The 72,089-nt window shown below is 41.6% G+C and overlaps 1 protein-coding gene across 2 annotated transcripts; it reads left to right on the top strand.

The window, feature by feature from the left end:
- The first annotated feature begins 38,415 nt into the window (after positions 1-38,415).
- Positions 38,416-57,384, top strand: MED30 (mediator complex subunit 30). Of its 2 annotated transcripts, none has more exons than XM_055705479.1 (5): positions 38,416-38,492; positions 39,231-39,436; positions 40,457-40,615; positions 43,695-43,805; positions 53,434-57,384. In XM_055705479.1, exons 2-5 carry the CDS (start codon positions 39,263-39,265, stop codon positions 53,527-53,529), a joined length of 540 nt encoding a protein of 179 aa, XP_055561454.1. In that variant the 5' UTR covers positions 38,416-38,492; positions 39,231-39,262; the 3' UTR covers positions 53,530-57,384. The 2 variants fall into 2 exon arrangements, with proteins under 2 accessions (XP_055561454.1, XP_005441494.2); XM_005441437.4 differs by lacking the exon at positions 38,416-38,492 and adding an exon at positions 38,821-38,964.
- Positions 57,385-72,089: the final 14,705 nt, after the last annotated feature.

Here is a 72,089-nt window from a genome sequence, read left to right as displayed (position 1 = left end):
TCCAGAGCTTAATTTGGAGTTCCTCCGTCAGGTTTCTGTTCTGAAGAGCATCGTTGCCTTCTTTAAGAGCCCACCACTTTCCACTCACTGTGGACCTTCCCAATGCACCCAGACACATCAGCTCCCCAAAGTACACATTCCTGTATATTTAGGGAAAATGTGAGCTGAAACAGTGACACCACTTTTGAACATTAAGTGGAAGAAACACATACCCTTTTCTCTATAAATAAAAATTCCGTTAATTTTCCCTTTGAAAACCTCTGGACTTTCATATCTAGGAAGGAGGACCAGGAAAAACTAGGGAGAGAACTGAGTGGAGATGCTAATCCAGATGGTGTTCTTTCCTGTCTTAGGGAATATTTACACAGAGTTGATCAAGGAATATAAGACTTTGGGAAATTATAATTTTCACAGGATCAGGAAGGAGGTTGCTTGAAATTTGAACATAATCGCCAAGAAGATTTGGGTGCAGTCAGCCTTCAACCTAAAGATACAGACTGCTGAGCACAGCTACGGAGTACACAGGGTGGATGTATTCAGACCATGGATCAACACTGTGCAATGGCAGAAACTGTTAAGTGTCATGTCAGTACCTCCCAGCATCTGCAAACGGAGTGCACCGAATACAAGGATGGACTCATAGATACAGCAGCAGACTGTTGCCCTGAGAAACCAGATCAGCAGCTGACCCAGACACGGTGCTCCAGCCACCTGCTAAGCAAACTGCACAGACCAAACCTTTCAGAGCCACTAATGGTGTATTCTTCATTTTCTGGCTGGCTGAGCCTGCAGCAGCAGGGCACTGATTTGTGTACATGCCGCATCAGCTGAAATCAGCAGGAACTCTGATCAGAGCACATTAATTAGAGATGCTCAAAATGTTTTGGCATGAAGACACTTTATCCAAGTCAAACTATAGCACAGGTGGCTTTAAAGATCTTTATTTTGAGGAAGAATAGAACCTGTTGGTAAGGGCACAAGCACAGCACAGTAACAGGAAGGTCAAGGCCCCTCTCTGCCGGATTCGAGGTAATCATACATGCCTGAAAACCTTTGCTTTAAAGCAGGCAGTTCAACAGGGACATCAGCCTGAGGCTATGTCTACACCAACAAGGGATGCAGCATGGTGGGGATGAATCTGTAGAGCAGAACAGCTAGTGCGGAGGCACCAAACCCCAAATTATAGGTGTTTCCAGGGTCAGCACTACTCTGGTTTGCTGGACTGAATGTCTATCAGCATGATGGAAAGCATCAGGTATCCTCCAAAGCACATCCTTTAGCTAAGTTTCACCCAAAAGTAATTAATTTAATGAGGATGATAAAGAGTCACTAGAACTTCCTTTGACCAAAACTGAAACATAACTGTGTATGTACCCAGGGTCTCCAACACACCAAGCTTCTGGTCTGACCAAGAAATATTTTTACTGCTTCAAATTTGCAGTAAAACTTATAGAGTTTTCAGCTCTCTGTGTAGATCAGAAATTAATTTAAAATGTCAAAAGTCTTTCTGCAACAGAGCAGTGGGCATGTGAGTAGCTCTACTCAGTAAAACATGCTGTTGCACACCATGAAGAAAAAACATCATTCTGTCGGTCAAGTTGGCATATAGAGTCATTGATATATTTGGTGTGAAGCTCTCTGATTTGATTCTCCTCATTTGAAAATGAAAAATACAGGATCTCCTAACCACACAGAAGTGTGGCAAAAATTAATGAACTTTTATAAGTATTCACATACTATAGAGCTGAGGACAAAAAAAGAAAATTTAACAAAAATATTATAGTAATATTCTGTAGTGAATAAGATCACTTACTGGATTATAAAGGAAAGATGAACTATTGTTCGTTTTTCTATTAAGTAAGCATCATTTCTTTTTCATGGAGATAAAGACTAGGCTTTACAGAAAACCAGTACATGATGATAGGCTTTAGGACGGTAATATCTGTATATACTATATAATTTTATAGGAAATAATATATAATAAGTTATATGCACAAGGAGACCAAAGCTAAGCTAACTTTATTGTAATTGTGAAATACTTAGATTTGCAACCTTAAAGAAGGTAATGCAGCTTTTATAATGTAAGACATCTATCCATCTGTCTGTCTAAATATCCCTCTGCTAATACAACATACCAGTGGAGTGATATTGTTCCTGAGATATGTTTGCTTACCTGTGAATTAATACAAAAGTTTAATTTTAAGAGAGTAGAAAATATTAATTCCTCCATGTATAAACAAATTGTTTATTTCATACATCTGTTTGGGGGGCTGGATTTTGGGGAGCTGAGGAGATGCCTCTATGTATATGCATGCACTTTCAGGGCTCAGTACCATTGCGTTGCTCCAGCTCCAGGAAAGCTGTCATCCTGCTGCTGCTACAATGAGCAGCAGCACTGCAGGTCATGTTCACAGAAGCAATCTGCTGATACCCAGAGCTAATTCCTCAGCAGGATCTCAGTGAGAAAACAGGAAGCTCAGACTGACTGGTCTCTGGACTCTGAGATGAAATCCTGGAAGTACAATACAGTTTTATTCAGATTACTTTTCTCAGGCTAGGTTTCTATAGAGGCCATTAAATCTGCAAACCTGCCATTCTGTGTGGCTTCACAAAAGCCCCAGGACACCCATCAGAAAATGCAGAACCTGACTGTAGCTTCCAAAGACTTTTGTGACTGTCTCCAGCCTCAGACTCCCTCCCTCCAATCCCTAATGCGCTGGGATGTGCTGATTCGGAAGGAATGCTGCTTCTGTGGAAATTACAATAATGGATTTATTTTGTTTGTTCAAATTTATCGGTTTGTTCAAATCCAGAAAATGAAGTCTTAGAGATGTGGGGTTTGCCTGGGTACATACGCCTTGGGAGGCTCAACCAGGGAAGAGCTGCTGAAGTTAGCAAACAAAGACAGTGTGAGAACAAGACAAAAGACAGTGTAAGAACAACACAATCAACATATTTAAGCATGATATTAGAAGACTGTAATCCTAACAGGAGTGAGTTTGAGGAGTCACAGAGGCTAAATACCCAACTGAAACCAATAGATCTGAACAACCTTTTGAAACGCATCAGGTGGCCAGGATGACCTCAGAGCAGAGAAGCAGATCAAAGGGGGCATCCTCCCTGTGTTTCCATTCCCAGCTTTGCTCTCGCCATGAGTGCTGCGGCTCACTTTCACAGCAGGGGAATGAGAGGTAACTCTCCCTCCAGCCCCTCAAGGGTTTTGCTCACTGAGGTGGTTATGTGCTTTGACAGTCTCTCAAAGGGAAGAGTACTCTAAAACTATCAAATGCTGCCAAAAATACAGTCTCTGTTTCTTTTCACAAACTCTCAGATTAATTCAAGTCTCAAGTAACAGCTATTCAAGTGTCCTCTAAATGTGAATGGGATTGAGGATTTCATTTTTATCACTACAGAGCACTAGGCATTTTATTAAACATTGCCCAAGCTGTCTGCAGTGCAAAACTTTCCCCAGCAGAAGCAGAACACACAGTACAAACTCCTGGGTCTACCTTCAGCTTTGTGAGAATCTAAGTAAAATATGGAGAATCTATGGAAGGAACTAAAGTATTTGTGCCCCACATAGCATGCCTGGAAAAAAAAGCTCGCTTTTGTCTGAAATGCAGTTGTTTTGGAATGCAAGGCTGGAGAAAATATCATGGATACCCAACCATGAAAACAAGTCTATCTGAAACCGGGTATATGCCTTGCAATTACCGAGTTCTAGCCAAATCAGGCCTAAAGTCTGGATCAGTTTAAAAATATGTAAGGATCTAGTTTTTTTACTAAAATATGGCAAAGATCTTGATTCTATTTCTTACTTGAAGAACTGGCTAGCAGCCCTCAAACCTCGTGATGAAGCATTGATTTAGTGCCTACTGTGGATGAAAAAATATGAGATGCAATAGATAAAACAATTCTGTCTCCTGTCATTAGCATCGGTATCTTGAGAACAAGGACAAATGCTGCAGAAGCCGGCAGAAATAGTGACAGTAACTTCTATCTAGACAGTAACGCTAATAACAGCAGTGAAGTTGCAGTCTCCCAGATTGCTGTGTGTGCTAGACAGGCCCATGGGGGAGCTTGAGTAGCTACTTGCGAGTCACCGACTGAAAATTGTGCTGCCACATCTCCACTGCTGCCTAGCCAGCTACATTGGATATATCTGTCTTTGCTGTGTCACGCATCTTGTTACAATACTTTTGGGAATCTCCAAATCAAGTACTGAGGTCCTTTGCTTAAAAGGTGAAATCTGCTGCTTGAAGTACAAATGGCACCTTAAAAAGCGATGGCCAAGTAAACGATTGGCCAGCATTCCTGGAAAAATACAGACAAACCCATAAAAGTTTACCAGCACTGTTATGAAGATGATATACAGGAGGTTCCACTGGCTTCAGTCCCACTGACTGCATGAGACTGCCCAAGAACCCCCCTTTACTGGATCTGGCGTGTATCTCTGAAATTACTAACTCCCATTTTTGCTACAAGAAAAAATACAATTCCAGAATATCCTGGGACAACTTACACTGCTTTTTAGACAGCTTAACAGCACTTGATAGCTTACTACAAGATTTCCATTGAGACACCACTGAGGCTGTGATCTACAATTAGTATTATTGACTGTAGCCTGGTTTCTGGCCCATACGGGGAGTCCATGGAAGGAAGGAAGGAAGGAAGACCTGGTGGGCAAAATCTGTCATAAAATGCCTATAATTTTTAGGTATCGTCAAAAGCAAATGGTCTGAAAGCATCAAAGATATTCCTGTGCTTGTTTTCTTGCCACCCTGTTGCAGATAAGCTGAAGCCCAGATGACTGACTCATGGCTATTACAAATGTCTGGAGGCATAATGTGAACACTCTGGGGCTCCTGCAGTCTGGGGTACCCATTCGAGGGCCCGAGGCAGGAGTATCTGTCAGTGCCAAAGCAAAACTGGCCAGATGTTGCCTTGGGCAGGGGTTCCTGCTTTGGACCAGGGACTAACAACAGGATCTTCCACTTTCATGAGTGCCCTGCACTCCCATACAACTGTGGGGCTGGGTCTCAATCTTGCTTGTTGGACACATGTTGCACGTGGTCCCGCTAGGTATGGGAGACAAAGGTTCAAGCCCTTGGTTTATGTATTTCATATTGAGTGAAATCTCGGGAAAGGCTGTGTTTTATCCCTGCAGCTGCCTCGAGGTTAGGACATGCCTGCCATATGGCAGACTGAAGACCCATCCAAATATTTTAAGTACTATCTAATTGATTTTAATCAGCAACCAAAAGGCAACATCAAAAGGCCTTCTTTTGAAACAGAAAGCTCTGAAATCTCGAATCATACCCAGACCAAGGTGTAATACTGCAGAGCTAGAAAGTGGACTTTTTTCTAGATTCAGTTACTCTGGCATCACACAAGCCTAAGCATCTGGGTTTTATCTCAAGGTGACTGTGCAGAGGGATCCTGACCAAGCTGTAACAGTATTCACAGGCACAGAAGTTAGCAATGTGTCAGCCATTAATACTGCTTAAACCTCAGATTTACAGAAGGATTTTCTTCTCTGTGCTTTGGTGCCAAAATTCACTGGGTTCTTCTTGTGTAACTGATTAAACAGGAGTTGCTGACAGCTCTGTCAGACAGATAAGGGCACTTGAAACTTTTCTGCACTATTTCTAAGGTCAAAAAGATCTTAAAATATGTACTGCCCACCTCCATAGAGGATGAGTTTTTTATTGTTGAAAGGACTGCAGACTGCTGATCACGTCCCAAGGGACAGTCACAAAGCCTCATAAGGGATGCAGCTCCTTCTGAAGTTTCAGGGATGGCATTGACTGCTAAAAGACAACATCCCAAACTCCAGATACTGCCAGCTGCCAGAAGCCTTTCACTTCACCTTTAAAAAAAACCAGCCGCAGTGTCATTTTGCAGAAAGGCAAAAACTACATCCGTGAGCAAACTTGTTCAGACCCAGTTTGGCATCATGTCTGTGTGGCTGTAAAGCACAGATCATCTGCAGCAGCAATTAAAGTTGGAGGAGGAGGAAGAGGTCAGTGGACCAGTCAATAATCAGTGCACCTTTTCCCCACAGCTGGCACACAACCCTTCTGCAGCTTGTTGCTTAATTAAGTTTTGGAGTTTTCTGTAGTGCACTTCTGCCATCTAGAGGCTTTCTTACCCTTCTAAAAATCTCCTCTACCAGGAGGAATTTTTCCCCTTTTATACCCCAAACATTCCTAATCAGGTATCAAACCTGTGATTAAAGGATGGCAAGGCTAAGTGATATCACTTACTTCTGAACTAGAATTAAGAGTAAGTTGGAAATAAGAAAGAGCTTTATTGCGGATCATCGTTTTGGCAGACTGCAGATTTTTTCACACAATTATATTTCATGATAATCTCTCTGAAATGAAACATTTTGGAGCAAGGGGGGTATTACAGATGACATGAATCAATATCTAAGATAAACCATTCTAAAAACCCCCGTGCAAGTCACTGATATTTTTAAAGTTCTCTGAGACTGGAAAAGAACAATCTTTATGTTTATTACCCATAAAATAATTTAACTTATAATGAAGATTGGTTCTGTGATCAATACAAGCTGCATTGCTGGAGCACTGCAGTTATCCTTAAGGACATAAAAGTAAGGGGGGTTACATAACGAATCCCTCCACCCACTCCTCACACAGCAGTCCACCCCACGTGGCTAACTCTGACCCCCAAGACATACTTAGAACATCTTTCAACATCCTCAGATCTTGATGTGAGTCTTAGATGTATTGAAAGAGGAAAAACAGTCCCCTTACCTCAGCTACATACTGCCCTGTAAGCTTTAAACGTCCCTGCTATACTCAGCCTTCGTATTTAAAAGCCAGAGTCTTTTCTTACTCTCTTGGTAAGGAACTACCCACTGCTCCATCAGGAGAGAGGGTATGTGGGAGAAAACAGACCAGGAGAGGCGAGCATGGCAAGGTGAAAGGCCCAAGGTGGGATGCAAATCAAGATTTAGGATGTATGTTTGCACTGCAATGTGAGGGCTGCCTCAAGGTTGCCTTTAACACCACTCTCCACTGCTTTAATGGAAAATAGGAAAGCTGAGCTGCAGGGACAGCTAAGAGCTGTCCTGTATAGTGTATGTGTGCCAAGTACATCTGGCGGGATGTTGTCAAGCACACTCAGAGAGCTCGTGTTCAGGCTATGTGCGAGATAGCTCTGTGGTCTGAAGGCAGGTGGATCATGAGCCAATATGCTCATAGTTGCTCTTGTGCATCCATCAAACCCATCCACCCATCAAATGCAATGCAGTATACTCATTAAAATTTCATCTGCCTCAGCTTAAAATACAACCCCAAAATTCATGTTCAACAGCTGCCACTCACTTAAAGCCTGAAAGTTCACTAGGAAGGTCTGGATCTGCCTGCAGCTCTCTGTTTGCAAACCTCCTACTCCTCCTGAAGCCCTGCTTGAACCTTGAAGCTGGTGTAGAGCAGGGTCCAAGTCCCCTCAGCCACCACAGCCAACAGCTGTGTTTGGCAGGTACCTAATGCACAACAACAGGATCAGCCTGCGAACAACATATGGTTGCAGAATTTTTTCTTAATAGAATGAGTGGAGGAGATTGTGGCATTTTTAATGTGGTATTGGTTTAACGTAAAATGCATGGTGTGGGGAGAAGGCTCGGGAAGCCATGTCAGCTCATTGCACATCTTTCCAGGGGCATGATCTGAGCACTGAAGAACAAAACCCCTCAGCACCTGCACTTTGAAAGCTCTGTTCTGCTTTTGAATGAAGCAAAGCCTGTGTTTGCTGTCAAGAGTGAATTCTAGGACCTGGACATCAGCATGCCTCCTAACATGCCTCCAAAGGGGCAGATTTCAGGGATGTCCCTGTATTACCAGTTCCTGCTGGTTTTTTTCTGCATTCCTCCCTGCTCTGCATATGTCCCTTTCAATAAATTTTCAATAACTGGACAAACAGGATTTATATTCCTTAATACTGAACATTGGCTTCAACTCCAAAGGCTACATACGTCCGAAATAACCACCTGCTATCCAGGACCTGTTGATCCAGATGAAGTCTTTTGGTGGCCTGAAGGATTACTCTGAGCCTTTCAGTTATTTCTGCCACCCAAAAAACAGATATAGCCATCAGGCATAAGCAGTGCCCTAACGCTGGAAAGAGCTGAGGAAAACATGGGAGAGAGAAGAGAAGCATGAGGGTAGCAGAGTCCAAATTACCAGGCTGCTCCTGCAGCTCTGCTATCCCTGTGCCTTAGCCCCAAGCTAGCTCATGTCAGGGAAGAAGCAAAAGTTCCAGAGAAAGACCCTGCCAGTTTTTGTGTGATAGTGCAGTCTAGGAAAGGTTTACCAGCACATAGCGCATCTGTTCCAGCAGCCACGAGGAACTGGAGTCCCTGAGATTTTCCTCTTTTGAAGACACCGGGGACTCCTCCACTGAGTGGTTAAACTCATCTACTTCATCAGCCTTTAAAGGATTCTCTGTGGTATGGGGATACCTCCCAGTACTCAGGGTCTGACCCTACCAAGTGCTTTAAAGTTTTAGGAAAAATCAACTTGCATCTCGACTAGGTAAACACTTCAGCTCTTCTGCCAAGCAGGGATCCCACTACTGGTGTCCCAGGAATAAAGGCCATAAACAAGCAGTAGAAACATCCTGCAGAGAAACCTTTTTGTTCAGTGCTTACAGAGCGGCTAACACAGTGGGATAGCAGCAACACAAATCATCATTATCATCTTGAAAGATGGAGGGAAAAATACCTAAAGAAACAAAATCGAAAAGCAAAGCATACTTTCCAGGTCAGCATTTAAACCAGAAGCTGCACTCGAGTGTGTTGTGATTTAACTGAGGGAATACACAGCAAGATGTGAATAGATAGATATAACCCAAATACAAACATCTCCAGGGGAGCAGGAGAAAGGCACTGTACTAGAAACAGCAGTTGAAGACAATGAATTGTATTTCAAGTTCTAAGTTCTGGTTTTTAAGTATTAATATATAGAATTATGCTGTTGTTGCTAGTATTGATTTGAATTGACAGCTTTCATGAAAGTGATTGATTGGTGATAATGACATAATTCAATATGGTAGTATTACAAACACCAAATATTAAAAAATACTGAAATCTGGGTCTACCGACTCCATTTGGTTACCTGTATAAAAATCTGTTCATGATGTCTGTGCAAACACCGCTGACAAAACCCTGCTGAAGGCTCTTCCTTGTCTGACTTCAGTGCAGTTTTAATTGTGTTCCCAGTCCTATTGAAACATTATGTTCCTAGTCAGTCCCTTGGGATGGGTCACTCTTCCCTGTGCCTTCCTCTGATTCCCTCCATACTGTGCCATTTCTAGTTAAATGAAGGAAAAGTCCCACCACGTGTGGCCATTTCTCATTCACTATCAAAATGCTACCTTAGGTTAGGTAGTATAAGATGCCTCTACGTTCATCCTACAGCCCTTCTGCTATTAAGCCTTGGCATCTACTAATGTCCTACCTGAGATCTCCCTGAGATAAATTAGATGCCTACTTTTGCATCCCTGTGGTGGGCTGACCCCGGCTGGGTGCCAGGTGCCCACCAAGGCCGCTCCATCACTGCCCTCCTCAGCTGGGCAGGGGGAGAGAATGTATAACGGGAGGCGCATGGGTCGGGGTGAGGGCAGGGAGAGATCACTCACCAGCTGCTGCCGTGGGCAGAACAGACCTGGCTTGGGGAAAACAGTTTAATTTATTTCCGATCGAATCAGAGTAGGATAATGAGAAATAAAGCTAAATCTTGCAACCTCCTTCCCCCCACCTCTCCCTTCTTCCCGCGCACAACGTCACTCCCCATTTTCTCTCCCCGCTCCCGCCAGTGACACAGGGGACAGGAACGGGGCTGGGCCAGTCCCTGACGCTGCCTCTGCCGCCCCTGCCCCTCAGGGGGAGGCTCCTCACACCCTGCCCCGCTCCCGCCTGGGGTCCCTCCCACGGGACACGGTCCCCCGTGGGCTTCTCCAACGGGAGCCCTGCCCAGGGGCTGCAGTTCTTCACAGACTGCCCCGGCGTGGGGCCCTGCACGGGCTGCAGGTGGGGATCTGCTCCCCCGCCACCCTCCATGGGCTGAGGGGCACAGCCTGCCTCAGCGGGGGCTGCACCACGGGCTGGGGGGGAACCTCTGCTCCGGCGCCTGGGGCACCTCCTGCCTCCTGCGCTGACCCGGCGGTCGGCAGGGCTGTTCCTCTCACACAGCCTCACTCCTCTCTCCAGCTGCAGTTGTGCAGGGCTTTTTCCCCCTTCTTAAATATGTTACCACAAAGGTGCTACCACCGTCACTGACGGGCTTGGCCTTGGCCAGTGGTGGGTCCGGCCTGGAGCCGGCTGGCATTGGCTCTGTCAGACATCAGGGAAGCTTCCAGGATCTTCTCACAGAAGCCACCCCTGTAGCCCTCCCACTACCAAAACCTTGCCACACTAACGCAATACAACCTCTTTCCATCTCATGCTAGGCCCTGCCTGGCACAATGTTAGAGGTATCAGGATGATTTGAAAATTCAAGGGAGGCTGGTCTTTGAGGCAAAGCACTGCCAGCACAGGAGTTGGAACAAAGCTCATGTCAAACAGAGCGGTGCAAAGAAAGGTCAACGGTGTTTGGTACTGCGGGTTGTTTTTCACATTGCTTATCTCTGACCCAGTTCTTCCTCCCATGTTTGAAACTGGAGGTCCAGGGAAAAGATCAAGAGCATCACGCTCCATGTGGCCAGTGCCACTCGTTGATCCAAGTTCAACAGCCAAAACAGATATTATGATTTAAATGAACCCTGTGCTTAGGAACAAATTACACCAGAAAATATATTACAGGCCCTGCTCTTGTATTTGATGAACTATATATCTATTGATTTAGAAATATATTTTTCTTTCTCATTGTCACTTAAATGTATGGGATCCTGACTGATTCATGAAGCAGTAGGTATTGTTTCTTTTAAGTCTGATGATAATTACTTTTATTTAATGAATAAGGTCCAGGTTCAATAAAAGACCCATCTGGCTTGATATAATAAATTGGTTTTATGGGGCTGCTGTGAAGCGGAAGCCAGAGAGAGTTTTTATTGAATCTAGGCCCAAACACCATATATCACAACTCTCATTTTCAGCTTATTTCATCTATTAATAAAACTCCATTTAATATCCTTGGATATTTTTCAAAAGGTTTGTCCTTTATCCTCTTTGTCGTAATTAGCACGGAGGGTAATTAGTTTTTACATAGGCGTTCTCCTTCATCTAGATACAAGTCATCTAAATTATTTTCATTTGCTTATGGAAATGAGAACACCACGTTTTTATTTCTCCTTCAATTGCTCCCTGGTGATTACCTTAATTGGAATTACTATTTCTATACCACTATTGCAGAATTTAACTCTTCAGCGACTGTCACGATGGACAACGAGCTCAGAGCCTTTGGTGGATGGCAAATGAACTGGCACTGCATGGACCTAAAGCCTCCAGCTGCCGTGTCAAATACCCATGACAAGATGCTGAATGCCATGGGACCCCCGCAGGTGGCCAGGGGTGTCACTGGGGAGGAAGCACAGCTCTGCACACCTGCACACTGCCATGGGGGAGGCGGCCAGGGGTAACTTCTATGCTACCATTCCCGGACTGGTGTCCCATTGCTGGCTCATCCTTCTGGCTCCACAATGGGAAACCATGAGCCCTGAGCGACAACGGCTGCTCTGTCTGCCACAAATCCATTACCATAGTAACTGAAATCTTCTGCATGCCCCAGCTCACAGCCTGCATCTGTAAGCACAAGCAAGAGCAGACGAGGTGGAGCAGTAATGATTCACCTAGCAAAGGCTCACCTCCACCACGGAGCTTACTTTTTCATTCAAAGGACTTTCGAGGGATGTGTGCGTGTTGCTGCTAAAATGCTCTCTCTTTGTTTGCTCAGGAGGGTTGCTGTAAAAATTTAAAAATATATACACATATACCTGCAACTAGTAGATTTTTATATAGTTTTACATGCCATATAGATATATAGAAATCTCTATTTGCATCTAGTAAATATTTATTTGATAAAATGTCTTTTATTTGGGACAAAATTGGTATGAAAATTTAAATTAATATAAATTAACATAAATTTAACATTGAATTATAAAATGCAATAATAAAATAATTACAGATTATTAATAATGTATTTACTTATTTAAAAGAATATTTAAATTTTTATTCCAGTTTCTGAATCAAATGGGATGAAAAGCAATCAGACTCCAAATTTATTTGTCTCTCCTTCTTTTGATATGAAATGAATATTTCTGTTTCATGAAAAATTATGTACAGAATTTTCAGATTTCATTAATATTTTTATTTCATTATGACTGTTTTTAATTCATTACTAATATTTCAGGGACACTAACTCCTCAGACTGTTGTCAGTGTAGTTTTGCTGCTGCCTTGGCTTAAACTTCAAAGTATTCTGCAAACTGCTTTGAGACTCTCCAAGAGGGTGGGAAGATGTGTGGAATACAGGGAAGATGAAATAAAAAATATTAAATAATTTAGAAAATATTTTTCGATTTTTTGAAAGAATAATTAATTTCAAACAATGTGAGCTACTATGTGTATGGGATATGTAATCTGTCACTTCAGAATAAATATTATTTAATCTTAAATGCTTCCAGGAGTGCTCTTACTGTGCAGCACATTGCCTAAGACTTAAAACTATCACATTTTGTTGCTTTTTTAATTCCTAGGCTCACATGTGATCTGTTAGGGCTTTTAAAAGACCTGAAAGCTTATTCCATGAATTTTGATTAATTACAAAGAAGCAAGTAACTTTCTGTTCCAGCTGAATAACGCAGACAATAAAATGTTACTGACTACATTTAATACCTATTTGACATCTTTATGTCATAGGCTCAGTAGCATCTTTTCCTTAATATTAAGGTCATTAGAAACACACAGGTTGACCATTCTCACATCAAGAAACACACTTTCAAAGTTAATGTAGTAAAACTGGGAGTGCAAGAAAAAAAAGGACCCATAAAAATTAAGCACAAAATTAAAAACCTGGGCACACACATTTATTTAGAAATCAGCTCTGCGTGTGTGCCCAAGGACATACCTAAGAAAGGAAAAGACTTTCCAGCTGACAGCTGCTATGGGTCAAAACTAGCTGTGATCCATCTGCAACCATACATATATGTCCAGCAAAGAGAAACCAAGCCATAAATAACTGATTCCTATAAACTTTGTTGCTGAGAAAGCAGGAAAGCCCCAGATTTCAAGTATAACACTGTGGGTGGATAAACACTTGTAAGCAGGTGCAAATTCAATAAGGAAGCCCCACAGAGATACAAAAACGTGGAATAAGGGATAACAGCTCAGCCACCTCTCAGAGCCAAACTTCACTTTGCAGACTTCTCTGCTTATCATTTAAAACAAACAAAATCAAAGAATCTTCCAAAACCTACCGTGGGTATCAAATATTTAAGCTGTGTAATCACCAGAATATCCTCCTCTGGATTCCTGCACATTGCTTCAGGGATCAATTAAAAACACAACATCTTCCTTCCAGTCCTGCAGGTTTCACCTTCTCAGCCACTGGGACTCAGGGGTTACCAGCTGCCAAAAGCACAGCCAAACACTGAATGAGATACCAAGGGCCAGAAAAAGGCAAGAGGGGGGGGAAGATGAAAGAAATCTGTTTGCTGCAATTACTCGTACAAGTAAAGCACTTGAATGTTCATGTTCAGAACCAGAATAGCTAGTGACATTGCCGACAATGGCATGGTGCAGTAAGAACCGAGGAAGGAAGATACACAGGGCTGAGGGTGCTTCACTCCCTGTATGCTTGGGTAGGAATGGGTGCACTTGGTGTGATGGTGTGGAAGGAAGAGTTCAACTGAAAACAGCCCCTGCCCTGTAATGAGACCATTTTTTTCCGTCCCATCTCTGGTTTTGCCACAGGCATTGAAATGGAGAAGCAGAGACTGGGGAAGAGAAGCCAGCTGATAATTAAGTAGGAGTGTCCTTTGTACTACATTCCTTGGGCAAATGAACTTTGCATGAGACAAGGCTTTGGTAACATGATACCACAGAAAATAAAAGTAAGAGATGAAATAAGGATCAGCAGCTAGGATAGGGTTTACATTGGAAAGGAGGAATTAATTTTGGACATAACACTATGGGTTTGGAATTTTAAGAGGAGGTTAACCTGGAGAAATGGAAAGTCTTGGAGGTTGGAGAAAGAAACAGATCTGAAATGGCATCATTAGTATCAGGGGATTCCCCACAATGAGGAGTTCACACAGGGGTGCTTGTTGGAGGCAGTTTGAAGTAGTTATTGTTTGGAGGGCACCTGGGCTGGATATCCCTCAGAGTTCTTATCTGAGATGTCCCAGCCATTTGCATATAAAATTCAAAAATTCTGGTCTAACAGTTTCTATGATAGAAATAATGTCATAAAAGCACATGTGAGAGTTCTCACTGCTTAAGTGCAGGTGCCAGTGGCAACTGGAGGACTAATCTCCAGTTCTGTCATGTAGCTAATGGAGATGGAGTTGTCCTGAGGGATTCAGCAGAAACACACCACAGATGCTCTGATTTGCCTCTTCAAGTGCCTCTTTTGCTACAGAGGGAAGCTGAATGAGTAGCACAGAGTAGCTACCTATCTTTTAGGTAGCTAATGTAGGTAAATCAAAGCAGACTTAAGCAAATATCTCAAGACTGAGTGTTAAGAACTTCCTACGTGATATTAATGCCACCTTCACCTGTCTTCAACACCGCTGATGGGCCCTGGGACCCCCGGAGCCCTGTGTTGGAAGACCGTAACTGGAGGGATGATAAACTCCTAGCCAACTCTGAACTTGTTCAAGACTTGCTGCTCCATCTGGATGCACATAAATCCATGGGGCCCAATGGGATTCATCCCAGGGAATTGAAAGAGCTGGCCAATGTCATCACAGAACCTCTCTCCATTGTTTTTCAGCTGTCTTGGGAGTTTAGAGAGGTCCCAGGCAACTGGAAGCTGGCAAATGTCCCAGTTTTCAAGAAGGGTAAAAAGGAAGGCCCTGGTAATTACAGGCCTGTGCGTCTCAATTCAGTGCCTGGTGAAATTATGGAGAAGGTTACCCTGGGAGTTATTGAAAAACACTTGAGACACAACCCAGTCATTGGTGATAGTCAGCATGCATTCAGGAGGGAAAAGTCCCGCTTAACTAAATTTCCTTTTATGACAAGGTCACCCATCTAGTTGACTAAGGGAAGCTGGTAGATGTGATGTTTTGGGATTTTAGCAAAGCTTTTGATACTGTTTCTCACAGTATCCTTCTGGATAAACTGTCCATCACATAGCTAGACACATCCATAATACATTGGGGGAACATTGGCTGATAGATCAGGCTCAAAGGGTTAGAGTAGTTTGATTTATATAAGGCTGGTGGCCAGTCACCAGTGGGGTGCCCCAGGGCAGAATTTTAGGGCCAGTTCTCTTTAGTATTCTTATAAATTATCTGTATGCAGGACTCAAATGTATATTAAGTGAGTTTGCCCATGACACAGCTGTGGACTCCCTGGAGGATAGAGGCCTTACAGAGAAATCTGGATAGACTAGAGAGCCGGGCGATCCCCAACCATATGGAATTTAACATGATCAAGTGCCAGACACTTGGGACAGGGTAATCCTGGTTATACATACAGAGTAAGGGACAAGAGGCTGCAGGGCGGTCCCGCAGAAAGAGATCTGGGTGTTTGGGTTGATGGCAAGTTGAATATGAGTCAACAGTGTGTCCTGGCAGCCAAAAGGGCCAACCATGTCCTGGGGTGCATCAAGCACAACATAGCTAGCTGGTCAAGGGAGGTGATTGTCCCACCCTACACTGCACTGGTGCAGCCTCACCTCAAGTACTGTGTGCAGTTCTGGGCACCTCAGTATAAGAAGGATGTCAGACTATTCAAGTGTGTCCAGAGGAGGGCAACCAAGATTCTGAAAGGCCTTAAGGGCAAGACTATGAGGAGAGGCTGAGGTGACTTGGTTTGTTCAACCTGGAGAAGGCTGAGGTGCCCTCATTGCGATACACAGCTTCTTCCAAGGGGGGCAGCGGAGCAGGAGGTGCTGATCTCCTCTGCCTGGTGACCAGTGATAGGGCACAATGGAACGAAGTTGTGTCAGGGGAAGTTCAGACTGGACATTAGGGAAAGGTTCTTCAGTGAGAGGGTGAGCTTGCTACCTACTGCACCTGCCTCAAGTCAGACAATCTGAATGATTGGTACTGTCAGCAATGTCGGACAGCAATGGATCATCCTTTGTCAAACATGTCATGTCTTAAACTCATGGGTTACTTCATAACTTTATCTTCAGGTAATTTACTTTCTGATACTCCTAAAATGTCACAAGTTATTTCAATACATGACAAAATCTATCTTACCCAAAGCCAATCAAACTTCCACTAGTTCCATTTATCTTCATGGAACCCCCTTCACACAGGTGCATCTCTGCACACTCCATAACAAAAATCACTTTCTGTGGCAGTACCTACTAATGAATCTTACTTAATTGCTGACAGCAGGATGAGCAACATCAGTTTCTTCTATGAAGCCATGTCCAGCTGTTGCTCATTCTTCATAGTTGTGAAGGTAAACAGCAAGCACAGCAGCGACAATGACCTGGCACATCAAGTCTAAGCTGATGTTCCAGTTAATTTTCCTGATGCAGCTAATCTGGTATTTTCTTGCTCATGACTAAAACCCTGTTGTTCCCTAGATTCTTGTATGCTAGTCTTACTGTGTCAGGGATGCTGTAGATGGCCAGTGCTAAGGCAAGGGGGTACTGTGTAGTTTCTGGGGGACAGAACATAGATGACATGAACAGCTGGATATGAAACCTTTAAGGCTCACCTCCCCTCCCAGCCTGTTGCTCCATACACCTAGCAAAAATACATATATTTATTCATAGCAAGAATACAATTGATTGCTGCTGTGCAGGGTGAGTCTGTCAGGAAAAAAAAAAAAAAAAAAGAAAAAAAAAGAGGCGTACTTGAGTAAATCTAATGTGAAATGTATACACTGTAATACATGAAAAGGTTTGAGTTACTCTGTAATACAATAGTAACGTCCATGGCCTTTTAAAGATTATCTTGTTCATTCTTCCTTCCTTTGCTAGTTCAGTTATTTATCCCTCTGAACCAGCATTTTAATTTCTTGTGGTCTTCCCTTTTGCCTTTACACAATTCTATTCCCAGTTCTTCCTGTTAACTTCAGTAATTACCGTTCCCACTGCCTCAGTTTTCTGCCATATAGAATGTGGATTTTCCATAGATAGATGAAAATATTAAAAAAAATGGGAATACATTTCTTGCTCTCACTGCAAGGAAATGCCAGTACGACCATGCAATATTTAGAAATATTGAAAGAAAATCACTAAGAAGATTTTTCAGCCAATTGTTTCAATATTGCTGAAGTAGTCTTCTCTCCTTCTTCTTAACCTTTTCTAATATATAACTATATATAAAATAAGCATATTTATTTATAATTTGCCTCTGCCAGAGCACGACATTTCACTATTTTGTCATTAAAACTTTGAGCAACCAATACATCCAATTAGCATTTTTATTTCCTTACATCAGCATTTTCTAATAGATGTTATTGGCCGGTTCTAGTTATGTTTATTATTCCCCCCTTGGAGTGTGGTCAATACCAACAGTCATTTATCTTCTTTTAGTAACTGACTGGAACCTGAACGCCAGGTGTGAAGCCTGACATGCCATGACCCACCAGGTGAAGGTGGAAAACATGGACATTCTGTAATTTTCCAGGCCAAATCAAACCTCTCAGAAGTTTTCTGCTCTACTTGGGGCAGATAACAAAGGTTCTGAACAAACCTTATTTCCCTCAGCTGTTTGTTTACTTAATTGCTGTTGAGTAGGCTTTGTTTAAAATAAGATCTTGCCATCAGAGAGTGGGAGGCAGAGATGATACCCGCAGATTTGCTTTGTTTCAAGGCTTACATGGCTGTGTCTCATACTGACTTTAGATGAATTAGGAAAATGTTTGGCTCTGAAAAGCTTTTTGTAGCTTGGGTCATGAAGAAGCAGTAGCTGCTGCTACTGGGGGGGGGGGGGGGAAGGGGAGGAGAAAAAAAGACAACAAAAGGGGAAAAAAATCCCGAACTCGGAGGGTTTGGACTTCCTGACAGCAACGAGATTTTTCCTTAGGCGCTGTTTTCCGAACCGATTCTTCTCGGCCCGGCCGGCGACGCGCAGCGGCGGGGTTTGGCCGCGCCCTCCCGCAGCACCGGCAGCCGCAGCCGCTCACCAGCAGGTGGCGCTCGCGGCCCACGCGCCGCCGGCGGGCGCTGCCGGGGGTGGTGCGGGCGGCCGGGGCAGCCGTGCCCGCTCGCAGGGCGCTGCCCGCGGGGCCGCTGCTCTCGGTGCGGCTGTTGGAGCCTCGGCTCTGCGGGCGGGAGAAGGGACACGCCAACAGCCCTCAGGTCTGCCAGAAATTCCTACTAGGAGCGGCAGGGAGACGGTGCCCTTTGCATTTGCTGTGCACGGGACAGAAAGGGACGGGCTCAGACCGACATAAAGGACATATTTATGTTAGACAATAGGTAACAGGCTGTGACTAAGGGCGCGCAGCGCTGGCAGCGATTGCATAGGGTGGCTCTGGAGTGCACACCACCCCGGTTCTCAGGAACGAGCGAGATGGGTTTAAGATGAAGAGCATCCATTAGGAAGGGCCAGAGGACCGACCCCTCAGAGTCCCTTCTAGGGTTGTTTTCTAGTCAGGTGAGATAAAAAGGCTGTACTCAGGTACCTGAGCAGCACCTTGCCCAAAGGTACAGGCTGTACAAAGTCAGATAAAATTCTCTGTAAACACATGGTGACTGAGCTCTTCCGATCCCAACAAGCCACTTGAAAGCTGACTGAGTCGGGTATACCCATACCCACGGTGATCGCCCCTTTGGACTGCATCTGTTAGATCTGACGTTCAAAGGAGAGATCAGGGATGAGGAAGCATCATCTTCCTCCTCCTTTACAGAATAGTTACCTTTCCCTTGGGGGACATTTCTTTTTAATATTTGAAAAGACGCTTGCCTGGTTGGCTTGGTTTGTTTCTTCAAGCCCTTCAAGCTTGGAAACAGACTTTGTTGTGTATGTGTGTAGCAGTTTCCCACGCTGTGGGCCATAAGGATAAAACTCACACTTGAATTAAAAAAGAAAAGAATCGTATTTCATGAACAATGTATTCTAAGATTCCTACATATCACATATGTGAACGTATTTCATAGAATAACAAACATGGAAATAGTAAGATCATTTTCTGAGATGGATGAGGTAAACATATCTTCATTTTTCTAGACGAACATGATGTTTCTGGATTGGATAGAAATTCAGGACTACTTATTTTTGACCTTATTTTACAAGGGGGTGTGTGTGTGTGTGTATCCTCTTGAAACTTGGCAGAGCCTTTCAAATTGAGATCCTCGCTAGCTTTTTCACACTCTTGGTACCTTTTGTTAAATAATAGCCTAAATTTGCTTTCAGCGGAGAGTCTTCTCTCTTTTAGCACAGTGACCTTTCAGTGTGCGGGTCTTCCTCACGCAGAAACTTCCAGTTCCTGTGATATCCCTTCTCTGTGTCACTGCTCTGTGGTACATGAAATTGCTGCCACACACACGCAGGAATGAACCTGCTGTTGAGTATTTCTGTTTGGGACCATCTTCTCTTTTGAAATGACTGAACAGGAATGAGACCAAATGTTATAATGTGAAGCTGCAAGTAGCAAAATCATGCCTAATTTAAGGCACTGGGAATGCTGGTACTTGAAAATGCCTTCAAGATATTAACTAATTCACAGCAAAGTACGTGACACAGTAGGGACTGTGATTTACAAGTTGTAAGCCCAAGGCTACCTGGATTAAAACAGTCACTCCAGGCTCTATGTGCTCTGGTTACACTATGTAGAGCTACAGTGAGTACTAGAAATCGTGCCTGTATCTGTCCACCTTTCATCTCTGCTGTCATTTTGGGAGTATGTCAGACTCTCCATGGTGAAGGGGAACAATCTCTGTTCCTCTTCATCATTTCTTTCCGTATGAGCGTATGTATGCAAGGAAGCACAAGGTAGAACTGTCTCCTATTGAAGATGCCATGTCTCATACTATGTTTCAGTTTTACACATTGATTTGCTTGTGTAGCTCTAATTTCACCTGCATAAACTGATCACTGTTATAGCTTACTAGACTAGGAATCAGCTCCAGGTTGACTGGAAAGCCGTAATAAATTTAAAAAAAAAAAAAAGAGAGAGAGAGAGAAGAGCATTTGCTTTTATTATGAATAATAAATCTTCCATTAAAATTCCTCCTCTCTCTCTCAGTTCTCTTCTGGATTGATTAACCATGTCACCCACATAGATTGCTGATATGTTGTCTCTGATGTCTGAAGCGGGAGGAAATGGAATTGAGCAGTCCCAGGGAAGCACTTGACTACAGTAAAGTGGCAGATTACACCATCAGGAGATTTTCCCCATCAGATGCTATAACTAGCCATCTTGAATATGGTTAATAAAAAGACTTGACAAGAAATCCACATTAGTATTTAGATTTCAGAGAAGCAAACACATTTGCATGTATGTCTACAGGTTTTGGTCTTAATTCTGAAGTTCTCACATTCTGGTACAGCCTCCCTCACTAGCACTCCTGCATCTTTTCAGAAATTTGTCTCTCTCACCTTTCTTAAGAATAGTCATTCTGATTATCACACAGATAAAACTACAACAATTTTATAAGCAGCATACCAGTTACGATCTTTAAATATGCAAAAGTTACCCATATCCATCACTGAATCAGTTTGCAAGGAGATGTAACATATTTTATTAGACCAGATGGTGCAATTAAGGAAAAAGAGAAGCCTGGATACAATGTAAAAATTGAACTTCTCCCATTTGGAGTAAAAAATGCATTAGTTTAACTTTTCAAATTATGTTGATCTTTAAATGCATTTTTTCTTCAAATTCTGGAGAATTAAGATTGTCAAAACTGACATTAAATTTCTGATTTTAGTGAAAAGAAATGTGTCAGCTGACCAGAACAAAATATTTTTATTCATTGAAATTTTTCTTAATTTGCCATTTTTATTCCATTTTTGAAAGAAAAATTATGAGCCACAGTAACTCAGTTCCTGTACAGCTCTACCTATGCCAATTCAACAACAGCAGGCAATTTATAGACATAACCCACTAAAACTGAAAGGAAGCTGATTCTGCTTATGTGTCTTAAACACTAAGTTCTGTTACAGTTTACCTTGAGACAGAGTTAAAGCAATGGGTTGTTGTTGCTTTTTAATTAAAGCAGTGACAATTAAAGCAAAGAATCAGTAAGAGAATGAACACTTGGCAAACAGATTTTCAAACCTGTTTGTTGCAGAAGGGCAGGGGAGGCTGCAGAGGAGAAGACAATAACAGTATTAATAAAATGATAAGCTGCGTCCTGAAATGGAAAAGGTGAATCACTTTTGTTGTCAGACAGCAAAGTGATAAGCATAAACAAGACATTCAATAGCACCAAACTTCTCTGAAAAGTTTGAAAAGATCTGAAAATTGATGGTGCTCTAAGATTCAGGCAATATGAAACTGAGAATATTAAAAACAAACAAGACTAGAAGGTGGAGGAGTTTCAGCTGACATTTTCAGAAATGCATTTAGTACAGGGAAAAGTCCCTTTGGACTAGAAAGTAACTAACATAACCTTTTATAAAAAGAGTCAAGGGATCTGACAGGAAAATACAGAGCAGTCACATTCACAATCTACTTTCAAAGATCAAAAGGAAGAATAGTTAAAATAGCCAGACTTCTCTTGCCTTCAAATGCATCCTTTGTTAAGACTTCTTTGAAGATCCCTCTGACACGCTACTCAAGAGAGATGCATCCCTTAGCTAAGATGTCCTAGAGCACTTGATAGCGCAGCCCACCAGCAACAAATGTCTAACGTGAAGAAAGAAGCATCAACAGATAAGGCAGAAAGTGGAACAATGGGATAAGAATAACAGGCAAATCCTTTGCCTGCTGAAAAGAATGTCTGCATACCTTAGAGATCAGCGTTAGAGCTGGCTCATTGCTTTGTCAACAAGTCAAGAGAAAAAAACCAAAACCTTGAAATGGTTTGTGTGTCTTGTACAGTAGCAGAAGAAAATGCACATTAAGCCTGAAAAAAATAAAGCATGTTAACACTGATTTGCTTTCTAACATACCTGTCCTGGAAATGGTATGCGAAGCGTATTCCACCTTCTACTGCCAGATAAATTACAAATAAACCCTAGTGATCTCAGACAAAACAGCACAAATGTTTGTAAATGTCTCTTCAGAACTCAGCTAAGGGAGGTAGTTTGTGGTTTTCTATTTCTAGGGACAGATCCTCAGCTGATGTAAACTGGCACAGGTCTACTAAAGTTAAGATGCCAAAAGTTAAAACTAAGCACATAGTTAAGACCTTATTCTGAAATACAAGAGCAGTTCACACTATGCAAAGGTTTGAACAGGAGATCTGTTGAAGACTCAGCTGTTAAATCCAGCTCTCTGGAGCTGCAGTCTAAAGACTTTACCCGCAGTCACCATGAAGGATGTTTTTAAAGCCATTGGTGTTAAATCTTTGCTGCTTTCATGGAGCCTTACATGACTCGGCTCCTTCTCAAGTGTTATTTGCCCCTACTCCTGCATGCGTCTGCTAATCTTTTATACATCACAGCAATCTAAACAAGTGGCTCTGTGTAGGGACTTCATCTCATTTGTTAGTAAAGTGCCACATATACTTTTAGTACTATATAAATAAATAATAAGGCTAACAAGGTTGACTCTATGTATAGGGACTTAAAAGTCAGACGATCTTAACATCAATCTGCCACTTTATTAGCAGCCAGTGAAGCTTGCAGATTCCTGGCCTAACGTGCACACCACAGCCAGTTTCAGTTGGCAGCTTAGCTGCAGGTGACAAAATATCTTTTCTGACTTGCATAAAAATACGTGTGGAAGCAAAGAAAACCCCAAGAAAATAATATCCACCAGAAAGAAAAATGATACAGGTTGACAAAGAGATTTAGAAACTGGGGGAGGGGGGATGTATAAAACCCGTGATGATTCAAAAGTGCAGAAAGATGTTGGATTCAATGATGCTGATGGTGATAGATTGGGCATTTGGCAATATGCATCTCTTGTCATTCCAAGCTGCTTGTCTGAATTCCTGTTCCCTTTGCTTTGTCTCTTTCATCTGAAATAATCTGTCAATACAAGGAGCATGGGAATGGAAACTGAATCCCTTACCTAACCAGGACTGAAAGTGCACTGCTGGGAGAGGAAAGGGGCAGGAGATGCAAGGGGTGTGCGGGATTTTGCCAGGTGCATCTGTTAAATAATGCAAACATGTTAAACAACACAAACTGTGTCCTTTGTTTAGCACCAGACGAACTAAACTCAGAGATCATGTTTCAGACTTCAAAAGCCGTCAGAATAAGGCCAGAACTCTCAGAGTTGGCTCAGCTTTTAGAATTACTGGATTTAAGGATCTCCAACCACTTTTGTATGGCATACAAAAAGCTGGTACATTTAGAGAGGAGCACCTGGCACCTCCTGAAAGAGATTTGAGGCTGGGTGTGTTGTAAGTGAATCAAACGATATCATCAGTCCCCTTAAGATATCCTTGAGACAGATTAAGCATTTTATGGGATGAGATGGGGAAAAGCGAAACAAAGGCTGGACATGCCCCCACACTGAATGAGGTAATTCAGGTCACTAGTCTCTGCATCTCATCTACACTAGATGGTTGTATTGAGGCAGCTTTGCTGGCATACTGCTTTCCTCTTGTATGCATGTGGACTCTAGTGTGAATTCCACTGTCTCCTTGATCACCTATCAGAAAATACTAGCTTTTTGGTCACAGTAATGTAGAATTACCTACACACCCTCCTCTTCTTATGGTGCAAGAAAAGTGAAGGACCTACCATGGCTGTGAAGACCACAGTGGGCAGCTCGATGTGAAGTCCCCATTCCCGTGATAAGCTGCAGAGTTTAAAAGAACTGCTAGTGACACACTGTAAAGGGAATATTGCATTTAAGGACCCTCACTGGACTGAACCAGAGTACTCATGCACATATCTGTATCATGCATAGGGACTGTCAGATTTTTTCTACAAGGAAATATCTGCAGTACAAGTTGCTTCACAGAAAACAACCAAATCTAAGTACATAGCAGGGCAGACAGTGCTAGAAAACAAAATTATATCAATGAAAGTGCTCCTATATAAAAATCAAATCTTACTCAGATATGAATCCTGTTAACTTCAGCTGATGCAGGAGTATAAGGTTTTTTCAGATTAAAGAAGGTTGCTGTAGACATTTCTGTAAACAGGTTCTATTTTATCACAAATGAACTTAACATGGTTTGACAATTCTTCTCATTTTCTTACTCTTTTACTGACATTTTATTTTTTGACATCTCTACTCTCCACTCCCTTGCCTGCAATTTATCCTGAGAACAGAGACTAAGTAGCAAAGTGCCATTCTTCCTTTGGTATGATGGCCTTTCACCTTTGTGATCCTTTGGAGGACACCAAGTCTTGTGTTTAAATCACAAATCCACTTTGGAGGAGGTCTTCCTTTCTGGGTGGCTTCATCAGTCAGACCCCTAAAGTTACTGTTTCTCACTTTATTATTATTTTAAATGATACTCCCTCATCTGTCATTGTCATACAGCACAGTAGGTCATCTTTGCAAGATGAGTGGGACAGTTTGTTTTGTCACATTCAGCTCTCTCCCGCAATTAGAACCTGCTTGTCTGCTAACTAATCACACTTCATCTGCCTCACGGCCACATTTTCACCTCTTCACTTTCCATACAGCCTTCAGATTAATTTCAGATCTATGAAATGGATATGATTTCTCAGGAATAATCTCAGATCTACACTGATGACCCTCAGTTTTGGCTCACCAGGAAGTTTCCTTTCTTCCATCCTTCTTTGCCACCAGTCATTCATCTTTAACAATAAAGAACAGCATTGCACTCAAGACACTGAATTCTGGACACCTGCTCCCAATTTTTAACTATGCCGCAGACTTCTCCAGGAGGTTTGCCACTGTCATTGGGAATGCGTCTTGCCTTCCCTGACTCAGCTGTCCAGTCTAAGCTGTTATCTACAGCCAAGAGAGAGGCATCCCCAGCAGTTCTGGGAACATCATTCTCTGCAGGTATCTTTTACTCTCCTTTGACTAACGGGAAAGTCTGGACAACAGGGTTAGTCTCCACACCATAGCTTTCAGATGACCAATATTTACAAGAAAATTCTATCACTACCTACTCTCCATCCTAGATCTCTAATATGGTAATAACAACCACAACCTTCTTCCATCTGCTACCAGGATATAAAATGTTATAACACTCATATTCTGTGTTTGAAGAGTGGCCAGTTAGATACAAGAGGGACTACATGTGCCTCCATGGCTGAAAGGTTGCAGCACCACTCCAGCCGCTGTTAAACATCAGGCCAAACAGAGGAAGACACAACCATCCTCCAAGGGCAGGTGGAGAGCTCCGCCAGCAGAAGACCATATCCATCCAGCTTTTTTCTGTTAGCCGGTAGGAAGATTACTTAAGAATGATTTTCAATATCCTTTCAGTTTGGCCTATATTCAGCTTATACTCTGCAAATACTTCATATTTGCTGAATTTGTTAGTACCACAGTATAGATTCAGCATTCAAATACATTCAGTTGTTTGGCCTGCTATGTTCAGCTGTCACTCTGATCATTTTCACCTTCCAACCTCGTACTTCCTCATCTTGACATATTAAGATTTTGAGCAGAAGAAAACCACAAAGCTCTGAATGTTCAGAGGCATCTGGAATTGAGTTTGTTGATTCCAAGGATTATGAAAACTAAGGTTAAATATGAAATTCACATCCACACCAAGTATCTGGTTGTGAATACCCAGATTTCAGAAACACCCATATAACACATTATTAAGTTAGTCAAGTGTTAGTTCCTAGGAACAGATCCAAAACGGTTTGGATTTATCCACCATAGCTTAGAACTCCTCTCTAGGTTTTGGTTCTCCCTTGGAATCAGATGGTAAGGAAGAAGGTACTCTGGTGCAAATCTTGTGACCTGTTAATATTCCAAGGACCAGAAGCCCCAGGCAGCTCAGCCTGAGCTGATCTCCATCCTTGATCCAGTGTTGAGAAGACTTACAAATCCAGAAGCAGCAATTATCACTATAACGAAGTTTATGGCATCAGGAACAACATAATGAGGAGAGGCTGCTTCACTCACTTTTCGCCAGGAAGCCAATCTGTTCCTGGCTCTCACACTCATATGAAGGCTGTGTTCAGATTTAGGTCTTGCCTTATATGGTATATCTGTGCCTAAGGAACATTTCGTCTGAAGTTATTTTCTACTTTTCCTTTCTCCTTTAGCTAAGGAACACTTCAGTTAAGTTCATTCTGAAAATGTTCTGCTCGTTATAAACACACCTGCATACGCTGGCATCTTCTCGTGGCATACATATCAGTGCACGGAACATTACCAGCAGTAACACAATTCCTATAGATCAATTATACTGCTGACATTTACTAAATAACCAACCGACAAGATAAGACATGAGCTGCTATCGTTCTCCTGGTGTGAAGACAGATGGGCAAACAGTCTTGTTCAGACAATTCTCAGAATTTTAGTCAAGCAGTTAAAATACATAAGGGGTCAGAAAGAATTATTTTCTTCATCTACATTTTTGATATTATGGTTCACAACACAAAGATGACTGGGTAGATGTATACGTTTCATATGGATACACAGTTACATACAAACAGATACAGGTGTACATACACGTGCACATTTAACATGCAATACAGAATATATAATGTCAGCTTATAGGGTTCATATATTTAAACATACTCTTCTAAATGTAGATTTGTGTATTGGACATATTATTAAGATGTGACATTCTGCTGCATATAACTAATTTTAAATTTATTTACATTGTCTGTTTCTTCAATTTTTCAGAAATCACTTATGTGCTGAATGACTTTCTAACATCCCTTGTTTAGAAGGGTCAATACTAATCCGATTTTTGCGTCAACTTTACACACAAAGCACAGCAACTTCAATAATAAAATTAGTTGCTATTTTGACAGCTCTCCAAAGTGTGATGTTGGCCTGAGTTTGGAATGTCAATAAACTCAAAGCTAAGCACATGCTTAAGTACTTCCCTGGATCAGAGCCAATAAAACCAACTGAGATGAGGGTTTCATTAAAGGTAGACTTACAAATCATTAGCATGGGAACGGTCACTGAACCTTTTTAAGTAGATTAAGTAAAGAGTCTGGATACAAACAAAGAGAACGGAAGAGACACTAATAACTGTCTCTGTTGGACATGGCAGCGAGCTGCAGTCAGGAGAAGGATCTGCCAAAAGCATCCCAGGAAGAACCTGACTCTGTTCCCTTGGACCATGTGTAAAAGACTGCTGCAGCTTTCCACTGACCTTAATATGGCCCTAAACAACAGGGAAAGGTGCCAAGCCAGGAGATTCAGGTGCAGTCCTGAGTATTGGAGACTGCATATGGGTTTGCATCCATCATTTATGTCCATAATAAGGCACTGCAAAACATTTGCATGTTGATGGAAACAGGGTTTGGAGTTTCCTCAAAAAACAAAAACATGCTGCGGATGTGCAGCTGGAGTGATGCAACAGTATCACCTATTAATCAATATAAAGGATTTTGTATATGCACAGTTTAAAAATATCAGCATGTTCTCTAAGGTGGTTTAACAGATTTAAACCTCTGTTTGTATGCAGCAGTATTTCAGTGTTTTCAGTACAATAGTTGCCAACACTGCCCTTAGCCTGAATTCCTGCTTTGTGCTTAAGAGTTCCCATGTCCTTCCTGTTGTAAATTTACAGTGCCACTGAAAAATCCAAAGTTGGATGAAGGATATGTAGATTAAAAACTGGTGAAAACGTTGGCAAATCGGATGAACTAAACTGTGCTCTTCCCATAAGATCTGTACTGTTCATATACAACACAGGTTCTTGATACTTAAATTCTAATGCTCAAGACTGAGGCACAGCAAACTACAGACTCCTAATATATTTACTCTAGAAGGATGAAAGATTGCTGGTCCCTCTGGGATTATGAGTCTGAGAAGCACTGTTATTTCAGACCTGATGTTTAGGCCATTAATGATTCAATACAGCCTTTTCCTTTACTTCAGTAGCTGTAGTCCTGTCCCTAATGTAATTTTTTCCCATTTAGCCTGAGGATTTGATGGGAATAACATCTGAAATATATAACTTGGGCTGGTATTAATTAATTTAGCCAATATATTACAACTTTTAAACCCTATTGGTCATGGAAGGCTGAACTATGGGGTTAATTCATTCTGCAGAATTTGAACCATAAACAAAAATATTTAAATTAGAGACTTTTCTTTATCATACTTAATTAGGATCTCACCAGTCCTAGCAGAAGCCACAATTCTCCCACAAAACTTGTGTTAGCTAGATCATACAGGAAGAATGTGCTCTCCGTCCAGGTTTCAAATAGTTATTCCAGAAAAGATATGCGTATTACAAATGGCCCTTTATTTACTGAGAACTGGATCAAGTTCATCAATCCCACATTCTGAAGTCTCCCAAATCAAGACTTAGATTCTGCAGTTCACATTTTTAATTTGTATGAATAATTTTTTTTTTACATTTTGCCCTCACTAGTTTTCAGTCAGGATTGTCCATTAACAAAATACAGAATGGCACAGATCCTCAACTCACGTAATTTTGCCCTGCCACTTGATAGCTGGATCTTTGACATCAGTGGAACCATGACAACTTCCATCGACCCCATACACATTTTTATCCTCCTGTTACCCACTTTCGAAAGACATGAATCACTAGATGCTGCCATTGCTGTCATATAGTGCCATATAGTCAAAAGATGTCACTTAGAAAACTTCGTATTTCATGCTATCAGAGGATATGGATTTGAAAAACCAGTTCAACTTAAATGACAAATGATGAAACACTGACTTGACCTTTGCACTGTAGTTTTCTTCTTTTCATGCTTGAGGATAAGCTTTTAATTCTCCTCATGCCTGCAGCTATTACTCAGCAGATATCAGCTGCTGAAGGAGCTCTTCTCACGCCCTCTTAATACCGTGTTTGCTCTATCACTTTTGGCACTAATGGAAGGAGCATCACTAAATACATTTCCATCATCAAATATTAAGAAGAAAGATGGGATGGCAGTGTTGCATCTCTGGTGGGAAGATGTGCACAGGCTGACAGAACAAAAAGGAATATTTGAAAGACATGTATTTACTGGTCCAAGAGAAGGACCTTTCTATGGTGTGTGGAACACATGCTAGTAAATCATAATCTTTCTAAATCAAACTAAGAACTTATTTAACCTCAGCTGCAGAAGTAGCAACAGGGCGCAGATTTTATCTATAAGCACTCTTTCTAGATCCAGACTTTTGTTCTGTAAAGGCTGCAAAAAGGATTTCACAGATTTTTCTGAATTAAAAAAATATAATCCTTTTCTGTATTATTTATATATGCCTTTTTTCTGTACAGTAATTTGGCACCTGCACGTGAGAAATAAAGACATATGGGCCTGAAGATCCTCAGCTCAAGAAATGAGAGCTAAAGATAATACCTCCAGAAATTAAAAACAGAAAAAGAAGTTGACAATAAAGTACTGCTCTTTGCAGAGTATCTTCTGCTCTTTTAGGTGTACATTTCTTTCATATTCTCTGTTTTACAGTGACGCATGGATTATTGTTGTTACCAGCATCATACCAAGAGAGCGCACCTGCTTTCATGTCCGAGTCTTCCTTTTGTTGATAACAACGTGGATGGTATTTGCTAATGCTTTTTAAAGGAGTCTTTTAAAGGGTTAATACTGGTTAAAATAACACTTTTTAGAAGTCCCACTTCCTACCCCCAAAGCTACAATACTTGTCTCATGTGCCAACAATGCCCTTTTAGCATTAAAATGGAAGAGTTTTCAAATGTTTAGTTGAACAATAAATAATAAGCTTGAAGGGGCTCAGTTATCTTGCTTTGTTGGGTTTTTTTTTGCTTGAGCAATCAAACTGATTAGTCACCTTCTTTTCACACTGTCACTTTCTGGTCTGTTTCATTTCAGGTTTTTCCTCTTATTATTATGACAAAGCTATGTCACATGTCATTCAGATAGTGCTGGCCAGAAATTTTCCGTCAAAACCTTTCATTTAATGAAAAGCTTCTATTCAGTTAAATGAAAACATCTGTAGCTACTCTGCACATTGTATATCAAAAGATGAGCACTTTCAAAAAGAAAACTGCCCCCTGCACATTTCAGGTGTAAAAAATCAATGAAAAGCAATCAAAAATCATGTTCATCACTTTTTTTGAGTCACTAGAGATGAGGCGGAAGGAGGTGGGAATGAGGAGAATATGGTTTTTAACCAATTCTGTTTGGTATCACCACATGTGCAGTTCCCTCTGAATACTGAAAATATGTGGTGGAAACATCCTCACTGACTTTTAGCATAAAGTTTGGGTTTTTAAGACCTAAACTTATGGCCTTTTAAAATTACTTTTTAATAAGGTCTTTTAAAATCCAGTTCAAACCTTCCTGCACTACAGAGCAGGCAATTGTAGCTGAAGAGCCCCACAATGGTTGCTTTGAGCTCGAGAATGGAGGTACACCACGGTAACACAGTGCTGCAACAGTCACAGTATTCAGTGATGGAGCCAAGGTGATTAGTCAGCACCTCCAGTGCAAATAAAACCAGTATCATGCCACCCGGTAATGCAGCAAGATTTCAGCTAGCTCTGCAGAGGAGCTGAAGACCCACTTGAAGGACTTGGTAAGTAAGGCTTTAGATGAACGAGAACTTGTACTTTGCTGGTTTTCCATTTCTTTGAGAATTCACTGCGTTGGCTTAAAACAGTTGCATTATCTCAGAATCCTTTGCTACGGTTTGTAGTAATTACGGTAATGTAATTTTGAAGTATTCTGCCTCTCTACCCTTACAATTTGTCTGCCTGCACCCTTGCTCTTCACATAGCTGTAAAGACAGAGGCAGCCATGAGAGTTTTCTTAGGGTTGAGAGAGCTCCTCTGCTGTCCCTGTTAAAGCACCACCAACAGCAAGCCTATGGCAGCCCCTTTCAAAGGAACATCATTGTACTTCTCATCTGTAACAGCCTGATACAGGAGCAGAGACTGATATTTGAGTTCTTTGTGGCTAACGTTCCTTTCTTCCTTTTGTTGTCATTGGTTTTTTGCTACTAGCTGTGGTCAAATCTCTAGTCACAGATGACTGGAAGTATACTTTTTCCATCTCAATCAGGAATTCTTCGACTTCTCCAAGCATTACCATGTTCAGAGACCGTTGTGCTGTCACACCACATCCGACAGTATGCTCACTCTGCTAATAAGCCTTTTTGAGTTGTAACCTCAGAACATGCTTAGATCTCAGATCACTAATTATCATCTTCACTCCAGGAAAAGCCTTGTTCCAGATACTGACAAACTTGTGAAACTGAAATAACACCAGACTTCTCACTCACTTCACACAGCTCATGAAGACAGCACTTGCTCATGCCACATTTCGTGTTAAAAAAGCCCTTATAACAATTTAAAAAACCTAACTACTCCACCAAATTCCATTATTCTCTTAAAAATTACATGGTTTACAAGATTATGAGGTTTCTCCTTTAGTAGCTCTCTTTCTTTCCATCCCATTTGGGGGGATTTCAAAGACACTGGTCATAAGAACAAATTAAAAAATGCAGTTATTATGGAAGCGCTCACTGGTAAGACCGCATTGCAAAAAGTAGAGTAGACTACCCTTGGTCAGCTAGCACTCTGCCACCAACAGTCTGGGAGTTAACATGAGACAGAAACCATTTCCACTAGGCAGCATGTGTGTTGCTACCCTTTTTCAAAGTTTAGAAGAGTCAAATAGTATGCATGTGGGCTGTTCCACGCCAACTGGCCTTGCACCCGAAAAACAGCCTGATGAACATTTAATTTATTAGCACAGTTGCAGCCATACAAAGTCTACTGAACATCTGTTTCATACACAGCGTACCCTACAAGTTACAAAACACTTTCCAACACTCCATAACAAAATCAGGATACACGATGTTTAAGAAATAAAGCCTAAAATCTAACGTGCAATTAGTGCAGATTAGGCAAGATGATGAATTTTGCCATCATCCAAGCCTGCACTAATGGGAATGTGGCCAGTAAAAATGACCAGATGTTGTATATAGATTCCAGGTTATAATGAGAACTATACTGCTTTGAGTAATTGTGATATACATCTAGAAGGTTATATATGAACAGGATGGAAAACTCTGGGGAAATAGAGGACATCCTCTATCCTGTAATGTATTGCTTATAATATTGCACAGAGGGAATGTGGCCAGAAGTTTTGCATAAATAATGTCAATGAGTCAATCTAGGAACCCCGCAATAATGCTTCAGCCTAGAGGGATGATTTGTGTTCAAACAGCTGCCTCCAGCTATGCTTCTTTCCTGTCTATTATTCCATTCCCTAGTTCACAGTCTTATATCATTGGGAAGACACAAGTGGCATTTGACTCGCGTCGAGAGATGATGGCTTTTGTGGACAGGATCTACACTATATATCTTTCATGCCCTTATAACTTTTCCTGCATTACCATCTATACTGCTGATGACTTTCATGGTAAATTAGGACACTCCAAACTCCTTACCCAGAAACTATTAGGTCCCTTTTTAATCTATCTTCTTCTTTGCTGTGAAACATACAATCTCTGAATTGTAAACCATCCAGGGCAAGGACTGTTTTCCTCTGCATTCACACTGCAGAATGAGGTTATACTCTTGCCTGGAGTCTTCTGCTGCTACCATAATGTATCTGACACTACTAAAATATGTATGTCCAGTTTTGTTAAATCATTCTAAAGCTACCAACAAGAAAATAAGACGAGCAAAATGCACCTTGGGATGAATAGATTATGTGAATGAATGTCCAAATGAGGGAGTGAAGGAGACAGCATGAGTCAATGAATAGCTACACGCATAGGGGAGATACTGACCAGAATGCAAAAAATGCCCAGGACCAGATCTGTAGCACCAGAAGGGCTGATCTTACCACCTTGTTAGTACCTGTTTTACATGCCATCCATGTTTGCATGCAATATCTGATTCAAATGCAGGAAGGGTTGTGGAACATGTAAATAAGAAAGGAGACTAGAGAATGTAAATTGATTGACACTGAATAAATCACAATTAATTTTGCTCCTAATAATGAAAGTAAAGTGAAAGAAAACATCTCTTGCCACAGATATAAGAAACAACAATGAGGCTTACAATACTTCAAGAATACAGATATTCTTTGCAGTCAGCTGACAGCTGGCCAGTGCCCCTCCAATGAGAGCAGTGGGATTCTTCCTTTAAAGTCAAAATTTTCATCAGCTACTAGGGATTTATAGTTAGAGAGAGAAATAAAACATTAATAGAGGCAGATGAAGAGAGAAACCCCAGGCTGCTGTGCCTTTCAGGATCAGGATCTAGGACAAAACCCCACATACTACAGAGCACAGCATGGATCCCCTCACACAACTACGACATGTTTTGGAAAAGAGCACAGGACATCTCTCTCTCTCCCCTACTATAGAGTGAGTCACAGGAATATCATCTGTCAACACCTTAATGAGAACTGTGTCTCCAACTGTGGATCAACAGTGAGAAACTGCATACCAGCATTGACCCCTGAAGGGAAAACCCACCCTTGCACTCTTGCTTATAATGCTAATAGCACATAAGCAGGCAAACCACAGGGCAGACTAGCTTTTCTCCAGTATTAACTACTGTGCTGTCCACCATAAAGTCATTTATCACCAACATACTTCCAGCACCGGTATAACAGCTGCAAAAATATAATTAGTCCCTCCATCTCTGTCCCACCGGCTAGCAGTCGCTGCTTCGGTGGTCTCTTTGGATATGCTTCTGTCCTCTACTGGCCAGAGGTCAAGTTTTCCAGAAGCTAGTTGCCTGTATAAATTACAGTGCACATATTTTACATCTCATTGTAATGCTTTCTTTTGCCAGCATCCGCTTCCTTGCAAATGTTCCATTTCCAAGCCATTTTTGTGCAAGCCCCAGGAGAAGCCATCAGACAAGCACGCTGAAAATTTATCCACAGGCATCATTAACGCACATCTGTCTGATGAAGACGTATAGTTCATGTAAACTGCAGTGTGGAATGCCTCCTCTTCCAAAGAGCTAGTCCCACAAGATACCATTTGCTCAGGAAAAACAGGACCAGGGGAAATATCTGAATGTCCAGTACAACAAGTCACAGACTGCCCACAGCTATTTTGGGGTAAGAAGAAAAACTTGGTGCTGTTGTGTTTGAATAATTTTCAGTGTCAGCATTTGGAACACAGTACAGTGGGACGCTGCAGGAGAGGGACTGGATAGCGAGAGACCAAAAGGAAACACGATACCTCTGCTTGTGGGCTTGGGTCTAATGTCACAGTGTTGAGATTATGTTGGGACTCCCAGATGTCTCTTTGGAGACAAGAAACTGAATGACTGCAAAAGCAGAAAGATTATAAGGATAAGACTTCTGCATTTGGACACCCTAGTAGAAGTCTGGGGACTCGTTATTTCTTCCTTTTTCTTCTGTAACAGTTACAGTGAGAGCACCAACTGCTGGGCATAATGGCCCATCATGCAAAACGTGAGGAAGGACATTTCAAGCAATCTTTATGCCAGAAAGCAGTGAAACTAGTTCTTTGGCATTTAAAGGAACACAAAATGGGCCAAGTACAACATTTCTGAGCTGAAGGTCAAGAAGCAAACTTTAGAGAAGTAGAGAACTGATGATGTAAAAAAGCTGTCAAGATCAAGAAATGGGTACATAGAACCCACTTCAAAACAAGAAATGAAAAGCTACAACACGCTTTAAGCCCCCCAAATGTACACTGAACTACCTCCCTATCATCTGTTAATGCTTGTTTTCATATTATGGGAAATGGATGTGACTCAGCATGAATAACATGCCTCCACGTTAGGCAGGCAACGCAGGTCCCAACAGTACCTATACTGTAAGAAGACACTTGTTCCAGTGCCCTTTGAATCAGTCTATGGCAGGACTGTGCTTCCACATGCAGCCTTTGCTTTCTTTCATTAAACTGCTTTTATCTCAACCCATGAGTTTTCCATCATATTTTCTCCCCCTGTCCTGCTGAGGAGGGGGGGTGAGGGAGTGCCTTGGTGGGCACCTGGCAGCCACCCCACCAGATAAGGCCTTTCTGAAATTAGTTGTACAGATTATTTTTTCTGACTACTCTGTGAACATTCAGAGGCTGGGCTATGGTAAACCACTGCAGCTGGTTACTACCTGCTTAGCCTGCCCCTCTGTGCCCCAGCAGAAGCTGTCAGTAACACACAGCAAGTACAGACAAGTTTGCTTATGGGTATATAGAGGATGAAGGAGAAAAGCAGCAAGGTGGAAAGCTGAACCTCTTCTGTCTTGCTCTCTTGCTGTCCTTCTACCTGCAGCACCAAAGGGCTGTGCAAGACAATCATGTAATGACAGAGAGGTTATAATTGCTCAACCCCAGCTTCCTCTTGGTCCAGAAAACAGCTGTATCCATCCTTAGCCGAGCAAAGGCATGGAGTACTGCCCTCTGCTCTGATGCTTTGGGCTCCAATCCTATCTAACTTATAACATTTTATCTAGCATTACTATGGATGATCCTGCTTGCCTTTAAATGGCTGCCTTCATAGTTCATGAAAATACCTGTCCGGATGGGGAAAACACTCACAAAAAAACCACACCGCAGAAAAAAACCCAAACCCACAATCTGCCTCACCTAAACACAGTCATTAACTGTTTCCTCTGGCCTATAAATGTAATCTCTGCTGAATTAAACTCCACCCAGCTTAACTGTCTGTGTTGGCCACATACTAAAAAAGTTACCTGCTGTGCTGTTATCTATCACAGCTTGGTAACAGTAAAATTGTGCCTTGTCTGTTTATTGTTGGCAGAGGTTCCACCAAGTCCCATTATTTCTCCTTGAATCCACACATAAACACTGAATGGGACAGGACTGAGAATGAAAGTCCTTTCCTGGTTAACGCATTTCCCCTAAGCCCATCTGTTACCCTCCGAGCAGTATCAAAGCATCGCTGCTAAGGAATAGCCTGAGGAGGCTTGGGAGGGAGTACGTTCTTCTATTCAAGGAAAACAGAGGGCGATTCAGGAATTCCACCAGTTGTTTATTTTTAAATACAATGATTCATATTGCCTTGCAAGCATATCAACCGATTTACAGAAAATTGTTTAAACAAAAGTAACAATTATCCTCTTGCCTCACTTCTGAGGATTTTTGCTTTCCTGATAGAGGATAGCCATACCATCTTTGGAGCTGCTCAGCATATATGAGTGAGAACTTCTCGAAATACAAAATAAATCACATAAAAATCACAATAATCATTATTACTGTGAAAATTATAATCATTGAAGTAGCTACTCAGTCCCGATTTCCAATCTGGGTTACAGTTGATTGGACTAGAATACTACGTGTAGACACAGGCTTTGTTAGTTTTTTGGTAGCTTCTCTACAACCCAGCAACAAAGGCTGCAGCATCCTATCACACTGCTTGAACTGATGCCACAGAAATTGAAATGGATGTGAGAGATGAACTCTGATTTGGACACCTTCCAGATGAAAGCACTTGGCCCAAACTGAAGTCAGACAATGGCTGCTTAACGGATTGCTTTTAAAAAGCAAAACCTATATTCATCATTTTCCCATTCAACCAAGAAAACATTCCTTATCTAAAAAGAGGAGATTCCTTTGTCTAGGAGCAAAAAATCAGATTTAGATGGTTCCACAGATTGGCAATGAATAACATCAGGCCTCCTAGCAACATTCTTCAGCACCCTTCACATGCAGACTTGGCTCTGTATTTCAACTGCCTACTGTACGCGGCAGTCATACACTTCAGGATATGACTGTATATGGAGTCCGTGTCTGGCAGCCCTGAACAGTATGTGGTCTGAATCACTCATTACTCTCAAGTCATCAGATTTGGGGCAGCAAGTCAAGCAGTGTGAACACAGCTCATGGGCATGCAATCAGAAAAGGAAAACGTTATCCTTTGTGTTCAACTCTTGAACAGTTGCATCATTTCCTTAATGAACAGTGAACCAAGATGTAAGCCTTCAAAAAAGCCCTTAGAAAATCTTTGGGAGCTTTTATTCCCAAGCTTTCTCTAGCCAGACACCATGGGATGTTCTTTTATGGTCTGAAAATATCCCTCTCTTGCTTTCATAAACACTTTTTTCTATCTGTTTAAGTATAAAAGATACAAAAGTGGTTTCTAAGGTCTTTGTTAAAACGTAATTATTTACCCTGCGCCTTGGCAAAAGCAGCCTGCTAGAGAGAATTCAGCCAGTTAGCAAAAAGCTTCAATTTAGGTAAAGGGGTGGTTTCCCCTCATTAATCTCAAGTAAAAAATGTTTTCTACAGCATGATGCCTCTGACAGCAAGTTTGTATGGTTCTGAATGTTCCTTGACTGCTTTCTTCTTTAATAAAGGCTGTATACGATGTGTCAAACTTCTGATTTATTTTTACAGCATTACAAACGCGACGCATTTTGTACAAAAGATGAGTTTTAATACAGCACAACTACCTGAAGACCGTACTTCCTAAGAATGCGTAAGAAGCTGCAAGTATATAAATGTCCTCTTCTGTATTTTCAGGTACTTAATTGTCAAAATCACTCACAGTACACCACCAACTGGAAAAATTTTTTTTTTTAGTTTTTGCATATGAATATTTTTTTCTTTATACAGCCAGCCAGTAAGCACAAACTATCGTACAGTCTGTTATCTATCAGCCCTCACAGACGCTGTGTGGTTTCTTTCTGAGGATATTCCGTCTCCATCACACAGGAGGCCTTCTCTGTACTTCGGAACAGCACCAGCTGAATGGTGTTAGCACAAGCACTCGGGGTGGGGAACACCAAAGCGCTTCAAACCCACGCCAGTCCAGTGATATCGGAAGGCCAAAGCGGAAGGCTCGTCTATACTGGCAAAAATGCTTCTATGCAATCAGTAGCCGTAGTAGTAGTACACCTATAAAGCTATAAAATTAATATAGGCGTGCATGTGTGCACGCACACCCGAAAACAGATACTCAGCAATTTATCAGCATGATCTAAAAAAAAAAATAAATTACAAAACTGGTATGTCTCAATCCCCACCTTCATTACGGGGGGGTGTCACTTCGCAGACACCTGCTGCGACTCTGCCCTGACTGCTCAACCTACACATACCCATGCGGCCCGCGGCGCTAACCCCTACCGCCGCCGCCGCTCCCGGCGCCTCCCGTGACGTCCCTTCCGCCGCCGGGGCGCCCGCCTTCCGCCCGGGAAGCCCGAGCGCTTCCGCCTGCGCGTTTCCAGGGCGACGCGGCGCCCCGGTGCCCCGTGAGTACCGGCCGCCGCCCGCGGGGGAGGCCTGGGGGTGCTTCGCCCTCCCCCCGGGGGGTCTCGCTGCCTCCCGTGCTCCCGTTACCAGCCGGGCGTCCCCGGGGAGGGGCCGCGGAGCGCGGGGCGGCCCCCGGCAGGCGAAGGACGGGTCGCGCCCCGTCCCGGCAGCGCGGCGCGGCTCCTCGGGCGGCCGCGCTAAGTGGGGAGGTAGCGGGGGGCCTGCTCGTCTGGGGGCCCCGCAGCCCCGGAGCGGGCCGGCGGGGCCGTGGGGGCCGGCCTGCGGGGTCCCGGGACACCGCCTGTGCCCTGGCCCCTCCCGGCCTGCGGGGCGGGCGAGCGGCGCCTCGGGCCGTGCCCGGCAGCGGAGGGAGGAGCGCTGGGCAGGTGCTGGGCCCGGAGCTCGGGAGCGGGGATGCGATTTTCCGTGCTGGAGCCGGGCAAAAGAGCTTCTCGTGTCCCCTTACGACAGGTCGGGGCAGGGGCCCTCCTGGTGGGCGCTGTGAGGGGAGGGGTGCGAGAAGCACCCCCTGTTCAGTTGCCCAGCGAAGCTGCAGTGGTTACGGGACTGGTGTCCAAACCAAAGGGTGATGCGCTGAGCAATCTTCTCATCAGTCGAACAGTTTTATCTTGGATAGGGCCACGTAGGGGGAAAAGGGATGGTATAACCGCCGTATGGAAGTTGTTATGATACACGCAAACAAGTACTTAATCATTCATCTTAACTTCTTTGTGCAGCTTGACTCAGTGGGACCAGTTAATGTCAAGGGATGTCAACTCCCCCTCTCGCTGGGACAGGAATGCCGCCTGGTGCCTTCTCAGGGGCACAGGCTCAAGCAGCTCGGGAGGTAAATACAGCTTCACTCTGTCGTATTGGCCAAGAGACTGTGCAGGATATTGTGTTTCGAACGATGGAAATCTTCCAGTTACTGAGGAACATGCAGGTGAGAAATAACTTCTTTTTATGGTCCTCAACTTGCCATGTTTTTGCCAATATATATATGGGCACGGGAGATATAGGAGCTTAGGACATTTAAATACATAACTTGATCAAACGGCTTTGAAAAGAGGGATTGACTGGAGAAGTGAATACTACTCTTAATATGTTTGATTACTCCTGTATATTAAGTGAAGATGGGAAAAATTAAAGAATGCTGATTTGTTATTGCCCCCACAATAAATATACTCTAAATACACTTAGTATCTGTGTTTTCCTTTACGAATAGTGAGGTCTGTTTAAATGCTGGTTATGTTTCTCTGGTTTTGATAGCATCTGGGTCATAATTTCAGAGAAATTTTCATTGATCTTTTCCTTATATATTTTCAGTCTAGGACTTTTTGACATTTCTTTTTGTTAATAAAGCAGACATAATCCTTATTTGTGTCTACTTACTGAGAAAATGTACAAACTTTTGTTGTGTTTCTCTGTTGAGAGCAGAAAATAAATCATCACTTCCATTTCCTCTGTGTTTTCATGGCTCTGACAGTTTCCTTCTGTAGTCATCTTAGGTGTGTGTACATATACATATATATATATACACACATATATATATATGTAGTTAGAGTTTGCCAATTCACGCTGAGTGAATTCACTTTGTGTCTGAATTGTGACCTGCGGTTGAGACACAAAGTCTGGAAGTATAATACTCAGATAACAACAGAACCATGCTTAAGCACTTTGAAGACATTAACTGAAAAGAGTTACAGAAGGATTGAGAATGACTAAAGCATTGAATACATGAAGCTGTTTGACAGAAGTGATTTGGCACATCAGATGAGCAGATAAAATACAGAATTTTGCTGATAAAAAAGATAGAAGTTTCAGTGATTTCTGTGGGGATAGTGTGATTGTCTTATTTTTAAATGTACACACACCCCCTCAGATTTATTTTAGTTAATTTATTTTGTGTGACAGAAACTTGAACATAATATTCTTAATGTTTTGGGGTTTTGGTTCTCTTAAGTTACCGAATGGTGTTACTTACCATACTGGAACGTATCAAGACAGACTGGGAAAGCTGCAGGAACATCTCCGTCAGCTATCAATACTCTTCAGAAAACTGAGATTAGTTTATGACAAATGCAATGAAAACTGTGCTGGGCTTGATCCTGTTCCCATAGAAGTAAGTATCTTTATTCATATATAAATTACAAATCAGAATAACTGAACTCTCCTTAGCATATCATCCACTCTCCTGAGTTGTCAGAGACTGATAACAAGTTTTAAATGAAACTAGAATTATTTGGTGGACTTCATTCTGTTTATTATGTGGAGCTGGTTGAAAGATTTTGAAATTTTCGCACTAATATCAACAATTCTTACCAGCTGGGAGGGATCCAGTTTTGAAATCAAACTTCATCTAAAATTTTAGCCTTTTTCCTGAGGCTTCTTGGCACATTCACCGATTTGTTTCCCCTAGGGAAAAAAGGGTCAGGGCAAGTTTTTTTAAAAAAGCAGTTACAGTGGGTAAAAGTCTGCTTTAAGCTCTCACCTTCCAGCCTGGCTCCCTGAGTAATAATGCTTTATTCTGTTGCTCTGGCCATCAGTCTGTGCCTCCATGGTTCCCTCAGTCAGCTACTCGTAACCTGCTTAGCCAGGATGAACCAAACCTGAACATGCAGTGGTGATGGAAAAGTTAGCGGTGTAGGACTTCCAGGAGGGAGGATCGTCCAAAGTTTTTGCCTAATAAAAATGCTATTCCTAGTAAAGTCAAAAGTTTATTTTCCCCCCACATAAGCTGTTTCTAATTCCTAGTAATACCCTTAAAGCCTGTTTTGTGTTATGGTTTGAGTTATTACTGTTCTATATTAACCAGAACTATGAAGTTCTTTAAATACTGCCTCTGAGGCAACTCCATTAATGAACTTCTGATTGTCCATTGAGTTTTAATAATATAAGCATTATCTTTTGTATTTGAGTCTCTTCACTGAGTAGTTGAAAATAAAGAAATTAAGAAGTCTTTTCTGTATAGTCCGTTCTAAACTACTAATCTACTTCTGACAGCAGTCACTGCCGTGTATTTCAGAGAAAGGTACCTGGAAACCTTACAGCAGGCAAGGGAGTAAGGGAACTTTCCCTTTAAAAAAAATAAAACTTTTTGCATGGTTTGTTGAGTTGTTTGCAGTAGTTGAATACTTGTGTCCCCTTTAAAAGCTTTTGATGTGTCTGGTTTTCCCATAGGGTTGGGATGAGGTAGCGTTGGTAGTTTTTTTTTTTTTTCTTTTTTCACTTTTCACAGTTTTTTTCTTGTTATCAGGATGAAAAAAGAATTTCCATAGAGAAAGGAGTAGTCACTTTAAGCTTTTTTTTTTTTAACTCAGTGTCTCACTGATACCTAAAGGACAGCATAATTTTGTATCGATAGTTGGAATTCTTTTTCTTTCATTTACTTAGTCTTTTCTTCTCTGAAGTTAATAGAATGCCTGCCTTCTCATGTTTTATTGGTTAGAGTGAATGAGAGTGGCACACCATTCCTTTTGGATCAGTTATCTTAAATACTTATTTCAGCTTTTCAGGAATATTCTCAGACATTTAATGACTGAACATTCTAACCATATCTTTAAAGAATATCAATTATTATTTTTACACAGTCAAGAGAAGTCAGTATCTACTAAAATTCCCTAGCCTATCATTATTGATACAAATGTTTTCATACTTTTTCGTTAATGTGTACTAGCAATGTAATAGGTATTCTTACCAACTTTCTGTTAAGCAACGTATCAAGGCCTGAGATAATTGTGAAGCAGATCTGGCTACAGAGTTCTCTAACTGATTGAATTTCCTACTTCATTTATGTGTTAGGTTTAGTTCTTTGCTTTTTTTTTTTTTATTTTTCTACTAGCTTTTCTGAAAGATGGGAGGTTTCAAAAGGAAATGTTCTGCTTTGAGTGGTACTTGATTTTTCCATCAGAGAGGAGTTCTTTCCAAGAGTATTTAGCAGCCACACTACTGCGTCTTTATGGTATGCAAATGTAGTAAGTTGTTAACCTTTACTATGTTTTCATGGAAGAGTTTAGTGTGGTAGTTTTTGTCCATTTTGATAAGCTTAATAAGAATGACCTATGGAAGTTTTCGTATAGAAGGAAATTAAATTTTCAGGGGGTTAAACCGAAGTAAGTTTTCCATCAAAATGCTGAAGAATGCTGCTGCATGCTTCATAAGATCATACCCCAAGCTAAGTAACAAGTTAACATGCATTCGATGAACAATTTGCTCCAAGACTTTTAATGTCTTCTTGCTCAATTACATCAATTACTATATGCTCATTTGTCTGTAATGTGTATGTGAACAAGTATGTAATTTTGCTGTCAGCTTTAGCTTTTCTCAGTTCGGACAGAAAAATCTACAACAGACTATTGTAGACTTTCTGGATACACATGTATAAAATGCTACAGCTTATAATTATTTTTTAATAAGATGCTAGTAGCTTGGGAATATTCTGACACAGAAGCAAATATTTGTTTTGTATGTAGTATTACTGATGCTTTTTAATTTTTTTTTTTTTTTTAGGAAGGGAACACGCATTAGTATTCGTTTAGAAATCAAAGATTTTTGGTTTTGTAGAAGCTTACAGGGAAGGAGTACCCTATGATCTTTTCCAACGAAAACAAATCTATGATTCTGTGTCCCTGAGGAGATCACAGTGGGAAATTTTTACGGAAGAACTCCTATTAGGTAACTGTGGGCCTGACTGTAAGAACAGCCAATCAGAGGCTCACTACCATAGTCATAATTAGGGTATTAACCAAGTAGCTATATAAAGCCAGTCATAATTGTGTTTCACATATCACTGAAATACTTTATAATAATAACTTCATGTTTGTGGTATTTCACAGTGTGGAATAGTAAATTTTAAAATCGCAATCTGCAGAATTCAAGAATAAAAGGATTATCTATGATAAACATCTTATAATGTAAAGACCGGGTTCTGCCCACAGTTGTGAAATTGCTTAGGTCTGGGCATGGTAATATGTGGGGTTGTGTCTTTTTGAAGCACACTGTTTTCCTGGAGAACTGACTGAGATCATTCCAAGGTCTTTGGGTTGAGGTGACAAAGTAATCTTGTCTCCACTTCCTCTTGGGAAGTTTGAACCTTCGGAGAAAATGGTAGCACCGTATGTATCTCCTGGTTTTGTTTTCTTTTTTTTTCTCCCCCCCCCCTTTTATTCCCCACCCCAAGCTAATGTTTCTTGTCTTCACAGCAACTTATTCCATATGTTGAAGAGGACAGCTCCAAGCATGATGATCGTGGTGCTGCAAGTCAGCTCCGTTTTGCTAGTGAAGAGAGAAGGGAAATCATGGAAGTAAATAAGGTAACAAAGTTGAAATTAATTTGCCTAAAACTGAGACTGTCACTTTGTCATTACAAAGCTTAAATTTCTAGATTGCTGTACTAAATGCAGTATGTGTGATGACTACCATCAAACCTGGTAATAAATACTTCTCGCATGTAACTATTTCAGAGTTTTAGTAAGCAGGGTCTTTTTAGCTGTACCTCTGGTACAGTAGAGTTTAGGTTTCCTGACAATTTAAACTTGTTCCTCTTTTTAAACCAACACATATTCTTCTGAATATGGTGTATTATGTTTATGCTTAACCCACTAGATATTGGCAGCACAGGTTGAGGTAAGGTGCCTGTTGGAACTTACTTCTCTTCAAAACTTACCTTCAGGGTGTTAAAAAAATGGATATTCAACATCAAATTTGTAAATATTATTGCAGTAATGTAGTTGGTAAGGGATTTCCAGAGCTACCTTCTGTATTTTGACAGTTTGAGGAAGACCGTTCCATTTGTTAAGTGTAGCATTTAGCGAATCTTGACACATTCAGAAAAAATATACTATGTATGATAAAGGTGCTGTTAAATTTTCAGTTTGAGTGGCAGTATGCAATTGAGTACAATTACTAAAGATGGATTCAAATTTTAAAATAAATGTGCTGTAGTAAATGCTAATATAATGAGATTAAAAATACGTAGTTTTACCAGACCACAGTTTTGAATATTGTTTCTTCAATCTGTAAAGTGCAAAGATAGGATTAATTAAATATTTCTGTTGCTGTAATTTCTGTAAATGCTTAGCAAAAAGGAGGCACGATCTACAAAAATAACTGAACAAAGGAAATAAATGAGTAAAATATTTCTTTATGGAGAGAATAATTGGTGGATTTTCAGCTTTTAAATACTTCCGATATTTTAGTTTGTCTTCAACAATCAGGTGTACTGAATTTTTCATAACCCATTTATTTAGAAAAATGCATGCATATTTTACAGGAGAAAATTAGGACTCTGTGAATTTAGAAAAAAGCACTTGCCAGCTTTCCTGTTATATCTTTCTGTTCAGTGCTGATGTGGCACGGTTGTATATATTATATTATATGTAATGCTATACTGTGAATTTATGCACATTTATTTCCAGTCTTTAAGTGTTAATAAGCTTAACTGTCCGTATTTGCTGTGTTTTTAATAGTTCTATGACATGTTTTTGCCCTTGTTGTTGTACTAGTATGCTAATATGTTTTTAAACATCCTTGGTGTGATCTTGTGAGAAGAATTTCATAAATGTTTATGATGAGTTCTGAACCTTAAAAAGGTTGATGGTGTTACAGGAACATTGGTAGCAAACTGGTAATTAAGAATGTGTTAAAACCTTCACTTAAATCTGGTCTGAAATCCTGTATTTACACTTAAATGCCTAGAGCAAATTTCCAGATTTTCCACAGTAAATCTTCACAAGGTAGTTGAACTTTCTCTAGTATTCTGTGGACAAATACTTAGTAACTGCTGCAAAAGAAATTTAAACTTCTTGTATCCGAAAAAATTCTGAAAAATTTTTTTTCTTTTGTTTCCCTCCAGCTGTATAAGCACACCCACTACCACTTTCAGAGTGCAAATTTTAATACATTGCAGAATAGGAAATGCTTTGGGTTTTATGACTAGAAATAAATAAATCCTTATTTTTGCAAAGAAAAAAACACAGATTAATTGGTCTAATTTCTGACAGTGGCTGCTGGGCTCAAATAGCCCTCTATGGTTCTACAGCTTTTCAATCCTCTGTAGTATGTAATGTCCGCCTCCCAACTCGGTTTTGCTTAATTTAGTTTAGCAAAATTTCAGTAATACAAAATGTTGACAAAAATGCTGTGACAGTGAAGCCAACATGACAGATTAAGATTCTTGACCCACTATCTTTTCTTCCTTCAGCTGATTGTCCTTCTCTCACCTAGTCCTTTTTGCTGTGATAGGCAGTATTTTTTCAGTCTTGCATGTTACTGGTGCCAAAAAAGCAGTATTGCGATAACCCAATACTTTGACGCTGTTGAGACATTTGGATTCTTAGACCTTTCATGGGTCTCTTAATTTCGCCCTTCTTGCTGTGATACCCAGCCAGCCTGACCTCTTCGGTGGCTCTGAATGTATGTGAAAAACACTAACTGCCCTGCCATGTGGAGCACAGCCGAAGCTAGTAGATCATATAAACCTTGTGGATCATATATTCTCAGAGAAAAGCACCCCTCCTTCCAGAAGCCGCTGATTTCAATACATAGCAACTCTGCTTTGCTACCACAGTTGTCTGGGAAGGGAGCATCCTCAGTGGAGGAGTGTCACATCACATACTTCTGATACTCACCATGTCACTCATGGGGCAGGAGAACCTGTTGATGTAGCAGAGTTCCCAAATACCAGTAGGCTTTGATGTCAGTTTACACTACAGTGACGTCTTCTGGTCTTATTTATTTATTTATTCTGCTATATTAGACTTATCTTCTAGGTCAGAAAGTTTAATGTGCTCACCTTGGTTAAGAAGTACTTACCCATTAATTTAAAACACAGATCAGTTCATGAGGTAATGAATTTATGTTCTAGCAATTCAGTAATGTTTAGCAATTGTAAGTTTAAGTGAAACCTATTAAGCTTAAAAACAAAAGGGATTTTTGCCAGCACTAAGAAGAGTGCATTCTTACTATGACATAACCAAACAAACCATTTATTGAGCACTGACTACTTCTACCTTCCATACCAAACAATCCTCTCCTGCAGTTCCAAAAAATGTTGCTTATTGCTTTTATCTCTATTTGTTTTCTGCGGTGGTAAATTGTTGAAGTGGTAACTCTTTCTCTGGGATAAATAATTTACTGTTCCAGAATCAGTTTAGCATTTGCATTAGTCTACTAATACAAGTTCCGATACAGTTTCCACTGAACATAATTACTATTTGCAACACTTGGAAGCCATTACCAAAATTTACTCGCTTGTCTTCATGTTTTTTGAGTCTTTTAATATTCTGTCTACAGGCTTTTTACCTTCTAAATATAGCATCATCTGTAGTATTTTCAAGATGTCAGGCTCACCTTGGGCCCATGGTGACAGAACTTACAACAGAACATATAAAATCACAAACTGAGAACACTTTAATCTTGTGTTGCTGCCATATCAGCAGTTTTCTTTACCACTTGTTTTTAGAAATGGAGCAAGTACAGCTTTGGTTTTTCAGTTGCTGTAGGTCTCATTTCAAATGAGGCACTTAGGAAAATCATCACATAATTAGCCATCTCAGCTCATTTGGGTGAAAATGAAACTATGTGAAATAGCATTAGGACGTTCCAGGTGACTCTTTAGAAAACAATCATGTTTGATATTCTTAATTAATCTTTGCTAACTGGTTAACAGTAATCTTGCTAAGAGAGGAAAAGGCAATCTACATGACAGGCTTTTAAGTTAAGCTGTTTAGTTTTAAGAGTTTAGCTCTGGGCTTTTTTGATAGCAAAAGCATTGTGCACTGCAGCTGGTGTTGTTTAGTGAAGTAGTCCTTAAAATGACAGCAATTTGCAATTAGTCTTTCTCTTTAGGGAAATTCACCTGAAAACTACTTTTGACAATGCTGAAAACCTAAATTCCTTTTAAACTGTTTTTCAAACTATTTGCACGTATTTTTAATTTGTTTTCTATTTGTAGAGTCCTTTTTCACCTAAACTATGAATTTGCACCAAAGAACACTTTAACAAGAGGGGAGGAGTTTTTGATTTGGACACATTCTAAGCAAATTAATCTGCACTGGGAGCAGTTCTATCCTGTTTTGGGTACCAAAACTGGGTGTCTGCAATGATAGAATCATAGAGGAATTTAGGCTCAGTGGCAGGTCTGGAGATTATCTGATTCAACCCCCAGCTCAAAGCAGGGCCGATGAGCAAAGTTAGATCCAGTTGCTCAGGCTTATGTCCAGTAGCATTTTGAATTAACTGTAAGGATGGAAATGTCACCCTTTCTGAGCCCTTCTTAAATGTCAGCTTTCACTATGAAAGTTTTCCTTATGTTACATTGGAATTTTCTTTGTTGTAACTCACGTCAGCTGCCCCTCATCCTTTTGCTGTGTACATTCAAGGGAAGTCCAGCTTTGTCTTTTCTATGATCTTCATCAGGTAACTGAAGACAGCATCATGATCCTGCCTTAGCCTTCTCTGCCTGAGACCGAACAAATACAGCTTTAATCATCTTGGTGGCCTTCCACTAGACGTTCTCTAGTATGTTAGTGTTTTCTGTTGAGCCTCAAATTGGACAATCGTTCTCCAGAGCCAAATAGAGGAGAATAATAATTTCACTTGACCTGATAGGCATGCTCTTACTAATATAGCACAATGTGCAGTTTGTCTTCATTGTTGGAAAAAGGTCCACTGCTGACTCACATTCAACTTGTCAGAAAGTTTCAAAAAGGATCTCAGGTCCTTTTCTGCAAATCTGCTTTCTGTTCAGTCAGCCCTCTGCTTGTGCTGTTGTGTGAGTTTATTCTGGTTTCAGTTGTAGGATGTTGCTTTAATTGAAGTTCCTGGGATAGGTTTTGGCCTGCCTTTCCCACCTGTTGAGGCCCCTCTGAGTTGGACATCCTACCACTGAGTATATCGACCACTTCCCCCCATTTGATAATGTCAACAAATTTGATACTTCGATACAGTGAATAGGTCATTAAGTATGGATAAGTCATTAATGAGGATATTAAGAATATTGACCTGAGAAACATCAAGAGTGACCAGCTGCCGCTTGGTCTTGATGCTGATGATCACAACATTTAGAATCCAATAGTCTGGTCAGCTTTCCATCAACCCTGCAACTGTGTCAAAAGCCTATGTCAAAAGCCTGACTAACATGAAAGTAAAGAAAATGCCCTGCTCTCCCCTTGGCCACAGAGCCAGTCATTTCTTGATAGAAGGCTGTCATGTTGGTCAAGCACAACACATCTTTGATAAATCAGAGATGACTGTTCCCAGTCACCTTATCATTCATGTGTCTGGACATGACTTGCAGAAGGATTTGGTATATAGTCTTTCTGGGGTCAGGGGTTAGGCTGACCAGCCTGTAATTTCTATATCTTTCTGGATCCTGCTCCTTGCCTTTCTTGAAGATGAGTTCAGATGTTTCTTTTTTCATCAGGAGCCTCTTCCCATCTTCAATAGAAAATTACGTAGAGTGGTCTTGTAATGTCATTAGCCAGCTCTCTCAGCACTCAGATGCATTTTATTCTATATAATGAAATAATTCCTTTCAGTTTCATATAACATGTTGCATGCAAAGTTTTCCTGTTGCTTCTTGTATCAAAACAGTATCATGGTTACAAAGTTGAGAAATGTTAGGGAGCACTGACTTAAAGCTGTCCATGCTACCCCAATTGTCCCCTTTTGTCCTTGTATAAATGCATATTATACAACCTTTATTACATTATCACATTCACATTTGGTTCCTCTTCCTCCCATCTCCTCCTCCTTTCTTTTCTGGAAGAGTCCTTGAGCTATTCTGCTTTTGTTGCAGATAAGCACTCTTTATGTTGAATCAGTATTACGATAAGTAAAATTATAAGAATCCTGGTTTATGTGTCGTGTAACTTGCATGAAGGTATTGAATAAGAACAGAATTTGGGAATGAGAAGGAGGGATTTAATGGGAGTAGGGAGAAAGTAACTGAAAGCTGCTCTTGAGAACTGGATTTTTATGCTTGTCTTTGCCACAAAATGTCTGTGGTGGTTGTTTATTCTTCCCCTTATGGCTTGTGATAGCTGTCCTTTCAGTATGTGGGCAGCTATTAATTTGCGAAGTTTAGGGGTGGGCTTGAATCTTAGATATCTCTGAACAAAGTTGGTAGGCATTCTGGTTTTATCCCTAGTGTTCCTGTGACTTAGTTTGCCATCTGTAACTGAGGATCATACATGTGTGATTTTCATGTTAAGAATGGGGATGTAACACTGAGGAGTCTGGTGGAGAAGCACCTTGGGGAACGGATAATGCCATTACAAGCTACATAGCATAGAGGATGCGCAGTAAATATGACCTCAGACTTCATTGTTGAATGGTATATAAGCGGTATGAAGCAAACATCCATCTATTTTAATGAACGTGCTTATTCTCTTTGAACAAAAGAGCAGTGGATACGTGCAATTGCTGTCTGGTTCAGTGTGTGAAAAGTATTGAGCGTGCAGTGGAGCACAGGCTGTCGCTGGTGTCTCTGCTTGTTTCAGGAACAAACAGTTACGTACGCAGAAGGAGCGGGTTTTCTTTCAGCTGTCAGGTGAGGAGGGAGGCAGAAAACTCATAAAATCTCAGAGTAAGGGGTAGAACAGTTATGCATGTGAAGGACATCAGGAAAACCTATAGTTACTGAACAGTAAGTCTGTTAATGTTCAATTGCACAGCAGTTAATGTATTAGTGATGAATACTTTTTATCAATTTGAAAAAATATTATAAATAGATGGATGTGTGAATTTACTATGACAAAAGTTGTGCATTGGTATCAATTGAGTAGCCATAAGTTAGAACATCACCTGGCATTTTTCCTAAATTTTTTTTTCCTGCTGTGTGCATGTAATGTTGTAAGTCCTTTGACTGTAAAACTGAAGGAGGAAAAAGGGATTTTCTACCTTCTTACTTCAGAGATTTCATTATGAAGGACTTACTTTAAAAAAGAACAGTATAAATTGCCGGGGCAGGCTTGAATTTTTCTTGCCTATCACAAGCATTGTGTTTCTGTAGAAATGTCTTGAGTGTCAACATAGGCAAGTACTCTGGATGGTTTTACAGGCATCAGTTGGAATGTAATCTTACTCTTCCACAGGATTTACACTATTACCTTTGCCTGAAGAAGGGACTTTTAACAAATGGATTGAATGCAGGATAATGACTCATAGTCATGTTTCGATTTTAAAATGTGAAAGATAGATGGGCTTAAGATGAGGAGAGAGATGGGAGCAGCATGCAAAGTAAAGTTCTTACACGTTTCTGATAGAAAGTTGTGGATTGGTCTAGACAGCACTGACTTCAAATGAAATGAAAGTGAACCAAAAATGAGTTTAGGTAAAAAATTGCTTTCAGTCAAAGTTGAAGTTACTGTGTCCTACTGAACCCAAATCTGTATGAAACATGTCAAGTTCTTTATGGGACGTTCCTTGGAACACAGCTGTTTTCTGGATATATGTTATGGTTCTCCCACTCTGTTTCATTTATGCAGGTTTTGTACTTCTGTACATGTTTTTATAAATGTCCTACCTGACCTAAGCCTGCTAAGGTCTCTGTTACCGGAAGGTGCAGTCCTTGCTGACTCCATCATGCTGGTCATAGTACTTGCAGTGTCAGGCAAAATGGATAGTTAATCACATTGAAAATTAATATCACCAAAGACCCCTTGGGATTGGTTTTCAGTCAGAACATTTTTCTGACAAAGAGGGACTAACAGAAACATGCCTGTCACATCTAAGGTGAATTTAGGTCTCTTAAATTCATTATAAACTGCCTCATATAAGATAATTTTCCTGTGCTGTCATAGAACAGATAGTCAGAAACTGTAGCATATATGTAGGTTGAAGTACCTTTTCTTGTTTCATACAACTGTCAATCCTGAGAAGCAGTCCAGAGTTCAACCAAGTCATTTCAGTAAAAGGAGGAAAGAGTGGGAGACGACTTGCAAGCAATCTGTTCAAATGAAAATTTGTTGTTGCTGCAGAAGCTGCTTACAGAACTTGCCCGTTTCCCAAGAAGACCATTTCACTTACCTTTCCAAGGTTAGACCTGAGTTGAGATGTTCTTACTGGCTCAGCAAAGTCTTAAGGAGAGGCCAGCACTGCCAGTGATGCAGAACATATTAATTATGTAGTACTTTGTGGTGTGGACCACTGCCTGTCAAAGATTGGTAACAGAGATCACTATATGCATTTCAATTAGGAGACCATGCTCTCTGAAGTGGGTATTTTCCCCCTCTCTTTATTCTTTTTTCAGCCTAGCAATCCAGAGATAGTACTTAGATGTTTTTTCTGTCTCTAGAAAAAGTAGAATAGAAGAGCTAAGAAAATAGCTCTTCACTGAAGACAAGGATCTAAAATTATCTTCAGATAAAGTAACAATCGTATACTACTTGTCTTTACAGATGCATGTGAACTGTCCTACATCTGTTTTTCCATCCTTCTCAGGAGTCTGGAATTGAGTGTTGTCTCTGCTTCAGGGAATGTGTCCACCAAAGTCTGTGTTCAGGAGTATTTCCCTTACTCAAAATACTATGCTCCCATGTAATGTAAGCCTAATTACCATTTTACTTCAGACCATTTTTTCGGGTCTGAAGTGAACAGGCTTTCCTCTGGACTCCTTTCCCCGCTGACCAGCTAGACAAAAATGTTGGTGTGTTGTTGGCATCAAAACTCAGAAGACTGATTTTTAGGATATTGCTGCTTTTGTTGCTTGCTTTTATCACTGTTCCAGTTACTTTGGTCATGTTACTGATCTGAGTCACTTTTTAAATGTATTGCCATTTGTGTAGTGCAAATAACAAAGTTATGTCAAACCTGAAACATTTTGAATAATTTGTCCTCTTTTGATGGTAGTAAGTCTTCCCTGTGCTTTCACCTTACTTGGAACTCTGGACTTGCCTAACGAATAAGTAGTTTGATCTCTTAATGTGAGAAGATGGACATCTTATCAAATCTGAAGGACGTAGGTTGCTGCTAACAATACACAGTAACTTTAGTTTTTGACAGCTTTGATTTGAGCAGGAAAATGAATTAATTAGACAATAAGTACATGTATTATTCTGAAACATGGAAGATTAGGAAGATTGTGTAACGTCTTAACACAGGGGTCCTCAAACTTTTTAACCAGGGGGCCAGCGCGCGGATGCAGTGGCAAGCAGTCATCTGCGGCTGCTTGGTTTCTCCCCCCCCAACCCCAGCCAGGTGTGTGTGTGTCTGTAAATACTGGGGGCCGGATTGAGGACCCTGGGGTGCCATATCCGGCCCACGGGCTGCAGTTTGAGGACCCCTGTCTTAACACGCTGAACTTTCTTCTCTAAAGACATAGTCTTCGTTTGGTTATGCACCCAAATGAAAGTGAGCTTGCTATTCTGTTCCTTCAAATGCTTCTGCAGTTCACAAAAACAAATACATAATTGCAAAGAATACAGCGTGCTTGGGATTATCTGTTTCAAGATGGGACCCCTTAGCCCATCAGGGTTGACCTGAAGGGCTGGATTGGCTTCACCTGTACCTTGTGCTTTGTTCAAATTTCTGCTGTTAATCCCTCATTTTTCTGTGCATCCAAGTTATACAACATATATTCACATAAATTTACCTGTTCCCTGAATTCTTTCTTCCTATTTAGAGTGCTATATTTTGGACTTGGGAAAGAGAGGACCAATCCTCACAAGCCTCTGTTTTTTGAGGGGATCACTTTTTTGATAGAAAGACTGCTGTGAAAAGAAACACACACACACAGAGCAATGATCCATAATTTTTGAGGCTTTCTTGTATTTTTAGAGTGTGCTTTAAAGAGGATGTATTATCCTACTAATACTGCTTACAGGTGACTGAGAAAAAGATTGATCTAGCATTTGATAACACTGTAACTTTAGTTGAATTTCTGAGTGCACTATTTGAACCAATTTTTTAAAAAAATCTTACAATAAACTCTTCCCACAGAAACTGAAACAGAAGAATCAGCAGCTGAAGCAGATCATGGATCAGTTACGGAATCTTATCTGGGACATAAATGCCATGTTGGCAATGCGGAACTGAACAAGGAAAATCAAACCTTGTAGCTGGAAAAGACACAAAATTGTTTGGATATACTTAATTTCTAAGAAATAACATGCTTTCCCACAACCCCATTGTAATAATGTTTTAAAACTCTTCAAGATTAAAATGTTAGGTTTTTTGTAATAATGTAAATGGTGTTGGCTGTGTTCTTATAGAAGATTCATCCTACAGGTTTTACCTGAGTGACTTGCTTAGCCTAAATATAATACAGGCTAAGTATCTTACAGTAATAATTGGCTTTGCTATGCAAATGGGGGTTTTTATAAGTGAAGTCTTTCTGGATTATGATTTTTTTTTATAATACAGTTAACACCATGTTAGAAATAAGTATTTTCATCTGATTCTGCAGTGCAAAACAGCTCTACAGGCTGGAAAAGTTGCAATAAGGAAAAGTCACTCTAGTAAGCTGCAGGACTGAAATAAGTGATCACGTATTACAATGCAGTGTTTGCCCATTGTGGGAATATATACTACAGGCTACTGTGCCATGTAAGTTCATCTTATTCCATATTGTACCTCTGGATATATGTTATATTAGATAAATTGGAGCAAAATTCAAAATGTGCATTAAATTACTCCTATATCCCTATGGACATAGTTAAGTATTTTTTAAGTGAAGACTGCATACATTTATCCTCAACATAACCTTGTCCTGTAACTATGCGTTATAATTTCTTGAGTACTGCTGCAGCTATTGTATGGTGTAGTATTGCTGTAGCATTGTGTGTGGTTGGAATACTTTGGTTTTGTTTGCCAGAATGCACTGAATAAATGCCTCATTAATTTTTTCCCTATGACTGTCAGTCCTAGAAAACTTCAGAGTATGCAAGCAGTTCATTATTTTGAGTTAATCATCGACCTTAATCTTTCTTTGTTCTACCTCTGGTATTCCTCGCAATTTTTATTAGCTCTGAAAGTAGTCTTAATAATTTTTGTTATCCACAGAAGCTGCCAGTTGACTATGTGTACCTTTTTCCAGATGAAAGAATATGTAAAATAACACTGTTTCAGTACAAATCCCTAGGGCACTCTACTGTCAATATTTGTCAAGTTGAAAACTGACCATGCTCACGATCTGCTTCTTGGGTATTACTTTTAACTTTCGTCCCATGCCCAGTCAGATTCCTTAATAGTTCTGTGTGAAAGATTTGCTCAGAACCTTCTGAAGAGTCCAGTTAAATGGTATCCTTTTAAAAGATACCTTTTTTACAATATAGGGGTTTGATACTGAATGCTTATGGATTTGAGATACGCGGTTTAAAAAATGTTACACTGGTTTTGTTGTTCTGTCAGTCTGTTTTATTTTGGTTTTTAATAATTTCAATCCATTTGTCTACTCCTTGAGGCAAAAATCACTGGTATGTAATAGATCTGATCACACCTGGTTAACAATATATGACTTTCCCCAGAGTTAGGTACAATATAATGGTCTTGTATTACTCCTTTTGAAGGTTTTAAACCTTAACAGATGAAGGGATGCCCAATCTTATAATTGCAAATAAACAGAGAACATTCATTTTTATTAGTTTACACAGTGTTGAAAGTCATATGGAACTATGACAATACCTCAATATGAGTAGATGTCAAAACACCTTACAAATGAAGTTGGACTCTTTTTCTGCCATGTTACAAATGGCTGGTTTACTCAGTGGTAAAGCTAGCAGCAGAACTGTTTGTTTCCCATTTAGATTGACCACTATGGCAGACTTGTTAGTCAGAAATAATGGTCTGTTTCTGCAGCTGTGAGAGAGATACCTTTTATTTACAAAGCTTTTGAAAAAGGAGATGAAGACTACAAGTAGGGTTTTTCTTTTGTTGTTTGTTTGAAATGCAGGTGCATTTTTGTATTTGCAAGGTGTAGTGGCAGCTTTCTGTTTAGTGTATGTATAAGCATGGATCTAACCAAGAAGTATTTTAAGTGGATTTTGAAATGGCACCAACATCTTAATTGTGAGCGTAAAATTCTCAGTACTTACTATTTTGTTTTATTTTTGGAACAATTATAGAACATGGAGATAAGTCTAGACTTTGCTTTACTGCCTGTATATTATCTATGTAATCTTACTAAATGTCTTCAAAGTTTTTTGACTTTTTAATTGCATATAAACAGTACAAAAGTAACCTGAAATGTGAATAAGAGTGCAAATATTGCAAGTAGATAACTGACTGATACAATATTCAGCTTACTCTGTGCAGCTGCTAGCAGTAGCCAAGGTTTATTCTACAATTTTTCATCTGGGAGAGCGGAGAAAACGCTTCAAACCACTACCAGAGTAGATGGCGCGGTAGCTAAATTGCAAAGTGCAGAAACTGACAGAATTGTAAATTATCACAGTAAATACCGTCAAAACAGGAACTTTGCAAGATGTTGGACCAAAACCATACACTTTGACTTACACAGATGAAAGCAGGGGTAGTGAACATAATTCATATGCTACCAGATCCATGAATAAGTATAGGATTTAGCCAAGAAGATGACAGTTTTAAGAAAAGCGGCAATTCCTCAGCTGTGAAACACTTTTAGAGGAATTACTGGGCATCAGCATGTGCTGAAATTTAGTATTTTAGTTAATGCTAACAGAACTTTAACTGCTGGTTAATGCAATGGCACCAAATTAAGTATTTACAAATATGCAAAGCAGTACCAACAGAGATGTTTAAATGTTTCGTTTATATATCATTGACTATTTCTGTATTTATTATTAGGCAGAAGCTGGATAAAAATACAGACATTCCCAGCAGCTGATACCAGAACCTAGGATGGTTCCATTTTTGGAATATAAAAATATTTGAGGGGTTTTGGGTTCTCGGGGCTCTATTTTGCCTGGAAAGGACTTGCGGCAGTGGAGCTGGGATACTGAATACTTTGTAGCATGCTTGTGGGGGCACCCCAAGTTAACACCCGTTCTCAAAATGAAACCATTAATCCAACACCTTTGTGGACAATGTAACAGATACTGAATGTTTGCAGTGTCACAACGCTGGAGATGCCTGCTAGTCAGTATGCAAAGGTCCAAGGTTTTTTATATTGACAAGAGCGGGGAGCAGATTCTAGGTCTTCTCTAAGTAAGGAGGAAAGACACAAGGAGTTTACCTTTCCTCGTCACCCATAGAGGCAGCAAGGCTACATCATGAGTGCTGTAATAAACCGTGACCGTTTTTGTTGTCCTGAAGAAAAAAACCTGCTCCAATTATAGTATTTCTTACTGTTGGAGAAACTGGAACTTGTGCACAAGTGCTACTTAAATTAATCACTGTAAAGAATGGATTTAGGTGCAGTCGGACAAGGATTCTGGTCTCATAGGAAGCAAGATTTCATCGGTGTGCAAGATGGCTGCACAAACCAAAAAGACCACAGCTGAAGAATGACTGACAACTGCTGTGGAAAACAGTAAACTGCAGATGTAGGTCTGAAGGTCTGAAATCAAAAACAAGATGCAATGACACCCAAGGACGCTGTGAGTCAACTGAGGTTTAGAGAGGATGGATTAGTTTAATTACTTCTTGCTAACAAAGGACATGGGGAATTATAAAGGAATTACAAATACATCAGTGCAGAAAAAAAATATTTGGGGAAGAAGATGAGTAGTTTGCTCACTTCCCTTATTTAATAGTAAAGAAGACTGATATGGTGGAGCATCAGGGCTTTAAAAGAGGACATTTTTTGCTGAGATGGAAGGTTACTGTATACCTAAAATAACAAGCTGGCTGATATGTATTGCAGGTTACTAATGAAAGTGACAAAAAATATGTACCAATGCCAGGTTTTGCGTAAGAAAATGTAAATGGGTAACTGGAACATAAGAGGTAAATAAATGCAATATAGTGAAACTTTTGGCTTGTTAAATCTAACTTCTGTGTATATTTTAAGGATTTTTCTTACTGGCATTGCACAAGGGATGCATTCTAGCATCTGTTACACTACACAACAAATAACACTACTAAAAGCCAGGAATAGTGTTTGTGTAGATGTGAATGTAGTCATAGAATCATAGGAGTTCTTTTCAAGTCATTTCAAGTTGGAAGGGACCCATAAGAACCATTGATTCCAACTCCCTGCTTCTCAGGAGAGCCTAAAATGAAATCATGTGACTAAGAGCATTGTCCAGACGGTCCTTGTACTCTGACAGGGTTGGTGCTGTGACCACTGCCCAGGGGAGCCTGTTCCAGTGACTGACCACCCTCTCAGCAAAGAGCCTTTTCCTAATGTCTAATGTGAACTTCCCCTCACACAACTTCGTTCCATTTCCACGTGTCCTATTGCTGGTCACCAGGCAGAGGAGATCAGCACCTCTGGCTCTGCTGCTCCCCTTGAAGAAGCTGTGGACTATCATGAGGGCACCTCTCAGCCTTCTGTTCTCCAGGCTGAACAAACTGAGTGACCTCAGCCCCTCCTCGTAAGTCTTGCCCTGGAGACCTTTCACCATCTTGGTTGCCCTCCTCTGGACACACTCGAATAAACGTAAATGAAAAATGTAGGTAAGTCATCTTTCAAGTTGCTACAGGGACTCAAAATAAGTGGTGTTTAATAGGAATAAACAAATGATTGAAGTAACGGCCATAGGCAGAAAAGCAGATATGAAGAAAAGCTGGAGATCTGGATTCTGATATTCAGACCACGTTTTAATATACAGCTGCAGAATACATGGTTTACAGCACTTCTTACTGGACTATGCCCAGTAAAGACCATAGGCGTATTTGAGGCAAATAAGCAGAGGCACATTTTCAAGCCTGCGCTTAATCTGGAAGCATCTTGGCTCGTATTTGTTCATGTTCAACTTGTAAGCTACCTAATTACTTAGAGTTCTGCTTCTGCACATGTTCCCAGCAGCTGATGGTATCTGATAATCACTGCTGAGGTATAAACTCTGTGATTTTTCTGTCCAAGTCCTATATAAGGCCTGAGCTGCTATGCCCTCTTTGGCCTCTCGTTTTCTCACTTTCCCTTCTTAGCTGACTGCCCCTGCTACAAAGCTGTGGAGCAATGTTCTGGAATAGAATTGAAAATGAGTGTCTGAAAGGAATTAACTAAATACACATCTGTGATAAAATCCTTTCCTAGGTCTGCATGTGCTTTCTCATGAAGTCTTGCTTGAAAAATAAATCCAGATTTGCCTAAATAGGAAGAAAGATATGTGATTTTAAAGTTGTCTGAGTAGCAATTGACAGCAATGCAGTTGTTTTTATAGCCATGTAGATATTTTAGTGGTATTTACAGTCCTGGAGAGGGAGGAAGACGGTCATGAAGACAGTCCATTACTGAAATACATTGTTGAAGTGGGAAGACTTTCAAACAGTAAGGGGAAAATACAAAGAAATACAACAGCAACAATCAAAACTTCATTGAGCATGAACTGGCCATAAGATAGAGGCAAGGAAAGACGATTTGGGAAAACACATTTTAAACATGCATTAAAGAGATAATTGGGATGCAGTGAAGGAAAAAAAGGCACTGCAGTTTTGGGGTGCACAACCAAATACTGCATAGTAGGGAGTACAAGTGTGAGAGCTCTTGCTCCAAGAGCAGTAATTCTGATACAGTAATTCTGCATGAAATACTGCATTAGTTTTGGCTTCAGCATGTTGCTAACACAGTGAAAGAGAAGAATACTGATGTGCTACCATATGAATAATCATTAGGATAACTTGTGAAAGCAAAGATGAGTCTTAAATGTAGAAATTCTTGGGCAGATGCACCAGGAAGGTAACTAGAGTGATTTGAAGTGGCTGTAGTACAGGACCGTGAAAGAAGGTAAGCAAGAACTTATTTCACAGAACAGCAATGAAGAGGGGTGTGGGCAGAGGAAACCTCTTAATGTTAAGATACGAAATGCTAACTTCCCTAGCGGTTTAGATGTCTCTTGGGTTACTTGGAAAATTTAAAACTAAACAGCATGAAAAGGCTAGGCGAATGCATTGGGAAAAGGCAAAAATTAATCCTATCTTGCATTAGTGGACCAAGAGGTGGACTAAACTGCCTTGACTGTTTTCCACCTTTAGATTTTATGGTTGTAAAGCATCTGTTTATCAGATGACTATTTGTCAGATAATGAGCTCCTGAGAGCACCTGGACTAGATGCCACCTGCAAGTATTAAGCAGGTTTCATGGTTTCTGATTATTTGCTGCTGAAATTCCTTTTCAGGTTAATATGCCTTCATGGAATTTCTATCAGAGGAATCGGAGCAGAAAAGGAAATGAAGCAGTTTGTTTTTTCTCCCTCCCTGCCTCCCCACTCCACAGTCCCCAGCCTCCTACCCTTAGTTTTGGTTCATTTCCTAGTGAAGAGCTGCTCTGTGATCTTGCTCTGTGATCTTGCTGCAAAGCTGAACTACTGGCTGATACCTGATTACTGTCTGTTGACTCAGTAGAATTTAGGAAGCCTTTTACTAATGGGAAACGTGATGCTATTTATCCATCCTTCCCCAGCTGATACTAAAACCAACCGCAGTGCTTGCATGCCTTGCAGCATGAGCTCATGTCACAGTCTGCACTGAGGGAGCATGTTTGTTCCAGCATAGACACAGAGGGATGATCTAAGTATGGAAAACTTGGTAGTATTTTGCCTCGGATATAAAGTAGCATTAAAAATTATTATGTAAACTCCACGCTACTTTTATTGCATTTGCATATATTACATATATTTTTGTTCAGTGTGGGAGTTTTTAATTACTTTCTAGGGAATGTGAACTTTTTTAAAGGTCTTGAATAGTCTGAGCAACCACATCTAAAATGCCCTCCAGCAATCACAGAAGGAAGGAATGGAAATAGAACATAGACATTGCATTTTCTCACAGAGAAGAAAATAGGTTTTTACGTGTGTTTAATTACTATCGCCACAGTCCCAATTTCTCATCATAATCATTTGGTAGCTTAGATTTTATAAAAACTATGAGCCTCCCTGTACCACTTTGAAAGTAATAAGCAGATTCACGGTAGTTAAGCCAAATACAATTAGATTTATTTATTTTACAGCTTTGTGAAGTTGCAGACCACTGTAATTTAAATTAGCTTTACAAAGCCAGGGTGGAGTTGGAATTAATTCATGCAAAGAGTATATGGCCTTCAGATTTGAGCTTTTGAACTCGAACAATTCAGCTAGTTTTCCTGCTGGACACAAAACCAAGCAGAGAAACAATAAATCCTTCAGTTGTGCAAACCCTTGTCACAGGCAGGAGTAAGGAAAACAGGTGGAAATGTCAGCCCGCTGATATTCTGCATTACAGTTATGGAGCAGATTATGGAATGTGCTACTACCATTTTGCTATACTTTAGTATGACACCTACCAAAAAAAGGTTGTTACAGGGGCAGCCCAAACTGATGGCACAAGGCCAGCAACATTCACCCTCACCCACATGCGCTGGCTGCGTTCAGCTTTGAGGCACAAGTGTTTATTTATTCCTGAAATTGATTACTTCTGTGTGCCATGTGTGTAATATTTCTGAAGCCCTTTGTGTTATGGCTTGTGTACTTTTAAAGGCCTTTCACTGACACATAGTGAAGTCGAGTCTCTGGTGATCAACCCTATATGGATACGCCAATAAAGATCTCTGTTTGTATGGGTGAAGATGTACAAAACCAATGGGGATCTCTGTGCCTGAAGTGCTGGCTAGATAAACAGGAGGGAGTAATGACAGAAATAGAAGAGCAAAGGGTTCCTTCCCCAAGGACTGAAAACTTTGTTTTCCCTTTGTTTCACATTTTTTTGTTTGTCAGTTTTTTATTGAATATGTGAAAAACTGTCTCCTTTCAGTGCATGCAGGTTTCCATTTCCAGCTCCAAGACCATTTGCATTTCAAGTTTGGGTTCAGGCTGTTGAAAGGCAGGAATTATCTGCAGTGTGCAAATGTGAATGTGGAGTGCAACTGCCCAGGAGACTGGTGATACATCATCTCCAGAGGTTTTGTCGAGGTCTTATATTTTAACAGTGTCAGCCTTCTCAGTCTGTTGCAAGCACAATTTACACCCCTTCTGTCTCCTAAGAGGGAAAGAAATAGAGGCAACAGAGATGTTCCCATAGGAGTGACTAATCTTTACCCTTCAGGAGTGTTCAAGGATAGCCACCTCTACTAATCATTAAATAGTTGTTTTTAAAACAAAAAAAAAATATTGCAAAGCAGTAAATCCCATTTCCCAAATGTTCTGCAATGTACATCATTATCTATTCAGCTTCTTATAGTCATTACCAGAGAGAAATTAGGTCTAGCAATGAATGGTCAGTATGATGCTGTCAGTGACACACACTTCAATTTTAAATTTAAAATGGAGTCTCTTGTCTGCCTATATCAGCTATTAACTTTACTGTCATTGTCACAAAGCCATCAATTCAGTCTGTCCCAAACCCATTTTCTGTGTAGAGTCAGCCCGTCTTCCTTATTTCCTACACGTGCAGATTTTAAATCATCTTGTAAACCTTGTACTGCACCAAAGGTTTAAGGCTGCAAGACTTGGCAAGCTGTTTTTTGTTGGTTTTTTTTGTCTTCCCTGCCCACTCCTCGCCACCCCACCCAACCCCCTTCAGTGTCTACTACCATATGACAGATTGCAGCTGCTCTCTGGACTGGATTATACCAGAAATGGGAAACCAGAAAAGAAACCCTAAAGCTGATAGGAAATGGGTGAAAGGCTGGTTCCACTGAAGCTGATGGAAAATGCAGTAGAACTTAATTACCAAATATTTACTATAAAGAATTGTTTCAGAGAGGCTGTGCAAAGTGGCCTTTGTAAGCTGAATCTTGTACATTTTAGACATGATCTGCTTGTGGCATCAAAGCACCTGAGAGCATCAGGAATGCCCTGGTTAGTTGCCTTCTAGTTTAATATGGGGGAGTTTGTTACTAGAACACTTTAAGTGTTTAATTGAAATAGTCTTCTGTTCCAGATTTTGCCTCCCTCCTGGGTCTAACAATGTCTAAGAACATCGACTTTTAAGGCCCATAAATTTCCTCAAAATTTCTAGAAGGGCACAGCTTAGGGAGCATATATATGATTTATAAAGGATAGCTGTGATAGGAAGAGTTCCTTGACTAGAGGGCATGTTCTGATCTTCATTTTACTCTATAAACATTAATCCTTCATGGAAGAGCCTTCTTTACTAGCTACAGAGAAGTCTCTGCCTCTTGGGTCCATGAAAGAAAGTTGCTTCATTAACCTGCATCTCACTGGAGAAACTGTAAAGGGACCAGTTTATTAAATACAGTAACTGTGATGTGATGTTGTGCTGCATCAGTACATAACACAGCAAGTAATGAAGCCTGGGTAATTCTGGCTATTTACACGTGCAGTTACTTAGTTGTTAAACTGTTGGGTACTTGGAACCCTGAGTACTCAAAGAGCTATTGCTGCTTTGAGTGCTGTGTCCTGTAACTAAGGTGACACTGGTACTTGTTGCAAATCTTGTGTTCAAATCCCATCTCAACCTGTAGAGGTCTGTATTACTGTAATGAAGCCTAGGTTTTGCTTACAGGAAATCACAGGCTTTTTAAGCCTTGATGCATCTCAGCTGCTGTGATCCCTAGATAGCATCTAAGTGTTGGCAAAACTCCCATACTGACCCTTTCATCACTTCTCACTCTTGAGGGCTGGGGCTAGTAGGCATTTTGTAAGTGAGGCACAAGGGACTACACAAGGAGATGCAACACCCATCCCACTGGTGATTAAAGCACTTCCTTCAAAGTCCCAAATTCAGGTCTTCAACCTTTGGTAGAACATCAGACTCAGCACCATGAGTCGGGCCTGAAAGGAGCCAACTTTATGTCTCTCTCGTATGCAAGTCTTTTGTTGCATACATAGAAGCCTCACTGCAGAAAGAGAAAGCAAACGTATTTCATGGAAACAGAGATGACACAGAGTACATACATAACTTACATTTGTTGGAAGATGGAGCTCCTGAGTACAAATCAAACAGCTGCGTTCAGAAAAGGGATGAGTGAAAAATATTACTGTATTGGGTTTGTGGCAAGATTTTGGTATCAGTGGGCAGTACAGGGGTGGTTTCTGTGAGAGGCTGCTAGAAGCGTCCCTGATTCCAACTAAGCCAATGCCAGCCGGCTCCAGGCCGGACCCACCACTGGCCAAGGCCAAGCCTGTCAGTGATGGTGGTGGCCAAGGCCAAGCCCGTCAGTGACGGTGGTAGCACCTTTGTGGTAACATATTTAAGAAGGGGGAAAAAGCCCTGCACAACTGCAGCTGAAGAGAGGAGTGAGGCTGTGTGAGAGGAACAGCCCTGCCGACCGCCGGGTCAGCGCAGGAGGCAGGAGGTGCCCCAGGCGCCGGAGCAGAGGTTCCCCCCCAGCCCGTGGTGCAGCCCCCGCTGAGGCAGGCTGTGCCCCTCAGCCCATGGAGGGTGGCGGGGGAGCAGATCCCCACCTGCAGCCCGTGCAGGGCCCCACGCCGGGGCAGTCTGTGAAGAACTGCAGCCCCTGGGCAGGGCTCCCGTTGGAGAAGCCCACGGGGGACCGTGTCCCGTGGGAGGGACCCCAGGCGGGAGCGGGGCAGGGTGTGAGGAGCCTCCCCCTGAGGGGCAGGGGCGGCAGAGGCAGCGTCAGGGACCGGCCCAGCCCCGTTCCTGTCCCCTGTGTCACTGGCGGGAGCGGGGAGAGAAAATGGGGAGTGACGTTGTGCGCGGGAAGAAGGGAGAGGTGGGGGGAAGGAGGTTGCAAGATTTAGCTTTATTTCTCATTATCCTACTCTGATTCGATCGGAAATAAATTAAACTGTTTTCCCCAAGCCAGGTCTGTTCTGCCCACGGCAGCAGCTGGTGAGTGATCTCTCCCTGCCCTCACCCCGACCCATGCGCCTCCCGTTATACATTCTCTCCCCCTGCCCAGCTGAGGAGGGCAGTGATGGAGCGGCCTTGGTGGGCGCCTGGCACCCAGCCGGGGTCAGCCCACAATGAGAACCAAGCACATACTCCCCTTAGCTACAGCAACAAAGGATGAAGGATGAAGAGCGTGGCAGTATTGTGTAAGGAGGCCCACTGAAGCAAGGTGCACGTGGTATTGTTGCCATCAGGTTATGTCTCCAGCTACAGCAAACTGCTTCCCTGGTCAAGGAATGGTTCAGATGTGTTGGCCCTTAAACATATGTTACAGCTCAAGCAGCAGCAGGGGCTTTTCCTGCAGTCTTTGGAAATCCATTAGCATTGCATTTAATCCTCTAATGCTGCTTCTGTGATAACAGTGTATTTGCAGTTATGGGCTTGAATGTGAGACACGGTTGCAATACCTTCTCACCAGATCTTTGCAAAATTGCAAGGTAATACTCCATTAGAGAAAATGCATAATACACCCTCTTCCTTATGCTCTCTTCACGCACTTGTAAATGGTACATAAGAAAGAGTCCCGTAATTCTTCTCACTACAAACACACCTGTAAACCACCAGCTGCACACATAAAATTGCAAACCTAAGCTCCCATTATTCCCATTTTTATGGAAATAAATTCCTTTTCTGATGGCAATAAGATTTCTTGGCTAAGCCACTAGATCTGAAAAGCTTCTCACCTGACGGCACTCCAGTAGCCAGGTGAGATCCCACACCACTCTTTGGAACGGTGAGCCTGCAGTGCTACTTCTAGGTCTTCTCTAAGTAAGGAGGATGATAGTTAGGACTGAATATGAGAAGGCACTTTATGGCAGGAGAACAGAAGTGTCCTGGGCTTAGCCTCAGCCAGCCAGTTAAGGATAGAGGAGTTCTCAGGAAACCCGGATCTTCACTCTGACTTTTTTTGTACCTGCGAAGGGGCTGTAATTTGAAAAATGTAACTCCTCTCTACCTGTAAAATGACTAGGGTAATAAAACTTAGTTGCAGGCCTCTTAGCTTTATTAGTTATTGATGTCTAGAAGAAGGTTGGCACTGTGCAAGGCATGACAAATGCTACTGCCTCCAGGGGCTTTTAACCAATGAGTTATAAACACAAGCCTGGAGCTCATCAGTGGCCAAAGTGTGATAACCTCCATAACATTGGCAATGCTTGGCCTTGTCTGAATGGCAATGTTGTATTGGAGCAGGGAGGGCTGTAGGAGCACTGATCATCAGAGGAAGGTGTGCCTTGAGAAATGATGTATGGAAACAGAGGTGCATTCCTATCTAAATTGCATAAAAGAAGCTTTCAGTTGTTGAGGGTGGTCTGGAGCATGGAGGAGATGAAAAAGGCATCACCAAGGTGTGATGGACTGGATGAGTGGGAACAGGAGCAGAAAATATTGCAGCTGATGCTGTAGGTGGGAGCAGTGTTCTGGGGAGCCTTGAAAGGAAGCACAAGTAGTTGAAATTTAATGCAGGAGGCCAAAGGAAAATGATGGAAGAATTCAGAGGTGCTGCTGTTGAGGCAGATGATTTACTGAAGCATTTGGAGTACATTGCAAAGGAAAAAGATGAAAATGAAGAGGAGGCTCTAGTAGTCTTGAGGAGAAATGATCAGGGCATGACCACAATTTTTGTTGCATGGCTGACAAGGGTGACCTTTAGAGAAGTTGCACATGGTGAAATGGGGTAATTTGGCAAATCTTTGGCTCTTGTGTCAGACTGGGAGAGATGAGTCTCAGGAGGTTTAATTAACATGCAGGACTCCCTGTAGGAAATTGCTAAGTGTTGCTATGCCCAGAAGTTTCTCAAGAAATAGAAAGCAAAATGAATGATGATCACGATTCCCTGATTTCAAAAAGAAATTCTGCAAGAGTGGTAATCTGTGCTTGCTGTCCAGGTGATGAATATTCAGATCTGTTGTCTCCCTATGGATAGAAAGCTCTAGAAAGATCAAGTCCTTGTTTCTTGGGCCTCCAGAGGGTTTGCTCTGAATGATGTCTGAAACATAGCTCAATAAACCTTTACGAAGAGATAAAATATAAATTCTATCTTGATTTCATATTGACTTGCTATAGACAACCAACTGTTCCAGAAATGTTTTCACATATTCATTATCTCCCTTTAGAGAATGCAGTGCGCCAGTTTCTGAAAGAGAACAAAATTATCGTGGATTATTTTTAGATGCAAGCAATTTGTGGTTAATGTTTCTCTGCCAAAACAGGGTACCAAACTCCCGGTTTCAGAACCAGGCAAGTTTATTGGATAGCTATAAAACTCAGTGTGAAGGAAAGAGGAGAAATTTTCACCTAACTCAAATAATCTGACATGTACTGCCAGCCTACAAATAAGACTGAAGCTGGAGTAGTTCAGCAAGAGAAGATGAAGAATATTAATGTACTGAAATGTCTATACATGGATGCAAGGAGCATGGAAAATAAGCAGCAGGCACTAGAAGAGATACTAAAGAATGAAGTTTATGAACTAGTGGGCACAGCTGAGGCAAGGTGGGCTGATTCCTGTTGATGCTTTGAATGTCAATAAAGAGGGAGGCAGTTTGCACAAACAGGCAGAGGCACAATGGCAGAATGCAGCTGTGTTTTCTCACTGGTGTGATGCATGCAATGGGCTCAAATGATGTTCTGTTTTCTTGAAGAAACTTAAAATCGGTGGATTAGAAGAAATAATGAACATGATAGATCCAATGCACCTTTTTTGGGGGGGTGGTGGTGGTTGTTGTTCACGAGCTCTTGAAAATCCACAAAGTCCTAAACCAACTGGATGTTTGTGATAAAAGACAGGTCAAGCATTTTTAGTTAAATTAACACTCAAAATTCCTTAGTAAAGCTACAAAACACTGGATGCTCTATTTGAATGTTGGATGTATTCTTATGAAGCTTCCTAATTGCAATAATTAGTACCAGCCTCATGACAGGCCACCCATTTCTCTTTCCCACTTAGATGTCAGCTGCTGAAAGAAAGAATGCACAGAAGCTGGACTGTAAACACAAACACTTACTGAAGGTCTTTGGCCTCAGTATCATAGCCCTGAGTCACTGTTGTAGGTTGAACAGCTCAAACATATAAGAAAAAACTATCCTATGAAATATGAAGCCATGAATAAGACACTGTAGCCAGCCCCCAGGCAGAGGTAGTTTGACCATTAGTTGGTTTGCCCTTTTCTTTCACACACGGGGTGTTGATCGCTGAAGTCCTGCATCCATGAGCTGAACTCCAGTGCTCAGAGCTGGCTGGCTTTAGGTGAAGCAGGCTCAGCTCTGGGGAAAGGGATATTCCTCACTGTATAATGCATGCCATGCTCAGGAATAACAGCTGGGTAGAGGAAGAAGACAGTGGAGTTTCAGCTTCCAAGGCGGCCATTGCTCAGCTGCTCTGCCTGTGGGAGAGTGTGAGTGATCTCCTTTGTCCCACTTGGTTTTTTCTCTCTTTCCCTCACCTGTTAAACTATCTTTATTTCAACTCATGAGTTTTCTCGCTTTTGTTCTACTTGTTTTCCCCTAGTGGAGCTGGAAAGTTCACGGAAAAGGGTAGTCTTGTGAGCATATCACTGTGAATACAGCATCATGGGCCATTATGCTAACTACAAGGTTAATGCCAGGGCTATTTCTGAAGCACAAAAATTGAGACTGACACCTTTAGCCTGCTTTGGGACCTGCTTTCCCAGTCCTGGAGGGATGAGATACCTCAAGAGCCTGTGTAAATTATGGAGTAAGAGGTTAGGTACCCAGGATGCACATTCTGCTGGAAGTGTGACCCGCAGGTCCCTTTCCAGTCAGCTTCCCACAGACGTATGTGCACTACTAAATAGCTATCTAAGGATAGTTCATTCAGAGACACTTTTCTGCAGGCAGTGTGGACAAGATTCCCTGAAGTTTAGATCTGTCCATCATCCATTCATTACCACTGTCCCAGAAAGCCTTGAAGCTTCCCTTCTCCTCAAGCCACAGACCACACCATACCAAAACAGCACTGTGAAAAACAGTCTCACATCAGTTCAAAATGTTTGGGATGAAAACCACCAAAAACCATTATGCATTAGATACTCCACGGGGAGCCTGGGGGAAACTGAGGCTGTATGCTAGACTTATGGATTGCCAGATGCCTGCAGGACAAGCCCTGAGCTGTTGGGCTGTAGTCCACACCATGCCACTGGCCAGGTTGTGTGTTCCCTGTTGCAAATGCCTGTAGGCAGGTAGGTGCAGCCTAAGCCTAGTTTAAAACATGATGGGGAAAGGCCGGTATCTACTGCAGAATAGCTGCAAGGGGAGGGCACACACCTCCAAACGGGCAGTTGCTGGGGTGCGAGGTCTGGATCTGAATGAGGTAGTGATGGGAGCTGAAACATTATCCTCTGATGCCTACTCTGATCAGCAACCTGACTCCCTAGTCTTCTTTCCTCCTCAAGATTTTGGTTTCATGGCTGGTTGCTGTCGGGGAAAAGAGGTTGTGAAACCATCATATTTCATGGTGGCTGGACAGTGTGCTAAAACACATGGAGGAAGATTTCTGGGCTGGCAGGGACAAGCAGAAAGAACCTCTCAGGCTACTTACCCAAAAGTAGCTTTACTGAAGGTCTTTGCAGCCAGCTTCCATCCCCAGGCAGGGCATCCTGGCTTTGGGGCAGCACTGCTGCTCACAGGTGGCAGGGCTCTTCATATCCAGGATGTTACTGTGGTCCTTTCCCAGCACTTTTTGTGGCATGCACACACAGCCCAAAGCTGACAGGATGTAACCACATGCACACTTGGTGCTTTAGACGTTTCAGACACACGTCCTGGTTTTTGCTCTGGTGGGGCTCACTGCTGCCCATGTGCAGCTGCTTCCTACTGCCTCCCCATCACTCCAAAAGCTGATGCCCCTGCTCCTCTCCCAGCAGCCCTGCACCTGTTAAGCCTCCCTCCCAGACTCCTTTAGATTAGCCTAAATGCTTTTGGGCAGTAGATGCTTCCTTGCTTAAATCAGTCGGAAGACGGGGAATGCTTGTTTCACTAAGCTACCCCTTAATCCTTTAACAGGAAGCTTTTATCTGGCATAACCGGGGAGTGAAACACACAGGACAAAGGCTTGTTAGCAGAAAATATTGCACCGTTGTGTTTTCTTTGGCAGCTCAGCGGCAGACTGCAACACTTTATAGACATGCGTATGTCAAAGCAAGCCATGCCGCGAGGCTGGATGCAGCCTGCTGGGAGTAGGGAAGGGAGGGAAACTGGAGATGGATCTGGGCTGAGATGTTGCAATCTGCAACTGCCCCACATGCATTATTAAATCTGCACTTTTAGATATAAAAACAGTGTGGGACTGTCAACACTGAAGATGTCAGTCACAGGTAGAAATTGCCTGGCGTCCTGCAGTTCTTATTTGCATGAAATCAAATACAGTAGGAGGAAATCTGCCTGCAGCAGACTTTCAATTTACGTCAGTCTGCCAAACTCTTCAGCAAAAGCAAGCCGCTGTGTGAACACTTAGTCATCGCCTTCATTTAACATCCAGTGGGTGTAATGTTTGGCAGCCTAGTCCTCTGAAAAGACAGCCCTGGCATCTCATTTTAGCACATTATGCCATTATATTGTGTGCTGTAGTTTCCCGGTGTAAGGAAAGCAAGGAAAACACATAACTGTATGTGCACAAGGGGCACACAGGCAAAGCTGGCTTGTCTGAGGCAAGCAGAGGGCCTCTGATTAAAAAGCTGGAGGGTGGGACATACAGCAGGTAAAGCCAGGGTAGAGCTGGGACTGCCTGAGCGGGCTCGGGCTCAGAGACTAACACCCCCTCCAGCTGAGGAGCCTGTTTCCAACCCTGATCCTGGAAGGAAGCAAAAAAGACTGTCCACATGGCTTGATCAGAGAAAGAAATACGAGCGGCATTGCTCTGCTGCACTCAGCACAACTTGGAAAGTTGTTCTTCATTCTTGCTTGTTTTGGTGCTCTGTGTCTTCTCTCCTTGGTGGTGTTCAGACCATTGGTGCTGCAGCTACAGGGAGCACGGCCAGTCCCTTGGGCTTTGCTGGCCCTCCCCAGGGGCGCTGGCTGAGCCACACCATGGCTCACAAACGGTCTGACTGGTGGAGACTGGAGGTTGCCCAGTGCCTGAGCTGGAGGATCTTGGGAATGTCCTCAGAATGGACTTAGATATCTTTTCAGACACCAAAACTCATTCCAAATCTGATCCTACTGGGAACCAAAGACGGGTTTTCAAGGATACCTGGGTAGATGTATGACACCAAGTGCAAGTTTAGAAAGTACCAAAGTGCGCAGCATTGATGTTTGCTAAATCTTCATCAGCAATTTTTCAATAAATGCTGTGATGTTGCATTTATATCTGCAAGTGCTAAATATCTGTTTAGGTCCTTAGGTGCTTAATATCTGTGCAATCTAAAATCCAAGGCCCAGATGGATCTTCAAGGGTGCCAAGCTTTCAGTGATATTCATGTATTTGCCAGTTAAGAGCAAGACTCATGCAACGACAACTGAGGCACCACAACACCTAGCTTTTAGACCTCCCTGGTGCAGAACCCAAAATAAGAGCGAGAATACAGAGATCACAGCCATCCTGGTAAATTAAACATACCCAGAAGCATGCTGGCACAAGGGCTGGCTGGCACTGAAGCTTTCGCAGAGGCAGGAAGCCACATGCAGACTGCCTCATCGGAGAGGCTCTGGACCATTCCTGCTCCCAGGTTGTGACTAGATGCACTTTGGCAGACCAAGAGGTGGCACGAGCCAAAAAAGTTTCCAGGAAACATTTGGATGATTTAAAAGTGCACACAACTGAATTACAGTTTCCCTAGAGGATCCCTGGCACTCCGTAGTCGACCAGCACAGAGAGAGTATTGGACCATCTTTACAGCCCTTGGCAGGGACCAACAGTGGTGGGAAGAAGAGACCTTTCATCCACCTTCACTAGGTGCCCTGACTGCTAGGCTGCAGCACAGCATACTTACTTGTGTTGCCTTCTCAAGGCCTCAGGAACCTCGGTTTTTTTTGTGCATGCAGCTGCTTTCTTGCTATTCTTTTCAACCTCAGGCAGCTCCCTGCTTTGCTGGCCAGCCACTGTCTGTCTTAGATGTTTATCTGCCTCTGGGCAGTTTATGTGGAACCTGAATAGCACAGAATATGAGGCGGAAAATCCTGTGAGATCTTCTCTGTTGTGTGCTCAGCTAAGAGACAGCAAAATCCCTCGCTTACGTTTTGGCCATTTAAAATGTTATCCCTAGAAAAACTGGATGAAGCTAATGTGATGTCTATGAAACCTTATAATGGCCTGTGATGACATGAGCATCCCTGAAATTTCACTAGTGCTGAGGGTGAGGAGGTGGCCGTTTTTATTTACAGCTAGCCGGTGACCTGATCCTGTGAAAGTATGCTTGTTAATAGGCTTGATATGAGTGGGATTATTCTCATTACTCCAGTAAAGAGAGCCCACCAACCGAATAAACATTGGCAGGATCAAGTAGCAGATGAGTCATCTTTTCCAAACACAAAAAGCCAGTGAGCCAGTAAATAAACATGTTAGTCAAATTAACTATCACACACAAATGCCGTATATATTTAAAACAAACTTGGGATAGCCACCACCGCATACTAAAATACTGTTTAGATCTCTGTCCTAACGCAAGTGTCTCCAGCTAACACCGTCCCAACGCACAGCAATCCCCCGTCCACAGCTGTCCCCAGCCAGGGGAACGCTCCTCCTAATCCAAACCATGTGCCATCTG

This window comes from Falco cherrug, chromosome 3 (genome assembly GCF_023634085.1).
Source record: "Falco cherrug isolate bFalChe1 chromosome 3, bFalChe1.pri, whole genome shotgun sequence".
Classification (NCBI taxonomy): Eukaryota; Metazoa; Chordata; class Aves; order Falconiformes; family Falconidae; genus Falco; species Falco cherrug.
Note: the sequence above shows the minus strand (reverse complement) of the source record. Positions and strands in the feature narration are given on the sequence as shown.

What these genes read in the sequence shown, in the direction of transcription:
- MED30 (XM_055705479.1), top strand. Translation starts at nt 39,263, where the DNA reads ATGTCAACTCCCCCTCTCGCTGGGACAGGAATGCCGCCTGGTGCCTTC. An exon ending in AGTTACTGAGGAACATGCAG is followed by an intron (nt 39,437 to 40,456) that starts GTGAGAAATAAC and finishes GGTTCTCTTAAG; the next exon opens with TTACCGAATGGTGTTACTTA. An exon ending in AAATCATGGAAGTAAATAAG is followed by an intron (nt 43,806 to 53,433) that starts GTAACAAAGTTG and finishes CTCTTCCCACAG; the next exon opens with AAACTGAAACAGAAGAATCA.